General features: G+C 40.8%; 7 protein-coding genes, 2 long non-coding RNA genes and 3 pseudogenes across 12 annotated transcripts in view; 9 read left to right on the top strand and 3 right to left on the bottom strand.

The window, feature by feature from the left end:
* Nucleotides 1-4,308, top strand: part of LOC146978088 (major histocompatibility complex class I-related protein 1-like) — a gene marked incomplete at its 5' end in the record, with an annotated part of 6,064 nt that extends 1,756 nt beyond the window's left edge. The window contains 2 exons of the mRNA XM_085790476.1: nt 3,239-3,505; nt 4,016-4,308. Of these exons, the coding sequence (XP_085646602.1) occupies nt 3,239-3,505; nt 4,016-4,308 (560 nt within the window). The remainder of the gene's footprint in view (nt 1-3,238; nt 3,506-4,015) is intronic.
* The window catches only part of LOC146978087 (major histocompatibility complex class I-related protein 1-like), a 12,718-nt gene extending 7,865 nt beyond the window's left edge, over nt 1-4,853 (top strand). Inside the window, exon 3 of the mRNA XM_085790564.1 lies at nt 4,441-4,853. Within this exon, the coding sequence (XP_085646690.1) occupies nt 4,441-4,838 (398 nt within the window). The 3' untranslated portion in view covers nt 4,839-4,853. The remainder of the gene's footprint in view (nt 1-4,440) is intronic.
* A 368-nt stretch (nt 4,854-5,221) lies between these two features.
* On the top strand, nt 5,222-6,299 carry LOC146978086 (uncharacterized). Its single transcript, XR_015037035.1, has 3 exons — nt 5,222-5,547; nt 5,683-5,700; nt 5,794-6,299. It is a non-coding gene; the product is annotated as an uncharacterized LOC146978086 (long non-coding RNA).
* A 726-nt stretch (nt 6,300-7,025) lies between these two features.
* LOC146978085 (major histocompatibility complex class I-related protein 1-like) lies at nt 7,026-13,797 on the top strand. Its single transcript, XM_085790803.1, has 3 exons — nt 7,026-7,270; nt 7,580-7,858; nt 13,491-13,797. The coding sequence occupies exons 1-3, from the start codon at nt 7,147-7,149 to the stop codon at nt 13,718-13,720; spliced, it is 633 nt and encodes a 210-aa protein (XP_085646929.1). The 5' UTR covers nt 7,026-7,146; the 3' UTR covers nt 13,721-13,797.
* A 2,412-nt stretch (nt 13,798-16,209) lies between these two features.
* LOC146978084 (major histocompatibility complex class I-related protein 1-like) lies at nt 16,210-19,727 on the top strand (annotated as a pseudogene). The gene is made up of 6 exons (XR_015037013.1): nt 16,210-16,258; nt 16,738-17,004; nt 17,367-17,645; nt 18,751-19,048; nt 19,202-19,297; nt 19,654-19,727. The product of XR_015037013.1 is annotated as a major histocompatibility complex class I-related protein 1-like (transcript).
* A 2,951-nt stretch (nt 19,728-22,678) lies between these two features.
* Nucleotides 22,679-25,463, top strand: LOC146978083 (major histocompatibility complex class I-related protein 1-like). The gene is made up of 7 exons (XM_085790563.1): nt 22,679-22,687; nt 22,821-22,998; nt 23,419-23,694; nt 23,986-24,312; nt 24,699-24,772; nt 25,214-25,231; nt 25,326-25,463. Exons 1-7 carry the CDS (start codon nt 22,679-22,681, stop codon nt 25,461-25,463), a joined length of 1,020 nt encoding a protein of 339 aa, XP_085646689.1.
* Nucleotides 25,464-26,777: 1,314 nt separating this feature from the next.
* On the top strand, nt 26,778-34,955 carry LOC146978082 (uncharacterized; annotated as a pseudogene). Its single transcript, XR_015037012.1, has 8 exons — nt 26,778-26,826; nt 30,490-30,756; nt 31,124-31,405; nt 31,739-32,043; nt 32,454-32,577; nt 33,500-33,771; nt 34,249-34,527; nt 34,630-34,955. The product of XR_015037012.1 is annotated as an uncharacterized LOC146978082 (transcript).
* Nucleotides 34,956-36,140: 1,185 nt separating this feature from the next.
* LOC146978080 (major histocompatibility complex class I-related protein 1-like) lies at nt 36,141-45,838 on the top strand. The gene is made up of 7 exons (XM_085790561.1): nt 36,141-36,189; nt 36,404-36,670; nt 44,189-44,467; nt 44,787-45,091; nt 45,459-45,558; nt 45,647-45,664; nt 45,786-45,838. Exons 1-7 carry the CDS (start codon nt 36,141-36,143, stop codon nt 45,836-45,838), a joined length of 1,071 nt encoding a protein of 356 aa, XP_085646687.1.
* LOC146978081 (uncharacterized) lies at nt 40,134-40,881 on the top strand. The gene is made up of 3 exons (XR_015037038.1): nt 40,134-40,199; nt 40,335-40,358; nt 40,794-40,881. It is a non-coding gene; the product is annotated as an uncharacterized LOC146978081 (long non-coding RNA).
* A 2,118-nt stretch (nt 45,839-47,956) lies between the features above and the next one.
* LOC146978078 (major histocompatibility complex class I-related protein 1-like) lies at nt 47,957-55,947 on the bottom strand. Its single transcript, XM_085790560.1, has 6 exons — nt 55,890-55,947; nt 54,079-54,369; nt 53,672-53,974; nt 48,625-48,726; nt 48,449-48,466; nt 47,957-48,324 (listed from the first exon to the last, which is right to left on the bottom strand). The coding sequence occupies exons 1-6, from the start codon at nt 55,945-55,947 to the stop codon at nt 48,275-48,277; spliced, it is 822 nt and encodes a 273-aa protein (XP_085646686.1). The 3' UTR covers nt 47,957-48,274.
* On the bottom strand, nt 49,459-51,673 carry LOC146978079 (major histocompatibility complex class I-related protein 1-like; annotated as a pseudogene). Its single transcript, XR_015037034.1, has 4 exons — nt 51,625-51,673; nt 51,153-51,422; nt 49,858-50,159; nt 49,459-49,788 (listed from the first exon to the last, which is right to left on the bottom strand). The product of XR_015037034.1 is annotated as a major histocompatibility complex class I-related protein 1-like (transcript).
* A 4,444-nt stretch (nt 55,948-60,391) lies between the features above and the next one.
* LOC146978077 (major histocompatibility complex class I-related protein 1-like) lies at nt 60,392-67,211 on the bottom strand. Its single transcript, XM_085790559.1, has 4 exons — nt 67,156-67,211; nt 66,692-66,960; nt 63,606-63,861; nt 60,392-60,731 (listed from the first exon to the last, which is right to left on the bottom strand). The coding sequence occupies exons 1-4, from the start codon at nt 67,209-67,211 to the stop codon at nt 60,392-60,394; spliced, it is 921 nt and encodes a 306-aa protein (XP_085646685.1).
* Between the last annotated feature and the right edge of the window lie 2,830 nt (nt 67,212-70,041).

Below are 70,041 nucleotides of genomic sequence, written 5' to 3'. Positions count from 1 at the left end.
AGTCCATTGTCCAATTGAATGTTCACTTCATGTAGAATATTTTCAGCACTTCATCTTCAACCAGTGTGAATAAATATTCTGTTGTTTCAGTTGATCTTTCAGTTCTCTACATCGGTATCCTGAGAGCCGTTGGGATAGTTCTCCTGCTGGCCGGGTGTGTTACTGGAATAATCCTCTGTGCGAGAAAACGGAAGTGAGAATCTATACAACTCTTTTCAGTGACCCACAGATGTTGGCGTTTTGAAAATTTGATACACATAAGGACTAATTTCTGTATTACATTTTTTCATCTTGGACCATCGCCAGGTCCAAACTTTAATGAGAGAAACTTTAGTTCGTAAACAAACACAAAACAAATGCTGCAGCCACAATTGCTAATTATCATGCAACACATTGAATTAATATGGATAAATATGCTAATATTGCTAAATATAAATATTAGCATATGAGCACTGTACTTAGCCAGGAAAGAAAAACTTTCTAACTCCTCTTGTCCTGTACATAGTGTGTTTCTTTTTCTTGTCAATTGATGTAATTTGTGTGTTTAATAAAAACAAAAGGCATTTTACACCAATTAGATTTAAGGGTGTGCTTCAGTACATCACCACTAGATGGCAGCACCACTTTCTCACCATGTTTTGATCTTCAGCTGTAATTTATTCGGTGTGGCTGTGAAGACTTTTATAATAGAAAAAAAATTGTATTTTTTTGTGTGTTTTTTTAACAAGATGTTATCTGTTCTTAACTTTCCATTTTGTTGCATTAAATCTGTAGTTATGGAGGAAGAGAACCACAGACAGACAGACACAGAGTTGTGACTTGTGTTTTAATGAACTGAGTGAAGGAGTGAGTTGATAACGATCACAAAGAAGAAAAGTGAAATCAAACTTGAGCCTCATACTCAACATTGTTGACATTGACCCTGTTGATGTGGATTAAAAACAGAAGCAAGTCAGTCAGTTCTTTTTGAGGAAACAGTTACAGTTTGAACCCTCTGGCCTGTCCAGGACCCAGCAGTAATTAGAAGCAACACGACCTACAGGCCAATCTAGTCAAGTAGGCTACACAAAAACAAAATGTTTTGATTATTGAACGAGTTCATCTGCGCAACTGTAGCTACAGATATTATCATCACTAGTGTCAGGAAAACTATTCTACTGCTGCAAACTTCATTATCATCAGCATTTGATGAGTGCAAAGTTGATCATTTTTGAGGCGAGGACGGATCATATTCACCCAAACAAGCTGAGACAGACAGTGACTTGAACTTCAATCCTTGATCACCTGCAGTGAATCACTCACAGGTGAGCGTCTAAAATATACACTGACTTATTTATCAAAACCAGTAGCCTGTTGTTCGAAACCTATAGGATTAAGCCGGGATATGTTGGTTATCCTGGCTGAATTTAGTCGGTTGTTCGAAAACAAGTTAAATTTATCCTGGTCAAGTTACTATGGTGATTTATTCTCAGCAGCCAGGCTTAGTTGATTCTGTTGTCTTATTTGTGAAGTCAGCAGACACTCTGATCAGAAATAATTGTGTTTCATACAATTATTCCATGTTCTTATGTACATATTGGCCTGATTTTTAAACAAACTAAATACTGTACATTCACAATAATCAAAAAACACAAAACATTATTTTTTCATAATTAGGCCTATTCATGTGCTTCTTGATTTCCAGTTCCAGTTTTCTGAAGGGTTTTTTTTTTTTGTAATTCTCTATCAAGCTCCATATCCTGCAACTTTCTCTTCTCACACTGAATCTTTGCATCTGCCAGCGCTGCCTGCTTCTTCAGATTCAGGGCATACAGATGTCTGACGGTTTGTGAATTCTGTAAAACACATATTAGCACAGTATTGTGGACACTGCATATGTCAGGCAATCCTCACAATTAGCAGGCAGGCTGTCAGGGTGTTCAGCATCTGTGTCCATATGATATTTTCTATGACCACTGGCTTCTCATAAAAAGCAATAGAGCAAAAAGAGCTACAGATTTATTTTTATTCTTTTACAAAATATATAGGCCTCCGAAAATAAGAATAAAGTTAAATGTGTGAGCAGACACCTTCCAAATAATTTATACACCTCATTTGAACATTGTTATCAGCAATTTATTGAAGCACCAGACTGCTTAATGTTCTTATATTTAATTCATTTTCACCAGTTGCACTTTTGGCCGCTTGTATTTGTGCTGTATGAACTTTACTTTAGAAATGTGTGCAATGAATCAACTTCCACTGCTCATCATTAAGGGGAAAGTGCACAATTGTTTGTGAAAGGAGTTTAGTTATGACGGATTATAGTTTTGGATTACTTTCACATTCAATCAGTCAGCAGTTCTCTCTGCTCAGCGGAGGTGTTTCCTTTTTTTTTCTTCTTTTTTTTGTAAAAGAGGTGTGTCACTTTACGTCAGGATTAAGATCCGCTGTTCATTGGAGGAAAGTACGCCAGACCTTATCGGTGAATCTGTGGTCAATCTCTGTGGTCGACTGAAGAAAACTGTGGCTGCGCACTGACTGGAAGTGACAAAGCCGCTCCTCCTCAGCCTGTTTCGGAGTGCAAACAACCAATTAAACCAGGGTAGATATATGAGACTGTCTAACCTGGCCTTTCCTGGATTTCTTTATTCTACTTTCGAACAACAGTCCCCGGGAATCATCTGTGATATAAACAAGGAAAACCAACTGGTTCTTGTCGGTACTTAAGGCGAGCTCAGTCTGTCAGAGCAACATGGAGAAGCTCCTGATACTGCTGCTCTTCTGCCACGTAGCACCCGCAGGTAACATCATCATATACATAATGTATATTGTTTGTTGGTAAGGATGTAATAAGATCCATAATCTGTTATCTTTTTTAGACACAAGCTAGACGTTCACGTGTGCCAGCCCTCAGATGAACTGAATAAACATGCAAACTCCACCCAGAAAGGTTCCAGGCCAAGGAACCAAGGGGCTGACCACTGTCTCACTGTGCAGCCCAGTGTTACAGTAATTCATTTATTGGTTATTTAGCTCGTTAACAAACTAATCTGACCAGCCATATGGTGAACACAGGCCACACACCATCATATTATTCCTTAAAATAAACTCATTGTCCAAAAATAAATTATATAAATTATATGTAACCCCAGACCTTAACAACATTTAAACAGGTCAAGACAAAACAAAGTTTATTAATGTGCACACCAGTTCAGGGAATATTAAGGTGCAAATAAAAACCTTGTCTGTTCTACAGTGAAACACACCCTGACATTTTTCTGCACTGTTTCTTCTGGACTCACAAACTTTCCTGAGGCTGTGGCTGTCGCGTTGATTAATGACATTGAGTTTGGCCACTGTGACGACAACACCAACACAGTGGAACCAAAACAGGCCTGGGCAAAAAGAGCACTGGATGATCACCCTGAGCACCTGCAGCGCTACAACAGAGACTGTCTCGAGATTCTGCCTCATTTCAGATTCACGATTCACCAGGTCAAGCAACGTTTCAACAACAGTGGAGGTAGGTACAGTCTCTGTTTAACAGCAACAACATTTTCTGGAGTGATAGTCGAGGGCACCAATGTTACCCTTTGCACTCCTGAGTTACAGGGGCAGTCACTTTCTGGCAAAGCCTTGCCGAAAAGTGACTGCCCCTGTAATAATAATATTTGTTTTCAGCAGAAAAAAGTGGTTTAGAGGTTTAGTTACTACTCTTTAAGTCATCCACTCACCATCTACATTAATATGACCCAACTTTCTACTGTCATCACTGTGACTGTTCAATAATAATGACATTCATAAATTATCACAACATATCAAATTGTGGCAAATACAAATAACAATATATAGACCATAACCAACCAAAATATAAATCATTCATGGCTCCAACAGATACAGCTAGCCTATAAAAATGACTAATTATCTGCTTTTGAATCCTGAGCAGCAGAGGACTGTGAGAATGAGACAGGGTCTAAAACTGATCATCTGACAAGAGGTAACGTCATCTGTCCTTTAACTGTCTCTGTCTCAGGTGTCCACATCTTACAGAGGTTGAGTGGATGTGAATGGGACGATGAGACTGGAGAAGTTACTGGTTTTCATCAGTACGGTTATGATGGAGAAGACTTCATATCATTTGACATGAAGACACAGACGTGGGTCGCTGCCAAACCACAGGCTGTCGTCATCAAACTGAGATGGGATGCTGAGAAAGTAAGAATGAAACGCAACGAGTACTTCTACACTCAGGTTTGTCCTGAGTGGCTGAAGATGTACTTGAACTATGGGAAGAACTTTCTGCTGAGAACAGGTAGAGTCACATGACCTGATGTAGTTTGATGATCACAACAATATTGATATCGACCAATCAGACTGAATCACCACTGTATCATCACTCCTCAGTCTAACATCACCTTGTTTTAAGACCTGAGTTGGTCTGAGTCTCCCTCTCTCCAGTCCGTCCCTCAGTGTCTGTCCTCCAGAAGACTCCCTCCTCTCCAGTCAGCTGCCACGCTACAGGTTTCTACCCTCACAGAGCCCTGATGTTCTGGACCAAAGATGGAGAGGAGCTTCATGAGGACGTGGACCAAGGAGAGATCCTCCCCAACCATGATGGATCCTTCCAGATGAGTGTTGACCTGGACGTCTCATCAGTCAAAGCTGAAGACTGGAGGAGGTACGACTGTGTGTTTCAGCTCTCTGGAGTGAAGGACGACATCGTCACCAAACTGGACAAAGCTCACATCAGGACCAACATGGGTAAGAGAGACATCATCCGGTCTTCTTGTCTCCTGAGCCTCTTTTCCCCCAGGTTCCTTAGTTTCTTTAAGCCAAAGACAAGTATCTTTAGATAGCACTTAGGCAACAGGAAATGAGCAACAGAGAAACTGAAAACTGAAGCTGTCGTTGTGCACTTACTGGAACAAACGATTGCAACAGTTGCCAACGTCTCCTTCTTTTTTTGGACTGCTACAGTCGCCCTTGAACACATCTACCGGCTTGTTTGGTTTGTTATTTAAATTGGCAATAATTAAGGCCTTACTCATAGACTTTTTAGTTTTTGCTTGTGTGGGACATCTGTTTAATACGAGTTGGAGATTATGCCACCACCGCCGCGTCAGCCGGCTCCTCTTACTGGTGGAAAACATTGGCCTGCTAGTATGTTGATTTACATAGGCCTATGTTATGTTCTGCTATGAAGCCAAGACGGCGATCATTGAGGGTGGTGAGTGTCCATCTTTCCACACTCAACTTTTTGACCGTTATGAGTGCAGAATCCAGGTACTTACATCACACTGCATTTTGCCACACTAGTCAATGTGAACGCACTTACTTACTCCAAATAGTTAGTGTGAGTATGGAAGTATTCAAATTGAGACACAACAATGAACGCTTGGTTTTGTTAAGCTGCAACAATGTTGATATAAAGTGTAAATATTATTGTTCTGGCTCCAGTTCCTCCCTCAGAGTTTCCTGTCGGTCCTGTCAGTGGAGCTGTTGTTGTTGTTGTGTTGCTGCTGATTCTCTGCATCTGTGGACTGATGTGGAGGAAGAAGATACAAGGTCAGCAACAATGTTGTTATCCTCCAGTGATAAAGTCAGAATGAACCTGTGACAGTCCTGTCCTTCATATTATGGGCTGTTCTCTGTGAAAGTCACTTACTTTCTTTGACATCATATCTCTTATTTGTATTTCAGGGTTTCAGCTTGTTAACAGTAAGTACAGTATTCTACCTGCTGTCTTTTCTCTCAGCGTATATAATAAGTAAGGGTTTCATCTTCACCCTTTATTTCCTGTTTGTCTTGAAGGACGGTGAGGAGGAGAAGAGGATGCTGCACCAACATCATGTACCTGAAGCAGCTCCAGGATCAGCACTCTGGACAGTGATCAGGAGATTCTGCCATTTTGAAACTCCTCTGCTGTCTTTAAGAAGAAAGAACTGTGACACTATGTTATGAACATTATTAATGTAAAAGTTGTTGCACTGTGATTGGATGATGAAGGATGAAAGAGTCACAGTGTGTACAATTGTGATATTTTCAGCAATATTCAATATGTTTCATGACACTGAGAAAGGAGGAAAAAAACATACAGTATGTTGGTTGTAGTTTTTATGTTTGACCACTAGATGGGGCAGTAGGACAGGAAACGAGCTGCAGGTGCGAGATGGGAAGCAAACAGTTTCTGATGGTTTGGCAGCTTTTTGTTTTTACATACAGTAAAGACATTGAATGGAAACTTACCTGTAAGGAACTGTGTTTGGTGGCTTTAGCACCTTGTGAGACAATAAATCACAACAAAAAGATGTTACTATCTTCCCGCCTACACCACTGACTTCTTTATTTCTCACACTGTGGAGCTGAAACATATTTTAAAGACCCTGTGAGCTGCACAGGTGTGAATTTTGTGGGCACTGGTGTTGTTCCTTTCGTGCAGCCACATTTAGACCTCTCTCCTCCCCTCGGCTGTCACTGTTTCCTTTCTCTGTCGACATGTGAGCAGCTGTGTGAGTGTGAGGTTTGAACAAGTAGCTTCCATACAACATGATGGAAACAATATTTGTGTTGCTCCTCTGCTGTCACGCAGCATCTCCAGGTAAGATCACATTTTATTGTAACTTTTTTTGTTTTAACATCTCAGGAACTTTTACACTGAAGTCGATGCCTCTTTAGACCTTTTATCAAAACTACAACTCAAGGCTGTGCTGCTGAATCTGTGACATCCCTGATGTACAGACCAGAAAAGGTGCATGCTTCAAATAAAACCAGATTATTGATCTTATAGTAACCACTTCTACAAATGAACTTTTATCACATGCAGTTGCAGGTATCTGTTTAATCATGTGACTGCTTTAGAGCAACTTGTGCATTAATTTCTATAACAATGGGGTATCATTTATTTAATCTGAGGTAGGGTACACAAGAAAATGGATGAATGATAATAATTTGTTCAAAAATTCATCTTATTTTGTTATTTCTGTTTATGTATGTATTATTCATTTGTGAAAATGTGTTTCAGTGACTCACTCCCTGAAGTTTTTATTCACTGGAGTTTCTGGAATCCAAACCTGGCCGGAGTTTGTTGCTGTGACGACGGTTGATGATGTTGAGGTGATTTACTGTGACAGTAACAGCAGAGGAGCTGAACTCAAACAGGACTGGATGACAAAACTACTGGAAGAGGATCCAACACACATGGACACACTCACTGAGGAGTGTCGTGTTGGTCGAAGCTCCTTTAACTCCAACATGAGGGAGTGGATGCAGCTCTTCAACCACACTGAAGGTAAATTCATGTCTCACTGCTGAAATATTTTCTGTTCAAGTTTTTTATGCAAAAGAATATAGAGATCAAACATGGGAACATTAATGTGTTTTTCAATTTTTGTTTTGTCATTTCATTCTATTCGTTAAAATTCTGAGTCTGTTTCATGTTGTATAAAAGTGAATATTTCCAACCTCTTTGCTATAGAATTAGTGATTGAAATCATCAGTCATGTACTGTTAAACTTGAGTAGCCTAACAACATGTTATTTCACATTAAACAGTTTCAGTTTGTTGTTGACAGTAGTTTCTGTCTCTGTCTCTGTCTCAGGCGTCCACATTTACCAGAGGATGTTTGGATGTGAATGGGACGATTGGACTCAAGAGGTTTCTGTCAACAACCAGTATGGTTACGATGGAGAAGACTTCATAGTATTTGATTTGAAGACACAAACATGGATCGCACCAAAACCACAGGCCGTCGTCATTAAACGGGGATGGGACGAGGACAGAGTTTCATTATCTCAATTGCAGAACTTCCTCACCCAGCTGTGTCCTGAGAGACTGAAGAACTATGTGAACTATGGAAGGAGCTCTCTGATGAGAACAGGTAGAGTCACATGACCTGATGTAGATTTAAACAAGTCATTTAACATCACAGTGAATATGGAGTAAAACACATTTCTCCCTCTCCAGTCCGTCCCTCAGTGTCTCTCCTCCAGAAGACTCCCTCCTCTCCAGTCAGCTGCCACGCTACAGGTTTCTACCCAAACAAAGCTGTGATGTTCTGGAGGAAAAATGGAGAGGAGCTTCATGAGGACGTGGACCAAGGAGAGATCCTCCCCAACCATGATGGATCCTTCCAGATGAGTGTTGACCTGGACGTCTCATCAGTCAAAGCTGAAGACTGGAGGAGGTACGACTGTGTGTTTCAGTTCTCTGGAGTGAAGGACGACATCGTCCCAAACTGGACAAAGCTCACATCAGGACCAACTCAGGTAAAGCTGGAATCAGACACATTGGTTGTTTTATTGATTAATTTCATCAGATGTTCTGAACGTGAATCTTTGTTGTGCTGATTTGTGAGTGTTTAATATTTTTTACATTGTTCACTGCTACTGTGAGCATATATGATGATCTATAATGGGCTGTATCCTCTCAGTGAAGTGACATTTGAATGCTCTATAGTTTCCCTGATCAACCAACCAACATGACCCTCAGTGGTGTGTTTACTGCTGGTTTGATTTCCTGTGAACTGTGGTTAACACACTGGTTGTTTGATATGCGGGAACATCTGTTTGTCTGTACAGTGGGTAACAAATCGAGAACAGTTTCACCACTTACAGACAGAAAAACTCCAAAGCTTCAACAGTCTCTCTCACCTCTGCTAGTGTGGTTTAGTCTATGTGTGGTTGTGTGAGGTCGTCATGCAAACTCAGTAGATTTGGAATATAAATTAGCAAATAAACCTGTAATATAACTGAATCAATGTGTCAACCAGTTGTGATGAGCAGCAGGGAGCACTGGTGCAGAAAACAAAATGCATTTCTGACCCTTTTAAAAGACGCTAGTTGACACAGTCCATCAGCTGCTTGAATGTTCACTTCATGAAGAATATTTTCAGCACTTCATCTTCAATGAATACATATTCTGTTGTTTCAGTTGATCTTTCAGTTCTCTACATTGCTATCCTGAAAGTCGCTGGGATAGGTCTCCTGCTGGCAGGGTGCATTACTGGAATAATCTACCGCACGAGAAAATGGAAGTGAGAACCAACTCTTTTACTCTTTTCAGTGACCCACAGATGTTGCCGTTAACAGATGCTTGGGACTCATTTCTGTATTACATTTTTTCATCTTGCACTTTTATAATAAAAAAAAGTTGTATTTTTTGTGTGATTTTCACTTCATTATGAAAATGTTTGACCAATGAACTTCTTCTGTTTTCAGTTCATCTCCCTGCACCTCGTAAGTACAACTAGTTTTTCCTCTACTGCCTCTGAACACATGAACGTTACAGTGGGTTAAAGAGCTTTAACTAAACTGTCCAGACAGGAAGTTCAGTGTGTGATGATGAGTGGACTAACAACATTTGTGACTTTTACAGCTCCTGGTGACTCTGAACTCACTGAGAACCTGAATCCAACCTGAAGCTCTGGGATTATTTTCTGTAACCAGTCTGAGTGTGTTACGGCCTCCTCTCTCCTTCCTCTGCTCCTCTCTCCCCGCTCCGCTCCTGTGTTTCTCTCTCCCCGTTCCAGTGCTGCTGCGTGTCCAGGTGTTCGAGACCAGCAATCACCACACAGTGCTGGGGGCGGCGTCATGGCTTTAAGAGGGGACCGGTGCAAACTAGAGCACTGGAATAAGAGAGTAACAATACCACCATTGACTCTTGTGGTAAGGGTTTTGCGCCCCGAGTGGCAGGATGTGGGTATTGCAAAAGAGCCCAGAAAACCCATTCACTCCAATGTATGTGTGTTGCCGGCAGCGTGCTTGTAAATTGATGAAAACGGACGTGTTTTTGTTTTTAGGTGTCTTGGTCTTGGTCATATCAAATTACACTTATAATTTGTTTATTATAAAATGTAGATTGAAACATTCAGAAAACTGTTTGTTTGTTTTTTACTAGCCTATGTGTTAATTTTTATCTGTAAGGGGTTCTCAATGATGCTATCAACAGGTGAGCTAGAAATGTCCTTAAAGGGATAGTTCAACATTTTGGCAAATTGGCCCATTGCCATAATCCCTATAGTCATAGCAGTAGGTTTGTTACCTGGCTAAGGGAAGGGAGGGAGGGAAACCAAGAAATTCCCTTAGCCTCCGTAGCGTAGCTCTGAGCAGCCTGCTGCTCCGCCCCGCTGTTCTAAAAATAGCTTGCACCGACAATTAAAGGTAACGAACCTACTGCTATGACTATAGGGATTATGGCAATGGGCCAATTTGCCAAAATGTTGAACTATCCCTTTAAATTAGCACTTGCTCATTCACCAACAATGCAGAGTTGTCAGTTCTTGGGCACTTTTGCAATACCCATATTCCGCCATCAGGAGGCGCTTCCATTGGACCAATGCGTGTCGTTACTCTTCTTTGTAGTCAGTCTCTCTCGCTCTCTCTGGATGTAGTCCTGTGTCTGGCTGCGTGCTGCACTCGGTTGCGGTGGGCCAGGGTCAGGTTCAATATTGATACCGTTGGTGCACACATTTGAGGATTTACACATTGTATTAGTTCACTAAGTACAGTGGGAGGCTGTCATTCTGTATTTTGGTTTGGATAACTTAGCCTTGTCTGCAGAGCTCTCTTTCATTGTCTTCTGTTCTTTTATTGCCTTTGACCGTTTTGCTCAGAGAGGTTAGTTAGTTAACCCTTTTGGTTATATTCTTTTCTTTACGTTGACAGCTCCCTCCTGGTCCCCGCCTATAGTGCTACCCTTTGTTCATTCTTTTGTTGAAGAACTTGTTACAATAAACGTCAATTGACTAACACCAATTACATCTGGCTATTTTATGTACGTCCTTTTCCCACGCACGAGCTGGGACGTAACACTGTGTCATATGTATATTTAGGTCTGTACACAAATGTGAAATAAATATATCACACTTCTATAACCAATCCGTCTTTAGACTGAGGTAGAATCACCCACCTAATTAAACACACTGTCAATCAGCTTCACTGAGTTCATCACAGTTGTTTCTGTGTGAAGTTCAGTGTGAGCCTCTGTTTCCTGTTTCTATACCTGCATCAACTTAAACTCTGTCTCGGGAGCAGATTGTTGGGAGGGAAAATAAAGTGGTGTTTTAGAATTTTCATGTCTAAACGTAAATTCCTGTGTTTAGATGTAAGAAAAAAAACATCCTGTGCTGCATATTTATTTCCCTTTAGAAAGCATCAAGATTTTTAAAATCCCACGGATATGGATGGATGAATGACTTGCATTGAAACGTTATATGAATCAGTTTATAGATGTGAAAATGTGATGGATATCCTTCATTGTTTGGCAGGAAGTGACTGACACTGATTTTGCTCGCTGAGGACAGTAGGGTACATCGCTAGATGTGTTGTTAGTTGTTTTTGACAAAATCGCCGAGAGGATTTGGAAAGTCGACACCCGACTGATTTAGGGAGAAAGTCGCCAAGTTGGCAACACAAAGTGAAAACTGGCTGCAGGGCAGGAGGGTGGCACCATAGGCATGTCAGGACAACGATTCCACATTCCAGTTTTTTTTTTTTTTTCTTTCAACGAAGCAGCAGCAAAACAGACTTGATTAATTTAATCAACTGATCTCAGTCTACAGGCAGTTGATTGGTCAGACTGTGTTCTGCTGCTTGTTGGAACAAGAACCTGCAGTCACACGGCCCTTTGTGAAATAGTTTAGACATGCCTATAGTGTAACCATGTGCTGAGCTCAAACACTTCAACCTCCCTTCTGAGGACACAGTGATGTTAGAAAAACAAAATGGATACATTACTTTTGTTTCTTCTTCTCTGTCTCAGTTCATCAGCAGGTAGGATCACATTTAAATATTTATTCAGCTCTTCACTTTACTTTCTGCTTAGCTTTGGATTTTACTCACTGCTGCATGATTTGGTTTCACTTTTATCTCCACTGGATTTTCAACTGAATCTGACTGAATAAATCACATTCATGAGGAGTGAACACTGCAAAAACTCAAAATCTTTCCAATATTTGTCTTATTTCAAAAAAAGAAAGAAAAAAAAGAATTATACTCATATAATAAGACTCTTATAAATTAGCTTGTTTTCAAGACACTTTTTTACTTCTTTCAAGCATATTTTCATTTAAAATTAATAGAAAAATCTGATAGTAGAGCAAGTTTTTCTTTCTTAATACAAGCAGAAAGAAAAACTTGCTTTCACTGGCAGATTTTTCTACTTATTTCAAGTGAAAATTTGTTTGAAACAAGTGAAAATTATCTAAAAACAAGTTAATTTTTAGACGATGAGTCTTATTTTAAGTAGAAAGAGATTGTTCTGTAGAAATTTGACAAGAAATAACACAAATGATCTTGGAAAGATTTTGAGGTTTTGCAGTGAAGGTTTAAATTTATAATAAAAACACTTGTTTTTCTACAAACCTCCAAAACCTTGTCTGTTCTACAGGGAAACACAGCCTGAAGTTTTTCTCTACTATGTCTTCTGGAGTCACAAACCTCCCTGAGTTTGAGGCTCTTGGATTAATTGATGACGTTGAGGCCGGATACTGTGACACCAACACAAACACACTGGAACCAAAACAGACCTGGTCGAAAAGAATATTGGATGAGAACCCTGAACATCAGCAGTGGTACAACATGGAGTGTTTTGGGACTCTGCCTCGTTTAAGATCCAGGATTCAACAGCTCAAGCAGAGTTTTAACCACAGTGGAGGTAGGTACAGTCTGTATTATGTTATATTTAATGTTTTTTTGCTGCTGAACAATGTTAACCAACTGATTCAGTGTCAGTGACTCTTCAAAGTGAAACAAATGTGTTTCATCACTGATGTTGTTGAGACCTCAGGAAATAAACTGTTACTGAGAAACTGAGGTTGGGCCTAATAATATATAAACCATTACAAACTAAAATATAAACCACAAACCAAGTCCTCTGATTATTCATGGCTCCTCCAGATATATATATGTATACATACACACACACCGACTACAGTTGAAAATTTGCCTTTGGCTAACACTGGCACCTTTACAGTTATGTTTATTAATGTGCACTGTCCTCCCTAAATAAATAAATAAAATAAATAATCACTCATTATCTGTTTTTGAATACTGAGCAGCAGATGACTGTGAGAAAGGTCTAAAACTCATCATCTGACCAGAGGAGACATCATCTGTCTCTGTCTCTATCTCAGGTGTCCACATCTTACAGAGGTTGGGTGGATGCGAATGGGACGATGAGACTGGAAAAATTAATGGTTTTCTTCAGTTTGGTTATGATGGAGAAGACTTCATATCACTGGACATGAAGACACAGATGTGGACGGCTCTGAAACCAGAGGCTGACGTCATCAAACTGAGTTGGGATGCTGAGAAAGGGAGAATAAGACACAATGAGAACTTCTTAACTCAGATTTGTCCTGAGTGGCTGAAGACGTACTTGAACTATGGGAAGAACTTTCTGCTGAGAACAGGTAGAATCACATGATGTAGTTTGATGATCACAATATTATTGATATCGACCAATCAGACTGAATCACCACTGTATCATAACTCCTCGTCTCCTCTCTCCAGTCCGTCCCTCAGTGTGTCTCCTCCAGAAGACTCCCTCCTCTCCAGTCAGCTGCCACGCTACAGGTTTCTACCCTCACAGAGCCCTGATGTTCTGGACCAAAGATGGAGAGGAGCTTCATGAGGACGTGGACCAAGGAGAGATCCTCCCCAACCATGATGGATCCTTCCAGATGAGTGTTGACCTGGACGTCTCATCAGTCAAAGCTGAAGACTGGAGGAGGTACGACTGAGTGTTTCAGCTCTCTGGAGTGAAGGACGACATCGTCACCAAACTGGACAAAGCTCACATCAGGACCAACATGGGAAACATTGGAATCAGAGATAATCAAGGTGATAAACACATTTTACAAACACAAAAATCACATTACACAACAAAAAAGGAGACCTCAAAGAAATAATCTACAACATAAATCACATTACCTTAGGATACCTAAAAGAAAACGATGTGTTCAGCTCTTCAGTTTCATTATAGCCTAGAAAATCCTGCACATCTGTTGTGTCTCTTCCTGGTCTGCAGCGCCTCACTGTGGAGAAAAGCTCAAAGTGCAAAGAGTGAAAAGACTCACTGACAATCTGTAAAGCTTCTGTTATGTTTAATTCATGTTTCTGTCAGAAATCTGATGAGGTGATAAGTGGATGAATGTGACACATGATGAACACATGAGTCTCTGCTCTAACCTGCTTCACCTGCACATTGTGTGATGATGGTTTTGTTTCTTTGTGTTTTGTTGAACAGAGAAGTCCAGTGACTCGACCATCACCGTCGTTGTTGCAGTGCTTGCTGTTGCAGTGGTTGTTGTCATCGCCATTGTTTGTTATGCTTTTAAAAAAGAAAGGAAAAGAGGAACAGGAAAGAAGACAGGTGAGAGAGTCCAGCAGCTGAGTGGATGTTTGTGTCCAGGCTGCAACACTGAGTCAAAATGTGATAAAGCAACAAGTGACAAGACTCAGAGTCTGATTAAACTCTGCACTTCAATATGAAAATGTTTGACAAGTGAACCTCTTCTTCTGTTTTCATAGTACAACTTGTTTTTACTCTGCTGCCTCTGATGAAGCGTTTAGGTTTTTATCCAGATTGTAAAACTGAAACAAGCTTCAGTTTTCTGCTCAAAAAATGAGTTCACTAAGTCTGAGTGAGTAGAGGAGAGAATCATATTCAGTGGTGATGAGCTGATCAAACACATCCTGTCATTTACAACTGATTTGTCTTTTCTCTTGTTTTCAGCCAATAACCGTCCACCCTGCAAGTAAAACTGATTTGATCTTGTCTAAAATGCCGGTTAAATGGACTTCCCACAGTTTGACACTAACAGTGTGTTTCTGATCTTACAGCTTCTGAAGACATGGCTCTGAACCATCCAAACGCCGGAAACCAGAAACCTGACTGACAAACACTGGATCAGTGATCTCATATGGGATGGAAGTAGTCAATTCTTTGATATGTGTCATGTTACCCAGCAGCTAAAAATGTTTTTCCCATAATTCTAATTTTATCATTCATGTTGTGTTGATTGTACTTTCCTGTTTTACGATGACTCCATAAAATTACATGTAAACACTGAAAACACTGTTAACAAAATCTAATACATATAAATAAAGATACAATTTAAGTAGATAAGGCTGTAGTCTTGTAATTTATTTCAAGAAGCTCCTGATGAACAGACTGATCACAGAGCTGATAGATCTGTTAACATAAATGAAACAGCAGAAAAGACTCTGACCTTTGATTTGTCCAGTTATATGTCTGTTCATATAAAAAGGTTGTTGTTTTCTTATCACAGAATCTGTGAATCATTAGATCAGAAATGGCCGTTGTTCTGTTTGTCGCGCCGAGTTGTCACAAGCTGCAACACGAGTTTACCCGAGTAAGGAAAACGAATTTGATTGGTCGTTATCGAGCGGGCGGGATATTCAAAGCTTGGGGCGAGCCCGAGCTCCGTGTGTGTGTGTGTGTCTCAGACGTTTGAATGACGGATCCAATATCAGTGGCTGGTGAATCGTGAGCAGGCTGACGTATAATCCGTGCGCCTGCATTATCCAATGCGGAAAAAAAATACACACTTTCATCCCGGATTTACTCAAAAATAGAATTTTGCACAAAGTTTGGCCTACAACGTCTGAAAGATGACTTATCACATTAATTTTATGACCCAAAGTGGGCTCAAATTCAATTTTCTTTTCTGTACACCTTTAAAATCTTCTTTTTTTATTTGTTTGTTTTTTCCTGTGCAGACATCTTAACTTTCTATTTTTGTTGCATTAAAGAAAGCCAAAGACATTGTGACTTGTGTTTTAATGAACAACTGAGTGAATGAGTGAGTTTATAATGATCACAAAGAAGACAAGTGGAGTCGAGCTTGAGCTTCATACTCAACTGTTGTTGACCCTGATCATTTGAGTTAAAAACAGAAACAAGTCAAGCAGGTTTTTGTTCCTAAAGAAACAGTTAGACTGTGATCAGTGTGGACTTAGATCATGTTCAAGGTGTTAAAGTTTCTTTGTGGTAAATGTGATTTGGACTTAGGCAGCAGACAAGCTGTGACAGACAGTGACCTGAACTTTACACATGGATGTTGACTCCTTGATCAGCTGCAGGGAGCTACTCACAGATGAGCATGTCTGAAATATGCACTGACTTTATCACAACCAGGAAATAAATGTGAAATGAACCAACAGATTTTTGGCTGTACTTCAGTCCAGCTCCGTCTGTCAGAGCAACATGAAGAAGTTCCTGATACTGCTGCTCTTCTGCCACGTAGCTCCCACAGGTAACATCATTACATTTACTTATGTATATTCTAATATGATTTGTTGGTAAGACCATATAAGGATATCGTTTTTTAAACCCAAGATACCGTCTGTATTCACTGACTGCAGAGTTTCAGCTGTCAGAAGGTGAATCTATGTCACACTAGGTGTCCTGCTAATGTTACAACTGAGTTCAGTGCTGTGTTTGTTGTTTAGATAAGAAATGTATTAGGTAGCCTATTATAGTTAAAAGAGACATCATCAGCACAGGTATAGCCTCAGGTGTTTGGATGCAACCACTTAGCAAGATGTACAACAACAACAACAACAACTGCATTAATTTACAATCCAAATCAAAACTCATTATTCAGTTTGTTGACTTATGTGTATTCAGCACTTTACTCCTGGTGCAATAATAAAGTCTATAATGTCTTTTTTAACCAATTGTTATTTATCAAAAAACTGATTATATTCAAGTTGAATCCTCTTTGTCCAACAGTCCAACACTCACTGAGGTTTTACGCCATGATCTCCTCTGGACACCCAAACATCCCTGATTATGTGACTGCAACAAACATTGAGGAAGTTGAGTTGGCGTACTATGACAGTAGCATGAAAAGAGTCGAGCCCAGACAGGACTGGCTGAGAAATTTAATTGAGGATGATCAAGAAGACTGGGAAAAACTTACTGGGAACGGCATAAATTATGAGAAGCTGCTCAGAGTCGACACGGACGGTTTCAAGCAGCAGCCAAACCAAACTGACGGTATGTTTCTGATAAAATGTTCACTACCTCATTTATTGTTTTTTTTCTCTATTTCACTTTACATAATAGAACAGAATAAGTTGTATATGATAAATGTAACAGGGAAAGGAATAATATCATTTGTGGTCAGAACCTGGTTCTGTTGTCCATCCTATTTCACTGCTGTGTACTGTACTGTACTGTAAAGGCCTTTGATGAACATCTATGATTTGTGATATTAGACAACAACTTGACTTGAACACATCTTAACTTCTCTAGAATCTGTTGTTGTCTAAAAACAAATGTCTCCAGTTGTAGTGAAATGATTTATCAGTGTGATGAATGACAATCTGTCTCTTTATCTCACTCTGTCTCTGTCTCAGGTCTTCACATCATTCAGCAGATTTTGGGCTGTGAATGGGATGATGAGACTGAAAAGGTTGATGGTTTTTTACGATACGGTTATAATGGAGACGACTTCCTCACATTTGACCTGCAGACTCTGACGTGGATCGCTGCAAACCCCTGGGCTGAAACCATTAAACAGGAGTGGGATGGAGATACAGATAAAAGTCAAATGTGGAAGAACTTCATCAACAACATTTATCCTACCATGCTGAAGAAATATTTGAAATATGGGAGTGGTTTTCTGCAAAGAACAGGTAGAGAATTCACTTACAGAGAATTTATTCTTTATCTGGACTTTTTAAAAGTGTTAATTTTCGTTATTTTAGCCACAATTGGATATCAAACTACCAACCTTTATTTATAAAATAAATAATTTTTAAAGTATCATCAGTACCAACTGTGATTCCTCCTTGTCCTTCTATTCACAGTGAAACACAGCCTGAAGTTTTTCTCTACTCTGTCTTCTGGAGTCACAAACCTCCCTGAGTTTGTGTCTGTTGGATTAATTGATGACATTGAGGCCGGATACTGTGACAGCAACACAAACACACTGCAACCAAAACAGATCTGGTCGAAAACAGCATTGGATGATCACCCTAAACATGAGCAGTGGTACAACATAGAGTGTTTTGGGTTTCTGCCTCGTTTAAGATCCTGGATTCAACAGGTCAAGCAGCATTTTAATCAAAGTGAAGGTAGGTACAGTCTGAACTATGTTATATTTAATACTGAACAATGATAACCAACTGATTCAGTGTCAGTGACTCTTCAAAGTGAAACTACAGTACAAATGTGTTTTATCACTATATTGCTGAGGCCAGAGGAAATAAACTGACACTGAAAAACTGAGGTTGAGCCTAATAATACTGTATATAAACCATTACAAACTAAAATATAAACCACAAATCCAGTCCACGATTATTCATAGCTCCAACTGTCCTTTAACTGTCTCTGTCTCAGGTGTCCACATCTTACAGAGGATGAATGGATGTGAATGGGATGATGAGACTGGAAAAATTAATGGTTTTAGTCACTATGGTTATGATGGAGAAGACTTCCTGTCATTTGACCTGAAGGCTCTGACATGGATCGCTGCAAAACCACAGGCTGTCGTCATCAAACGGAGTTGGGATGCTGAGAAAGGGAGAATAAAATACAATGAGAACTTCTTAACTCAGATGTGTCCTGAGTGGCTGAAGATGTACTTGAACTATGGGAGGAACTTTCTGTTGAGAACAGGTAGAGTCACATGATGTAGTTTGATGATCACAATATTATTGATATAGACCAATCAGACTGAATCACCACTGTATCATCACTCCTCAGTCTGACATCACCTTAACCACCTTCTCTCTCCAGTCCGTCCCTCAGTGTCTCTCCTCCAGAAGACTCCCTCCTCTCCAGTCAGCTGCCACGCTACAGGTTTCTACCCTCACAGAGCCCTGATGTTCTGGACCAAAGATGGAGAGGAGCTTCATGAGGACGTGGACCAAGGAGAGATCCTCCCCAACCATGATGGATCCTTCCAGTGTTGACCTGGACGTCTCATCAGTCAAAGCTGAAGACTGGAGGAGGTACGACTGTGTGTTTCAGCTCTCTGGAGTGAAGGACGACATCGTCACCAAACTGGACAAAGCTCACATCAGGACCAACATGGGTAAGAGAGACATCAGGAGATGAGCTCCAGCACTATCACTCTAGAAGAGACTGTCTTTAGGGGAAAGTCACATGAGGATCCAATAAGATAATGAACAAATAGTTTCATTTATCTGTGCCATTAATGTCTCATTTATTTACTTTTGTTCACCAGAGAAGCTCAGTAACTTGTCCATCATCATCATCCCTGCAGTGGTTGCTCTCCTCACTCTGGTCTTCATCTTCTGTGGATTCATGATTTACAAGAAAGGTGAAAGAGATACTTGATCTAATGATTGTTACAGTTGATGCTTTTATCCAGATTGAAACACTGAAACAAGCATCAGTTCTCTGCTCTGCATCACTCATTCGGTCATATTCAACTGTAACTGAAATAATGTTTCCTCTGTTTTATAACTAAGCAGCGAACACCTGCAGCTCGTGAGTAAAACTTTTTTTTGCATCTCATTAACATAACATAGACTATGCACAGGGTATAATGTGGGAGATTCATTAGTGAGTTTGAGTTGTAGTTTATTATTTGAGCCAAACGCTCTCGGCTTCCTCAGTAAAACTTCCTGTGGTTGTGTTTGATCTGCTGTGATTAAAAGTGGAGGAGGGACTGAGAGTGTGTTCACTCTGCTCTTCCAGCTCCTGTCAACAGCTCTGAGCTCCATGAGAGACTGAGTCCAGAGAGCTGATGAAGACTGGGACACTTCATGTGGAACAAGTCAACCTGACATGGACTCTTCACACTTCCTGTTGGCAGTCGGACGCCCACCTGGCAGCACCATAGACTGTAAAAAGAATGGACGTAGCGTCCGTGACGTCACCCATTGGTTTTGGGGAGTCGTTTTTGTGACTCCAATATGGCGGCCTGAACAGCGCCATGTTGGATTGGCCGACCGAGAACCCGCCCACTGGCCTCGAAGCAGCTGTCCACGGAGCTGCTCGGACCTGTCACTCAACGTTTCCGCGCCCTAATTGGCCAGAGTTTTAACCTAATAACAGTAAAACGGTAGAGTTAAAAAAAAATTCACCCCCCTCAGAGTGTGTGCGGGGGTAGAAACTATCGATTGAGACCAAAAAACGTTCTGACACCAGGCTTTTAACATGTTTACTGAGGACGTAAAGTCGTCGATTTTAACATGGGGGTCTATGGGGAATGCTGCTTTCTGACACCAGCCCCCAGAGGAAGAAGAGGGGATTGCAGTTTTTTGAACGCGGAAGTGAGCTTCACTTCTCAGACTGACAACTGCCCCCTTGGTCAGCACATGATGTTTAACCTTTGGGTGTGTACTTGTACACTGACATTGCATACTTGGACACTGATAGTTTATACCTCAACACTGACAGTGTGTACTTGTACACCGACATTGAGTACTTGTTTACTGACATTGTGTAATTGTACACTGGCATTGAGTACTTGTACACTGACATTGGGTAATTAATTGTACATTGACACATGTGCATACTTGGACACTAACATTGCGTACTTGTACACTGAAAATGTGTAGTTGTGCACTGAAAGTGTATACTTATACACTGACAGTTCTTGTACACTGACAGTGCATACTAGTACACTAACATTGAGTACTTGTACACTTACATTGAGTACTTGGACGCTGACATTTTGTACTTGTACACTGAAAGTGCGTACTTGACAGTGCGTACTTGACAGTGTATACTTATACACTGACAGTGTGTACTTGGTTGGTGGTTCCTCAATGGTGGAACAACTGTTGGATATCATTATTTTGCATTTCACATTTTCTCCTCTTCCCATATTAAAATAAGCCGTTTTTAGTACTCTACTTTCTTACAACAAGAGAACTTACTTTAGTACTAAGAGAAGGATACAATTTGAGACACACTAAGAGACTTCTACCAAACTGAGGCCCCGTCCACACGAACCCGGGTATTTTTGAAACCGTGTGTTTCTCTACACGGTTTGGCCTTTCGTCCACACGTAACCGCAGTCGTCGGCTCCTGAAACCGGAGGTTTTTGTACCCGGAGTCCAGGGTGAACTTTTCCTAAAACTCCGGTTTCAGATTCATGTGTGGACAGGAAAACCGGACATTTTTCATAAATCCCCGCCCCCCTTAGTTACTGTTGCTAGCACGTCAAGTTCTCGACGCTGACCATGCACTGACCACATGTAAACATAATGTTGATATGGCGAAAACAGGCTTTTATCAAATTGTAAATTGCAGTCACTTCCCCACTGTTTTGCTTCCTCCCGTCCTTACATTTGTTTTCAATGAAGCCTTTCAGAATCAATCAGTGGATCGATGGATTATCATTATGTGTGTATTTGTGTATTTTCATATCTGTCATAAACAAGAGATTACGGGCAGGTTGTGTTAGTAGCGCGGACTCGTCTCGCGGTGCCGGTCAGTTTGAGCTGTTTGAGCCTCCACTCTGTAACAAGTTACAGCTGCTTTCCTGTTAGGAGCGATGTCGCCACCTACTGCTTTGGAATGCACATGACATTGTTTGAGACGGATTTGCGGTTTCATGTGGATGGAGTTATTTTTTATCACACCGGTGGTGTGGACGCAAATTTTTTTTTAACCGGGGTCCATAAAAGTTTGCTTTCAAAAATACCCGTGTTCGTGTGGACAAGGCCTTAAAAAACAAAAAAAACACACACAAAAAAAAAAAACAGAACACTTTTGTTCTTTACTTTTGGATTAATTTGTGTCTCAACAGAGTAAAACATCCTCACTTTAAATTTTGACAGTATCCTTCAAATATCAAGGGTGTTTTTTTTCTATTTTCTATAAAGTCTAATTTTTTCAAAGGTGTGTCACCAAATGTCTCCTGATTTGAATTCCATTTAATTTACATAAATACCAAATACCAACTGGAATTATGTTTTATTTCCATCTTATTTTAATCAGTGTCACTGAGTTCATGATTTATTCATCATTTTTCTGTGTAAAGTTCATTGTGATCCTCTGTTTCCTGTTTCTGCAGACATCTCTGTCTCAGCTTGTCTGCTGTTAAAGTCCAAAACACATGCGGTTTCAAACATTAAGATCTTTACATAATTATAATGATGAACTTTATTTATGAAGCATTTACCAAATCATTGAACACACTGTCTTTAAAGGCAGCAGTAGTTGTACTTGAAGCAGCAGCAGCAGTATTGTCTTTATAATCATTGAACTGGGGCCAGTTAACATCAGGTTCATCAGGAGCCACAAAGCTGCTGTTCACACAGTTGGTGACTGGAACTGAACTGACTGATCACAGAGCTGATTGATCTGTTAATATAAATGAAACAGCAGAGACGACTCAGACATTATTTGACCTTTTATCTCTTAAGGTGTGTTATAAGAGAGTCTGTAAATCATTACAGTATATAGTTTCTACCTGAGACAAGACTCCACACCCGAGCTCAAACACTTCAACCTCTACTCGTGAAGACACAACGATGTAAATGAAACAAAATGGAGAAGTTACTTTTATTTCTTCTTCTCTGTCACAGTTCATCAGCAGGTAGGATCACATTTAAATATTTATTCAACTCTTCTCTTTACTTTCTGCTCAGCTCTGGGTTTTACTCCTGTGTCACTGCTGCATGATTTAGTTTCACTTTTACCTCAACTGGATTTTCAACTGAATCTGACTGAATATATCACATGTATGAGGAGTGTAGGTTTATATTTATAATAACAACCTTTTCTGTCCCACAGTGAAACACACACTTAAGTTTTTCTCCACCGTATCTGAAGGACTCACAATCCTCCCAGAGGTTGTGACTGTTGCACTGCTTGACGACATTCAGGTGGGATACTGTGACAGCAACAAGGACACAATAGAATTTAAACACACCTTGGTTAAAACATATCTCAGTAGGAAACCTGAGCATCTGGAGTGGTACACTGGACAGTGTTCTCAGCGTATTCCCAACTTCTTCAAGGCCACAATTCACAGATTGAAACAGGCCTTCAACCAAAGTCAAGGTGAGTACAGTCTGTATTATCTTGAATTCACTTGTTATTGCTTTACTGCTCAGATATAAAGTTAAGTAGCCAAGTCTGAAGAGCCTCAACACAAAAATCTATTGGACATTAGACTGTATAATAGAAGTAGACTTGTTTTCCTCATCAAGTCACTGGCTATTGTTCTTTATTAAACTAAAATTTATGAATTAAAAATTAGAACAAACTATGACACAGTGAGCTTTGAGCTCTCAGGGTTTCTGATGTTCTTTTAGTTCGCACATTTAACCAGTTGGAAATGAATCAATACAGTGAAAGTGATGTGGCCTTTCTGATGCACTTATTTATCTTTATTAAGACCAGTTGGAAGACAAGTGAAAATTAATGGGAGGAAGATGCATCAATATCCAGTGTTAACTTCAGTCTCTGTCTCTGTCTCAGGTGTCCACATTTTACAGCGGGTGAGTGGATGTGAATGGGACGATGAGACTCAAGAAGTTGTTGGTTTTCTTCAGTTTGGTTATGATGGAGAAGACTTAATATCACTGGACATGAAGACACTGACGTGGATCGCTGCAAATACACAGGCTGAGTTCATGAAACAGAGCTGGGATGCTGACAGAGTGAGACTGAACCGAGCAGGTCACGGCTTAACTGTTTGTGGTGATTCAGTAAAGATGTACGTGAACTTTGTGAGGAAATCTCTGCTGAGAACAGGTAGAGTAAAGACATATCAACCTTCAGAGGAAACAAACCTTTTGCTATGATTTCTATGGATGATAAATTTGATAATGATCATCAATCAATCATCTATAGTTTGGTTCAGAGTGAAACATTTCAACAACAGTTACATTGACTGACATTAAGTTTTCCACAGTTACAGAGCAAACACAAATTAAATCTCCAGTTTCTTCTCTTTATTTTGTCGCCTCCATGTTTAATTTATTCGTCTTTTTTCCTTTTTCCCTGGTTTCTCGTCTTCTCATCGTCATCACCCTGTTGCCAAAGTCCGTCCCTCAGTGTCTGTCCTCCAGAAGACTCCCTCCTCTCCAGTCAGCTGCCACGCTACAGGTTTCTACCCTCACAGAGCCCTGATGTTCTGGACCAAAGATGGAGAGGAGCTTCATGAGGACGTGGACCAAGGAGAGATCCTCCCCAACCATGATGGATCCTTCCAGATGAGTGTTGACCTGAACGTCTCATCAGTCAAAGCTGAAGACAGGAGGAGGTACGGCTGTGTGTTTCAGCTCTCTGGAGTGAAGGACATCGTCACCAAACTGGACAAAGCTCACATCAGGACCAACATGGGAAAAATTAGATTCGTAAATTATCAAGGTGATAAACAATTAATTTTGCTTTTTTTTTCTCCCACATTCAATCACCTACCACAAAAATCACATGACACAACAAAAGACCTCAAAGAAAACGATGTGTTCAGCTCCTCAGTTTAATTATAGCCAAGAAAATCCTGCACATCTGTTGTGTCTCTTCCTGGTCTGCAGCGCCTCACTGTGGAGAAAAGCTCGAAGTGCAAAGAGTGAAAAGACTCACTGACAATCTGTAAAGCTTCATCTTTATGTTTAATTCATGTTTCTGTCAGTAAACTGAGGAGGTGATAAGTGGATGAATGTGACACATGATGAACTCATGTCTCTGCTCTAACCTGCTTCACCTGCACATTGTGTGATGATGGTTTTGTTTCTTTGTGTTTTGTTGAACAGAGAAGTCCAGTGACACGACCATCGCCGTCGTTGTTGCAGTGCTTGCTGTTGCAGTGGTTGTTGTCATCGCCATTGTTTGTTATGCTTTTAAAAAAGGAAGGAAAAGAGGAACAGGAAAGAAGACAGGTGAGAGAGTCCAGCAGCTGAGTGGATGTTTGTGTCCAGGCTGCAACACTGAGTCAAAATGTGATAAAGCAACAAGTGACAAGACTCAGAGTCTGATGAAACTCTACACTTCAATATGAAAATGTTTGACAAGTCAACTTCTTCTTCTTCTCTTCTGTTTTCAGCTGAACCTGCACCTCGTAAGTACAACTTGTTTTTACTCTGCTGCCTCTGATGAAGCGTTTAGGTTTTTATCCAGATTGTGAAACTGAAACGAGCTTCAGTTTTCTGTTAAAAAAATAACTTCACTAAGTCTGAGTGAGTAGAGGAGAGGATCATATTCAGTGGTGATGAGCTGCTCAAACACATCCTGTCATTTACAACTGATTTGTCTTTTCTCTTGGTTTCAGCCACAGACCAAACATCCCGTAAGTAGCCTAAAGCTGATTTGATCTTGTCTAAAATGCCGGTTAAATGGATTTTCCACAGTTTGACACTAACAGTGTGTTTCTGATCTTACAGCTTCTGAAGACAACGCTGAACCCCCTGAAACAGAGTCCTGCATCAGGTCAGATCCCCAAGGGGATTCGACGGGTACCCCGCAAAAACGGTGTTGTCTTGTGTAAATTCACGGGTCGGGCACGGGCGGAACTCAAATGAACGTGGGTGGGTACGCGGGTGTATGTGTGTAGGCCTACAGAGAAAAACTCACGCGCAGCTGCACGAACCAGCGTAGCAAATCTTTTTTTTTTTATCACTCACGGCCTCTATGCTCACGGTAACAACAGAGGAGCATCTTGATGTAAATAAACAATCTTTGGCCGCTCGTGTGACCGCTCACAGCTTTCCCGCTAGAGTTTAGCCTGTCATGGCTTGACTGCTCGACTTCTGGGTAAGCTACAAACACACCGATGGGATCAATGTGAAGGCTGAAGTTTCCTGCTTTCATTAAAAAAGAATTACGTCGCTATCATTCTCCGTTCCGGAAATAGCCGCGAAAGAGTACGGCTTTTTTTCCCCTCTCTCTCTCTTTTTTTTTCTTTTTTCTAAAGAGTACGGATACCCCCGTTAACGCCGGTGATGACGGCGATCTCACGGGCAGCGGCTCTTAATATTGACGGGCGGGTCGGATCCGGGTTGAAGTCAGAAATAAGCATGGGTGACGGGTCGGGACACGGGCTCAAAAACCTACGGGTGGGGCGGGCGCGGGTTTCCAAAATTGGACCCGTGCAGGACTCTGCTCTGAAACAACAAACCTGAAACCTGACTGACAAACACTCACCAGGGACCTCACATGGGATGGAAGAAGTCAATTCTTTGATATGTGTCACGTTGCCCAGCAGCTAATAATGTTTTCCCCATAATTCTAATTTTATCATTCATGTTGTGTTGATTGTAGCTACTTTCCTGTTTTACGATGACTCCATAAAATTACATGTAAACACTGAAAACATTGTTAAAATCTTCTTTTTTTATTTGTTTGTTTTTTCCTGTGCAGACATCTTAACTTTCTATTTTTGTTGCATTAAAGAAAGCCAAGACGTTGTGACTTGTGTTTTTAATGAACTGAGTGAGTTTATAATGATCACAAAGAAGACAAGTGGAGTCGAGCTTGAGCTTCATACTCAACTGTTGTTGACCCTGATCATTTGAGTTAAAAACAGAAACAAGTCAAGCAGGTTTTTGTTCCTAAAGAAACAGTTAGACTGTGATCAGTGTGGACTTAGATCATGTTCAAGGTGTTAAAGTTTCTTTGTGGTAAATGTGATTTGGACTTAAGCAGCAGACAAGCTGTGACAGACAGTGACCTGAACTTTACACATGGATGTTGACTCCTTGATCAGCTGCAGGGAGCTACTCACAGATGAGCATGTCTGAAATATGCACTGACTTTATCACAACCAGGAAATAAATGTGAAATGAACCAACAGATTTTTGGCTGTACTTCAGTCCAGCTCCGTCTGTCAGAGCAACATGAAGAAGTTCCTGATACTGCTGCTCTTCTGCCACGTAGCTCCCACAGGTAACATCATTACATTTACTTATGTATATTCTAATATGATTTGTTGGTAAGACCATATAACTTTTCTCAACCTATCCTCCCACCTGTCATTCCTGTCCTCATCTCCACAAGGCCTGCTTCCATCAACAATGCTGTTTCCAGTGCTAGACCCTCACTAGTGAAACGGAAGAGGCACAGGGGACCTGACCCCCGTTACCTGCGCTCCCTCCCACAGGTCTTGGCAGCTGACAGCAGTGGCCCCTCCCGCCCCCTCAAGATAGCCCTGTTAAACGCCCGTTCAATTAACAATAAAGCCTTTATCCTAAATGACTTATTTACCTCTAAAGGCCTGGATCTCCTCCTCTCGACAGAGACCTGGCAAAAAGGTGATGATTATGTCTCTCTAAATGAACTCTGCCCCCCTGACTGCTCTTTTATCTGTGCACCCCGGACCATAGGCAGGGGTGGGGGTCTTGCAATTGTGCATAAAGACTGCCTCAAAATTCGCAGAGTAAGCCTCAGCTCTCTTGCCTCCTTTGAAGTATTGCTGTGTAAAGTCGGTCGTTCGAATCCTTTTCATTGTGCCTTAGTCTATCGCTCCCCAGGAGTAAATAGTGTTTTTCTGTCTGATTTTAGTGATTTCTTAGTGTCTATTATCCACCATGAGAAGATCCTCTTAGCTGGGGATTTTAATATCCATGTAAATGACAGCAGTAATTGCCTTGCCTCCAACTTTCTAAATGTTACCGAAGCTTTTAACCTGATTCAACACATTTCTGGTCCAACCCATGCAAAGGGAAACACGTTAGACCTTGTTTTCACTCTGGCTTTAAATGTCGAGTCTGTCACCATTGAACAACCCTCTGTAACTGATCACTCGTGTGTCTTATTCAATCTCTCTTTTGAGGCTGACCCTGCTCCAGTGCAGCAGGTAAAAACCTCGCGAATTTTAAATAGTCTCTCAGCTGAAAATTTTACAGCCGCTTTTAACAGCAATGTATCCTCTCTGCAATCCCTGCAACCCCCCCACAAAAGTATTGACTGCATGGTCCATGCTTTCAACTCGCACTGCTCTGCTATTCTAGATGATATTGCCCCCCTTACAACGCGTAACCTCCCATCTGTAAAACCCATCCCCTGGCTAACGGATGAGATACGCTGCCTCAGACGCAAATGCCGCCAATCTGAGCGACGGTGGAAGTCCACGAAGCTGCAGGTGCACCGTTTGTTCCTACAGGAGCTATTAAGGGATCTCAACAATAGCGTAAAGAAGGCAAGGGCCGCCTACTTTGCAACCCTTATCAAATCTAGTAGGCGAAACCCAAGGGTCCTTTTCCAAACCATAAGTACAATTGTCAGCCCCCCTCTCCCTGTAGTCCCAATTGCATCCAACCAGGACTGCAATGATTTCCTCGCATTTTTTGTAAATAAAGTCTCTGATGTGAGGGCCAGTATCACCGCCTCTACAGTCCCCCGCCTCTCCTGTCCTGCTAGGCAGGTTTCTCTCAACAACTTTGCCTGCATTACTCTGCAAAACCTCATCAAGTTAGTCAGCTCAATGAAATCCTCCTCCAGCCCCCTAGACCCCATCCCCACCTCCCTGCTGAAGGAGGTCATCGGCTCTGTTGGCCCCAGCCTGGTCTCTATCATCAACACCTCACTGCAATCAGGTTGTGTTCCCTCCTCCTTCAAACAAGCTGTCGTCAACCCACTTCTCAAAAAACCCAACCTAGACCCATCACTGCCTAAAAACTACAGGCCCATCTCCAAATTGCCATTCATCTCCAAAATTCTTGAAAAAGCTGTTGCCAACCAACTCTCCTCCTTCCTGGCCAATCATGACATCCTAGATAAATTTCAATCCGGTTTCCGTCAGAAGCACTCCACTGAGACAGCCCTCCTCAGAGTCTCCAACGACATCATGATGGCATCCGATGCTGGGGAATGCTCCATTTTGGTATTGCTGGATCTGAGCTCAGCCTTTGACACCGTGGACCACCATATCATGTTAGACAGGCTTAAAGACTGGGTAGGTGTCTCCGGGAACGCCCTGAAATGGTTTGTCTCATACCTATCTGAGAGAAGCTTTACTGTTGCTGCCGGCCCTCACACATCTGTTCCCGCAGCATTACACTGTGGCCTGCCCCAAGGCTCTGTGTTGGCTCCAATCCTTTGGGCTCTCTACCTGCTCCCCTTAGGCCCTCTAATCAATAGTTTCAAATGTATTTCCTATCATTGCTACGCGGACGATATCCAGCTATACCTATCTTTTAAACCAGATAACTTAGAAAAAATAAATGTTCTCTTAGAATGCCTAGCTGCTATTAAGAACTGGATGGCAGGCAACTCCCTCCAGCTAAACCCAGATAAAACTGAGGTTCTCATTGTTGCTGCTGACCCCATCGTAGCCAAGGTGACGGCCCACATGGGGGCCTTAAGCTGCAACATCCGCTCCAGCCTGAGAAACCTCGGCGTTTTATTTGATCAAAACATGCTCCTTGACAAACACATCAAAACCCTATCCCGCACCTGCTTCTTCCACCTCAGAAATATTGCTAAACTCAGAACCATGGTATCACACTCAGAACTCGAACTGGCCGTCCACGCTTTCATCTCATCAAGACTAGATTACTGTAACTCACTGTTTACCTGCCTCAATAAATCATCTCTGGACCGTCTACAACTAATACAGAACACTGCCGCCAGGTTACTAACTCGCTCACAGAAGTCTTGCCATATCACACCTATCCTCCGCGCCCTACATTGGCTCCCCATAGCTTTCAGACTCCAATTTAAAATTCTGGTAACCACTTTCAATGCCCTGCATGGGTCTGCCCCGGCCTACATCTCCGACCTCCTCCAGCCCTACTCCACTAGTCGGCCCCTAAGGTCCGCCGACCAGGGGCTCCTCGCTCTTCCCCGGACCAACCTCAAAACAAAAGGGGGCCGAGCCTTTCGTTCGGTGGCCCCCAGACTTTGGAACGCTCTTCCCCCACACTTAAGAGCTTCTGCGTCGATTGAAGCCTTCAAGGCGCAGTTAAAAACGTACCTGTTTCGACAGGCTTTTGAACTGCATGGCACTTAATTACTGTTGTTGCTTTATTCTTTGTTGCTCTTCAGCTATGTATATACTGCATTGTCTTATTATGTTTCATGAAGGACTCTGCTGCTCTTGTTGTGTTGTTTTATTATGTTTTGTGAAGCACTTTGTGACTTTGTGCTGTGAAAAGTGCTATATATATAAAGAATTATTATTATTATTATTATTATTATTATATAAGGATATCCTTTTTAAACCCAAGATACCGTCTGTGTTCAATGACTGCAGAGTTTCAGCTGTCAGAAGGTGAATCTATGTCACACTAGGTGTCCTGCTAATGTTACAACTGAGTTCAGTGCTGTGTTTGTTGTTTAGATAAGAAATGTATTAGGTAGCCTATTATAGTTAAAAGAGACATCATCAGCAGCCTCAGGTGTTTGGATGCAACCGCTTAGCAAGATGTACAACAACAACAACTGCATTAATTTACAATCCAAATCAAAACTCATTATTCAGTTTGTTGACTTATGTGTATTCAGCAATTTACTCCTGGTGCAATAATAAAGTCTATAATGTCTTTTTTAACTAATTGTTATTTATCAAAAAACTGATTATATTCAAGTTGAATCCTCTTTGTCCAACAGTCCAACACTCACTGAGGTTTTACGCCATGATCTCCTCTGGACACCCAAACATCCCTGATTATGTGACTGTAACAAACATTGAGGAGGTTGAGTTGGCGTACTATGACAGTAGCATGAAAAGAGTCGAGCCCAGACAGGACTGGCTGAGAAATTTAATTGAGGATGATCGAGAAGAGTGGGAAAAACTTACTGGGGACGGCATAAATTATGAGAAGCTGCTCAGAGTCGACACGGACGGTTTCAAGAAGCAGCCAAACCAAACTGACGGTATGTTTCTGATAAAATGTTCACTACCTCATTTATTGGTTTCTTCCTGTATTTCACTTTACATAATAGAACAGAATAAGTTGTATATGATAAATGTAACAGGGAAAGGAATAATATCATTTGTGGTCAGAACCTGGTTCTGTTGTCCATCCTATTTCACTGCTGTGTACTGTACTGTACTGTAAAGGCCTTTGATGAACATCTATGATTTGTGATATTAGACAACAACTTGACTTGAACACATCTTAACTTCTCTAGAATCTGTTGTTGTCTAAAAACAAATGTCTCCAGATGAGTTGTAGTGAAATGACTTATCAGTGTGATGAATGACAATCTGTCTCTTCATCTCACTCTGTCTCTGTCTCAGGTCTTCACATCATTCAGCAGATGTTGGGCTGTGAATGGGACGATGAGACTGAAAAGGTTGATGGTTTTTTACGATACGGTTATAATGGAGACGACTTCCTGACATTTGACCTGCAGACTCTGACGTGGATCGCTGCAAACCCCTGGGCTGAAACCATTAAACAGGAGTGGGATGGAGATACAGATAAAAGTCAGATGTGGAAGAACTTCATCAACAACATTTATCCTACCATGCTGAAGAAATATTTGAAATATGGGAGTGGTTTTCTGCAAAGAACAGGTAGAGAATTAATTTACAGAGAATTTATTCTTTATGTGGACTTTTTAAAAGTGTTTTTTGTTATTTTAGCCACAATTGGATATCAAACTACCAACCTTTATTTATAAAATAAATAATTTTTAAAGTATCATCAGTACCAACTGTGATTCCTCCTTGGCCTTCTATTCAACTACATTTTACTTTACTACGTTTTATTTTTTTTAAATGATAGTGTGATACAGTAAACATTGAATAGAATAGAGTACAAAGCTGATAATTGAGTATTATTATCATCATGAAGGAGACACTTACACTCCCATTTTGATGATGATCTTGTCTTTAAAATCCTCCAGCCCCCCCCCTCAGTGTCTCTCCTCCAGAAGACTCCCTCCTCTCCAGTCAGCTGCCACGCTACAGGTTTCTACCCTCACAGAGCCCTGATGTTCTGGACCAAAGATGGAGAGGAGCTTCATGAGGACGTGGACCAAGGAGAGATCCTCCCCAACCATGATGGATCCTTCCAGATGAGTGTTGACCTGGACGTCTCATCAGTCAAAGCTGAAGACTGGAGGAGGTACGACTGTGTGTTTCATCTCTCTGGAGTGAAGGACGACATCGTCACCAAACTGGACAAAGCTCACATCAGGACCAACATGGGAAATGTTGGAGTCAGAAATGGTCAAGGTGATAAACAATTTAAACTTTTTTTTCCACATTCACAGAGAAATAATCTACAACATAAATCACATTACCTTAGGATACCTAAAAGAAAACAATGTGTTCAGCTCTTTGGTTTCATTATAGCCAAGAAAATCCTGCACATCTGTTGTGTCTCTTCCTGGTCTGCAGCGCCTCACTGTGGAGAAAAGCTCAAAGTGCAAAGAGTCAAAAGACTCACTGACAATCTGTAAAGCTTCATCTATATGTTTAATTCATGTTTCTGTCAGTAAACTGATGAGGTGATGAGTGGATGAATGTGACACATGATGAACACATGACTCTCTGCTCTAACCTGCTTCACCTGCACATTGTGTGATGATGGTTTTGTTTCTTTGTGTTTTGTTGAACAGAGACGTTCAGTAACACGACCATCACCGTCGTTGTTGCAGTGCTTGCTGTTGCAGTGGTTGTTGTCATCGCCATTGTTTGTTATGCTTTTGAAAAAGAAAGGAAAAGAGGAACAGGAAAGAAGACAGGTGAGAGAGTCCAGCAGCTGAGTGGATGTTTGTGTCCAGGCTGCAACACTGAGTCAAAATGTGATAAAGCAACAAGTGACAAGACTCAAGAGAGATCTTGTCTAAAATGCTGGTTAAATTGACTTCCCACAGTTTGACACTAACAGTGTGTTTCTGATCTTACAGCTTCTGAAAACAACCCTGAACAATGTGAGTCTCTGAATAAAGAAACCTGTTTGACAAACACTCATCAGTAACCTCACACCACTGACCTCAGTGATCTCACATGGGATGGAAGTAGTCAATTCTTTGATATGTGTCATGTTACCCAGCAGCTAATAATGTTTTTCCCATAATTCTAATTTTATCATTCATGTTGTGTTGATTGTACTTTCCTGTTTTACGATGACTCCATAAAATTACATGTAAACACTGAAAACATTGTTAACAAAATCTAATACATATAAATAAAGATACAATTTAAGTAGATAAGGCTGTAGTCTTTTAATTTATTTCAAGAAGCTCCTGATGAACAGACTGATCACAGAGCTGATAGATCTGTTAACATAAATGAAACAGCAGAAAAGACTCTGACCTTTGATTTGTCCAGTTATATGTCTGTTCATATAAAAAGGTTGTTGTTTTCTTATCACAGAATCTGTGAATCATTAGATCAGATTGTACAATAGGCTACCTGTCACAAGACTCCACACCTAAACACAAACACTTCAACCTCCCCTCGTGAAGACAAAGCGATTTTAACAAAACAAAATGGAGAAATTACTTACTACTTATTTCTCCTTCTCTGTCACAGTTCATCAGTATAGGATCACATTACTTTCTGCTCAGCTCTGGATGTTGCTCCTGTGTCACACTGCTGCACGATTTTCACTTTTAGGATTTTTAATAATAATAATTTAAAAAAAATGTGTCTGTCCCACAGTGAAACACACCATGAAGTTTCTCTTTACTCTGTCTTCTGAACCCACAAACCTCCCTGAGTTTGTGGCTGATGCTCTGGTTGATGACATTCATGTAGGTCACTGTGACACCAACACAAAGAAAATAGAACTAAAACAGGCCTGGGTGAGATTACAGTAGCACTACACGAGAACTCGGACCACATGCAGTGGTACAAGAGAGAATGTTTCCAGAGTCTGCCTGTCTTTAGAGGCACGATGGACCAGGTCAAGCTGCGTTTTAACCACAGTGGAGGTAAGTACAGTCTCTCTGTATTTTGTTATATTTAATGTTTTGCTGTCAAACAATTGTCAATCCACTGAGCATCAACATTAAATCGTCAGTAAACATTAAGGAGGGTGAAGTTCAGCTAAAGCTTCTCATAACCAACTGAATCAGTGTCAGTGACTCTTCGGAGTAAACCAGTCACTTTGTGTTCATCTTTGTTGATGCATGTTACAAACTAAACACATCAGAGTCCTGAAGTTCTGCATCTTCACACTCTGGAAACAGACTCTACACATGAGGAACTTCATAGACTCTGTCCTCTCCTACGTCCTTTTTCTGACACCAAACTGACACGAGGCCACTGCTCTTCTGTAACTAACACATTATAATGAATCTGTCTTTGACACTGAAGAGGTCGAGTTTCGTTTACTTGGTCTAGAAGGTCTAAAACTGATCATCTTCCCAGAGAAGACATCATCTGTACATTAACTGTCTCTGCCTCAGGTGCCCACATCTTACAGTGGATAAGTGGATGTGGATGGGACGATGAGACTGGACAAGTTACTGCATTCAATCAGTTTGTTTATGATGGAGAAGACTTCATATCAATGGACATGAAGACTCTGACATGGATCCCTCTGAAAGAAGAGGCTGTCGTCACCAAAAAGGAATGGGATGCTGACAAAGGGAGAATCAAACACGTTGAGAACCTCATAGTTAATATTTGTCCTGAGTGGCTGCAGAAGTATGTGAAGTATGCAAAATACTCTGTCATGAGAACAGGTATAGACTGACATGAATCAATTAGTTTGATGATCACAATATTGACATAGACCAAACAGACTGAATCACCACTGTATTACCCCACCCCGTCCCTCTCCCCAGCCCCCCCCTCAGTGTCTCTCCTCCAGAAGACTCCCTCCTCTCCAGTCAGCTGCCACGCTACAGGTTTCTACCCTCACAGAGCCCTGATGTTCTGGACCAAAGATGGAGAGGAGCTTCATGAGGACGTGGACCAAGGAGAGATCCTCCCCAGCCATGATGGATCCTTCCAGATGAGTGTTGACCTGGACGTCTCATCAGTCAAAGCTGAAGACTGGAGGAGGTACGACTGTGTGTTTCAGCTCTCTGGAGTGAAGGACGACATCGTCACCAAACTGGACAAAGCTCACATCAGGACCAACATGGGTAAGAGTGACATCAGCAGTTGAGCTCCAGCACCATCACTCTAGAAGAGACCGTCTTTAGGGGAAAGTCACATGAGAATTCAATAAGATAATGAACAAATAGTTTCATTTATGGAACAAGTCAACCTGCATGGACTCTTCACATGATGTTTAACCTTTGGGTGTGTACTTGTACACTGACAGTGTTCGTACTTCTTCACACCGTTAGTCCCATTCACATACATTCATACAGCTCTTGAACCTACATGCCAACAACTGTTGGATGGCATTATATTGTATTACACATTTTCTCCGTTTCCCACATTAAAATAAGCTGTTTTTCGTATGCAACTTTCTTACAACAAAAAAGAAAATAAATAATAAAAACTGCTTAATCTGAACCTGCCTCTAGTTTCAGAGACTTTTACCAGACCTTTCAGAAAAAACAAACAAAAAAACAGATTTTTGTTATTTACTATGTACTATGTATCAGTTTGTTTCTCAACAGAGAGATAAACAAATATCAAATGTAGCCTACTGTTTTTTCTATTTTCAATAAAGTCTCCAATTTTTTAAAGGTTTGTGTCGCCATATGTCGGTAAAATGCTTCTTAATTTGCGGGGTATTTAATTTGACATGGATACCAAATTACCACTGGAATTATATTTTATTTCCATCTTATTTCAGTCACTGTCACTGAGTTTATGATTCACGTTTCTGTGTAAAGTTCAGTGTGATCTTCTGTTTCCTGTTTCTGCAGACATCTCTGTCTCAGCTTGCTGTTGCTTAAGTCCAAAAACATATATAGTTTCTCACATGAAGATCTTTATATAATGATAATGATGAACTTAATTTACACTATGAAGCATTTGAACACACACTGTCTTTAAAAGCAACAGTGTCTGCAGCAGTAGTTGTACTTGAACCAGCAGCAGCAGTATCGTCTTTATAATCATTGAACTGGGGCCAGTTAACATCAGGTTCATCAGGAGCCACAAAGCTGCTGTTCACACAGTTGGTGACTGGAACTGAACTGACTGATCACAAAGATGATATCAATGAAACGGCAGAGAGGACTCTGACCTTGATTTGTCATCTTGGTTAATATAAGAAGGTGTGTTATCAGAGAGTCTGTAAATCATTACCGTTGAACCTGTCGCAAAACTCTATACCTGAGCGCGGACACTTCAACCTCCGCTTGTGGAGACACAACAATTTTAACTAAAGAAAATGGAGAAATTACTTTTGTTTCTTCTTCTCTGTCACAGTTCATCAGCAGGTAGGATCACATTTATATTGAAATTTGTTTAAATTTATTTCACTCTTCACTTTACTTTCTACTCAGCTCTGGATTTTGCTCCTATGTCACTGCTGCATGATTTAGTTTCACTTTTATCTCAACAGGATTTTCAACTGAATCTAACTGAATATATCACATTTATGAGGAGTGTAGTAGGTTTATATTTATAATAAAAACCTTGTCTTTTCTACAGTGAAACACAGCCTGAAGTTTTTCTCTACTCAGTCTTCTGGAGTCACAAACCTCCCTGAGTTTGTGGGTCTTGGATTAATTGATGACATTGAGATCGCATACTGTGACACCAACACAAACAGAGTGGAACTAAAACAGAACTGGATGAAAACAGCATTGGATGAGAACCTTGAACATCAGCAGTGGTTCAACACAAAGTGTTTTGGGGTTCTGCCTCTTTTAAGATCCAAGATTCAACAGGTCAAGCAGCGTTTTAACCACAGTGGAGGTAGGTACAGTCTGAACTATGTTATATTTAATGTTGTTTTGCTGCTAAACAATGATAACCAACTGATTCAGTGTCAGTGACTCCTCAAAGTAAAACTAGAAGTGTGTGTTTCATCACTTCATAAATAAACTTTGTCACTGAGAGGCTGAGGTCTGGCTCTTACAGATGGCCTATATGTAGATGAATCACTAATTAAATGTTTTTAAATCCTGAGCAGCAGAGGGCTGTGAGAAAGGTCTAAAACTGATCATCTGACCAGAGGATAAATCATCTGTCCTTCAACTGTCTCTGTCTCTGTCTCAGGTGTTCACATCTTACAGTGGTTGGGTGGATGTGAATGGGACAATGAGACTGGAAAAAATAATTGTTTTAGTCAGTGTGGTTATAATGGAGAAGACTTCCTGTCACTGGACCTGAAGACAATGACATGGACGACTCTGAAACCAGAGGCTGACGTCATCAAACTGAGTTGGGATGCTGAGAAAGTGAAAATAAAAGACTATGAGTACTTCTTAACTCAGATGTGTCCTAAGTGGCTGAAGACATATGTGAACTATGGAAAGGACTTTTTGCTGAGAACAGGTAGAGTCACATGACCTGATGTAGTTTGATGATCACAACAATATTGATATCGACCAATCAGACTGAATCACCACTGTATCATATCTCCTTGTCTCCTCTCTCCAGTCCGTCCCTCAGTGTCTCTCCTCCAGAAGACTCCCTCCTCTCCAGTCAGCTGCCACGCTACAGGTTTCTACCCTCACAGAGCCCTGATGTTCTGGACCAAAGATGGAGAGGAGCTTCATGAGGACGTGGACCAAGGAGAGATCCTCCCCAACCATGATGGATCCTTCCAGATGAGTGTTGACCTGGACGTCTCATCAGTCGAAGCTGAAGACTGGAGGAGGTACGACTGTGTGTTTCAGCTCTCTGGAGTGAAGGACGACATCGTCACCAAACTGGACAAAGCTCACATCAGGACCAACATGGGTAAGAGTGACATCAGCAGTTAAGCTCCAGCACCATCACTCTAGAAGAGGCCATCTTTAGGGGAAAGTCACATGAGGATCCAATAAGATAATGACACTAGTTTCATTTATCATTTATCATTAAAAACTGAGGTAATTGTTTTTGGCAATAGAGAGAAGAGTGTTGCTGTCAGTAAACACCTTGAGTCACTGTCTTTAGAAACTAAAGACAAAGTCCGAAACCTTGGCGTGCTGATAGACTCAGATCTGACCTTCACCAGCCATATCAAATCAGTCACCAAATCAGCCTTTTATCAACTTAAGAACATATCCAGAATTAAGGGTTTTATGTCCCAAACTGATCAGGAGAAGCTGATTCATGCTTTTATCTCCAGTAGACTAGACTACTGTAACGGTTTTCTGACTGCAGCTCATTCAGAACGCTGCAGCTCGAGTTTTAACCAGAACAAAGAGATCAGATCACATCACCCCGGTTCTTAAGACCTTACAGTGGTTCTGCTACTGGTTTACAAATCACTGAATGGTTTAGGTCCAGGATACATGAATGACATGTTAGTAGAGTCTAAACCCAGTAGAGCTCTGAGATCTACTGACTCAGGTCAAATAGTGGAGCTCAGAGTTCAGAGCAGACATGGTGAAGCAGCATTTAGCTGTTATGCTGCACACAACTGGAACAAAATACCAGCAGAACTGAAATCAGCCCCAACTGTAAGCACTTTTAAATCCAGGTTAAAAACATTTCTCTTTTCACATGCTTATAGCTGAGAACTTTTAAAGGAGCTTGAGGCAGGATCAAGGAATAAAACTCATTAGCGATACAACGGCCGTAGCGGCCGTCAGGGTTACTGCAGCCATATCAGCCAAGCTGGTGCGGGAGCGCGCATCAACTCTCCACAGCAGGGCAGCTGAGCTGATGCTGTGACAGTGACACTGTGGCTGAATTGGAAACGGCATAACGTTACTACATGTATACCAGTGTTTTCCATTAATCAGCCGCCACAGTTTCGTTTGGGTCCGCCGCAGCAGTCTCTCACAGAAAGAAAGAACAGCTTCACTGTCTCTCATCTCTGCCAGTCAGCACCTCTACCTGCTGTCTCTCTCACCACACACACACACACACACACACACACGTCGCGCTTGGCTGTTAATAAACAGTAAATGCGCCCTGCCGCGCTCATTGTAGCCTACAGTGCTCAGTTTACCGCGACACCGGGAGGTTGACCGCCCAGGCATCAGGTCAGCAGCGGCCGCCGCCGCCTCTGTGAGCCGCTGCTGCCGCTCGGCTGCTCTAGTGGCTCTGCATTCCTCCGAACACGTCGGAGAATTTCCTTACAGGCGTTGTTTGGATAAACTGACCACGGATGCATCAATCGGCTCATTGTAAAACTATTTATTTATTTATTGAAGTAGCCTAAATATGGTGATTTTTGTACGTACAGAGCCCCAAGGCTGCGCTGCTCACACACACCTGAAGCTTCACTTTTCATTCAAATGAACTAATGCGACTGCCACAATTGTTAGATTTCTTCAACGAGACCAGCATTTATCTCCTAAAAACAATTCAACCAGCCGGCAAAAAATCTCTAAAAACCTGTGGGGAAGTTACTCGGCTCGTTTTCTTCCCCGGGAGGAGGACAGAGGTTGACCGGCCGATGAGCTCAGCTCCCCGGCTGCAGTCTTTGTGACGAGCCGCTGCTGCCGCTCGTGTGTGGCTCTGCACTCCTCCAAAAAATGTCGAAGCAAATCTACTTATAGACGTTATTTGGATAAACTGACAATAGATTGGGAATCTAAACTGTCACTTTCTCGCATGAAAAAATATTAAAATTTAAGAAAGTGACGTTTCTCTACTCACGGCTCACATAACTGTTCAGGCTGCAAGACATCCGCCGACCGCCGCTGGTCGCAAGCGGTGGAAAGCCAATGCTGTCGAGGACACGCATGCAGCGTCATTTGACGTCACATCCGCGGACAGCGCGGGAAATTCGGACCCAGAATTGCAGCGCATTATGCAGCACACAGCCTGTTCAAGGCAACGGAGAGATACACGAGTAGGCTCATTCTTTTTGGTTTTGAACGCTTCATTGCCCATTAGCAGTAAAAAACTTAAAACGCATGTGCATTTCTTCACAAATCCTGCCTCATGAACCTTTAAGAACTTAAAACTATCTATTTTCTTTTATTTTACTTTTATTTGCTGTGTATGTTTTTATTCTGTTTTATGAAGAACTTTAAACTTTATCTATTTTCTTTTATTTTACTTTTATTTGCTCTTGCTTTTAACTCTGTTTTTAGTGTTTTGTTTGTTTTTATTCTGTCTTATGCTTCTTTTTTTAATGTTTTGTCTTTATGTAAAGCACATTGAGTTGCGCTATATAAATAAAGATGCCTTGCCTTGCCTTGCCTTATCTGTGCCAGTCTTAATATCTCATTTATTTATTTTTGTTCACCAGAGAACTTGTCCGTCATCATCATCTCTGCAGTGGCTGTTTTCCTCATTCTTGTCTTCATCTTCTGTGGATTCATGATTTACAGGAAAGGTGAAAGAGATGCTTGATCTAATGATTGTTACAGTTGATGCTTTTATCCAGATTGAAACACTGAAACAAGCATCAGTTCTCTGCTGCTCTATTCAACTGTAACTAAAAGAATGTTTCCTCTGTTTTATACAGTAGCCAAGCAGCGAACACCTCCAGCTCGTGAGTAAAACTTATTTCATTCCATTTTAAATGATCAAAGAATCTTAACTCCATGAATCACTGTAAAAAAAAAAAAAAAAAAACACTTATCTCTCATTTTTCATCTCCATGTTAACACAAGTTAAACTTTTAGCTCTGCCTCTGCTTTAGCTTCTGCTTAAAACAGGATGAGAACGTAAACTTACACCAACAGAACATTGTTATGATTATATTATGTTTGTCACATGTTTCCACTTGCCCAATGTGTAAATTAATAACAGATCTATATTATCTTAGTAGACCATGTGATCAGCTCTATGAACACAATCAGCCTCAGAACATGAAGAAGATTCATTAGTCAGTTTGAGCTGTAGTTTAAATTCCTGTGGTTGTGTTTGATCTGCTGTGATTAAAAGTGGAGGAGGGACTGAGAGTGTGTTCACTCTGCTCTTCCAGCTCCTGTCAACAGCTCTGAGCTCCATGAGAGACTGAGTCCAGAGAGCTGATGAAGACTGGGACACTTCATGTGGAACAAGTCAACCTGCATGGACTCTTCACACTTCCTGTTGGCAGTCGGACCCCCACCTGGCAGCACATGATGTTTAACCTTTGGGTGTGTACTTGTAGACTGACAGTGTTCGTACTTCTTTACACCGTTAGTCCCATTCACATACATTCATACAGGTCTTGAACCTACATGCCAACAACTGTTGGATGTCCATTATTTTGCATTTCACATTTTCTCCTTTTCCCACATTATAATAAGCCGTTTTTCGTACACAACTTTCTTACAACAAAAAAGAAAATGAATAATAAAAACAGCTTAATCTCAACCTGCCTCTAGTTTCAGAGACTTTTACCAGACCTTTCAGAAAAAAACAAACAAAAAAACAACACACAAAAACAGAATGTTTGTTATTTACTAATGTATCAGTGTGTTTCTCAACAGAGAAAAAAACATCCTCAGTTTAAATGTGTTTAGTTATCAGCAGTATTCTTCAAATATCAAATGTACTGTTTTTTATATTTTCAATAAAGTCTCCAATTTTTTAAAGGTTTGTGTCGCCATATGTTGGTAAATGCTTCTTAATTTGCTGTGTATTTGATTTTACATGGATACCAAATAACCACTAGAATTATATTTTATTTCCATCTTATTTCAGTCACTGTCACTGAGTTTATGATTCATGTTTCTGTGTAAAGTTCAGTTTGATCTGTTTCTGCAGACATCTCTGTCTCAGCTTGCTGCTGCTTAAGTCCAAAAACATATATAGTTTCTCACATGAAGATCTTTATATAATGATAATGATGAACTTAATTTACACTATGAAGCATTTGATCACACACTGTCTTTAAAGGCAACAGTGTCTGCAGCAGTAGTTGTACTTGAACCAGCAGCAGCAGTATTGTCTTTATAATCACTGAACTGGGGCCCGTTAACATCAGGTTCATCAGGAGCCACAAAGCTGCTGTTCACACAGTTGGTGACTGGAACTGAACTCATTGATCACAGAGCTGATTGATCTGTTAATATAAATAAAACAGCAGAGACGACTCTGACCTTAACTTATCCTGTTGATTAATATAAGAAGGTTTGTTATCAGAGATTCTGTAAATCATTACCGTTGCTTGGACCTGTGACAAGACCCAAGCACAAACACTTCAACATGCGCTTGTGGAGACACAATGATTTTAACTAAACAAAATGGAGAAATTACTTTTGTTTCTTCTTCTCTGTCACATTCATCAGCAGGTAAGATCACATTTATATTGAAATGTGTTTACATTTATTCCCACTCTTCACTTTACTTTCTACTCAGCTCTGGATTTTGCTCATATGTCACACTGCTGCATGATTTAGTTTCACATTGCAGAATTTTCAACAGAATCTAACTGAATGTATCACAATTATGAGGATTATAGTTTTATATCTATAGTTTTAAAAAATCCTTGTTTTTCCCAAACACTCCCTTAAGTTTGTCTCCACTGTATCTACTGGAGTCACAAACTTCCCTGAGGTTGTGGTTGTCAAGCTGGTTGATGACATTCAGGCTGGTCACTGTGACAGCAACACAAACAGAGTTGAACTAAAACAGACGTGGATGAAAACAGCTTTAGATGAGAATCCTCCCAGCCCATAATACGAGGCATCAAACATCTGTTAGCTTAGCCTGGTTTCTATTGAAAAGGGACGCAAACAACTCACCCACTCTGCTCCAGTTATACGCTATGCAGCAACTTTCTGCGTCCAGCTTAGAGTCCAGGCACTGACAACACACGTCCGAGTCCGACTGGTAGCACAAACATCTGGTTTCAGCAGCCACTGGCAGGCAGTGACCACACTGACCACTTGATTTCCCCAGGTCCAGCATTTAGCCTCCACCGGCAGCTGTCCCTCCTTCACTTTTTTCATCCATTTCCTTCAGCTTGTCTTCGGTAAACTCGGTCTCAAACTGATAGTGGCGCCCAACAAAATGAAACCAGTCGTCATTGTTCTCAAACTGCATAAACTCAGCCGTGTTGTCCCTTATGTCTGCTTCACTATGTTACAGACAGTCTCTTCTCGTAACAAACGCCGTCCTGATCTCGCGTGTGATGTTGCGTCTAATCTTGCGCTTGTTTACATGATTATCTACCGCAAATATCTAAAGTTAGAATGACCCGATTCCGTTCATTTCCATGTGAACACTTGATAATAACTTTTATAAACTGATAGGCAAGATACATAGGAACTTTGGCTGCATTGTATGGAATAATCACACATTTTCATCCTTGAGCTGCGGGACTCTATTTCACTCGGTAATGTAATCGCCACCACGCCAGCTGACTACCTGTAACCGGGCGCATGACGTCTGTCCGACTACCCATTTCTCCGACTCCGACCATACATTTCTTTATTTTTGCGTCATCAGTCCGACCTCCCACTTCTCCGACTTAAGTAGCCCTAACCCTTAACCTTACCCTAAACCTAACCTTAACACTGTAGAATGGGTAGTCGGAGAAATGAGCCGTTGGACTTGTGGGCAGTCGGACTGACGTATGCTCCCCCCTGTAACCATGGCTGTAACAAGCAAACCTCACAGAAGGGACAACACGGCTGAGTTTATGCAGTTTGAGAACAACAACGACTGGTCTCATTTCGATGGGCGCCACTATTAGTTTGAGATCTAGTTTACTGAAGACGAGCTGAAGGAAATGGGGGAGAAAAGTGAAAGAGGGAGAGAGCCGGTGGAGTCTATGTGCTGGACCTGGGGGAATCAAGTGGTCAGTGTGGTGGTCAATGCCTGTCGGTGGCCGCTGAAACCAGATGTTTGTGCTGCCAGTCGGACTCGGATGTGTGTTGTCAGTGCCTGGACTCTATGCTGGACGAGGAAAGTTGCTGCATACCGTATAACTGGAAGAGAGTGGGTGAGTTGTTTTGGTCTCTTTTCAATAGAAACCAGGCTAAGCTAACAGATGTTTGATGCCTCGTATTATGTGCTGGGACCCTGTTTGTACTGTTGATGACGTTTGGTGCTGTTCTGAGCATTATTTGTGGCTATTAGTGGCTTTTTGATCACGGTTTGCGCGTGGATATATAGACTGCGCTGTTTGTTATGGTGCGGTCATTGCTAAAGTTGCTACAACTAGAGAAGCTAGCGGTTAGCAGACTTCATCTCTCAAGGGGGGGTCGAACTCTGTGTCACAGTGCATTGGACCATGGGTTAAATTTACACCGGAATATCCCTTTAAAGTGATGTGGCCTTTTTAATGCACTGTCTTTATTAAATCCAGTTAGGAGTGAAAATTAAAGGGAGGAAGATGCACCATCTGAACCCAGAGTCCAGTGTTAACTTCAGTCTCTGTCTCAGGTGTCCACATCTTACAGAGGATGCATGGATGTGAATGGGACGATAATAATGGAGACGTTACTGGTTTTAATCAGTATGGTTATGATGGAAAAGACTTCATATCTCTGGACCTAAAGACACAGGCATGGGTCGCTGCCAAACCACAGGCTGTCACCACCAAACTGAGTTGGGATGCTGATACAAAAAGAATAAAAGTCAATGAGTACTTCTTAACTGGGCTTTGTCTTGACTGGCTGCAGAAGTACGTGAACTATAGGAAGAACTATCTGCTGAGAACAGGTAGAGTCACATGACCTGATAGTTTGATGATCACAACCATATTGATATCGACCAATCAGACTGAATCACCACTGTATCATTCATATCTGACCAATCAGGAGAGACTGACCTGTTTGGTGCTCTGACATCATCTCAGTCGACTGGTGATAGTCAGTGAACAGTTAGTGTGAGTGAAGTCACTTTCACTTCTTCACCGTTAGAAGAGAGAGATGCTGTTGTTGTTATGTGGAGCTGTCAGAAGATGAATGTGTGAGTCTGAACATGTAGTTGAGACCAACGACCACCAGTCTAACTTACCTGTTGTCTCTCCTCTCTCCAGTCCCCCCCTCAGTGTCTCTCCTCCAGAAGACTCCCTCCTCTCCAGTCAGCTGCCACGCTACAGGTTTCTACCCTCACAGAGCCCTGATGTTCTGGACCAAAGATGGAGAGGAGCTTCATGAGGACGTGGACCAAGGAGAGATCCTCCCCAACCATGATGGATCCTTCCAGATGAGTGTTGACCTGGACGTCTCATCAGTCAAAGCTGAAGACTGGAGGAGGTACGACTGTGTGTTTCAGTTCTCTGGAGTGAAGGACGACATCGTCACCAAACTGGACAAAGCTCACATCAGGACCAACATAAGAGTGACATCAGCAGCTCCTGAATGTCACAGACTGTAACAAATTTATCTTCATTAAAACTCATAATAATAAACCAGTTACATCATTAGAATAAACAACAACACTTAACCAGTCAGTCATAGCTGAAAGCTAAAAAAACATTGAGAGAATTCCTTTGGATATGGTAAATTTTGTGCTCAAAGGTAGAGGTCACTGTGATGTCACAGAACATGTTTTTGCCCATAACTTATGAATTTATTTGCTAACTATGATGTGACTTAACACCAATTTTACATGTTTCATATCAAAATGGTCAGTTTTTCACCTTGGCTGGTTGGTGCAGACGTTCAACTACATGGTAATAATATATTATTGTTTATATTCACCAGAGAAGCCCAGTAACACGACCATCACCATCATCTCTGCACTGGTTCCTCTAGCTCTCGTCCTCATCGCTGTCACTGGATTCATGGTTTATAAACAGAAGAAAGGTGAGAGAGAAAAACAGAAAGATTATCTGATTATTTACAATACTTTTTGTGCTTCACTGAAATCTTCTGTCTTTTCTTCTTATTTCAGCCAAACCGCCTCCACTCTGTAAGTAAAACATATTTCTATTTCTTGTACATGATTTGCACTTCCTCATCCCTTTCAAAAGATGTTTTTCCACATGTACTGTTGACAGAGTTTCACATAAACTGTGTTTCTGATCTTTCAGCTCCTGACAGCAGCTCTGAACTCTCTGAGAGTTTGAATCCCAAACCTGACTGACATAAATGGATCATTGTTCCACAGATGGGATGGAGTTAAAATGAATGGATTCATTTTTGGGATTAATTTAAAAATTGGCAAAAGGAGTGTTGTTTACGTTGAATGCAGATTAACTACAGTATGCTGTTCTGATTCTGATGAATGATAAAGTCCTAGGTGACTTCATCCACTCCTCAATGACTTTAAACTATAAATTAATGCTGGATGTTGTTTGTGTGCAAAATGATTTGAAGTAGTAGTTTTGATATTAATGACTGTGTGAACATATAGGCACATAAAGTAGCAGTAGCAGTGTGCAGCTATGGATCACGGCGTTAAGGGGAAACACTGTATAAGTTGTAGTATCCTTTATTCAGGCTGCAGTGCATCACTACACTTGATTGCATTATTCATTCAAATCAATTTTCTTATTTCTTCTTGGTCTTTTACGTATTTGCACAGACACTGGAACATGAAGCACATTTTTTAAAAATTAATATAATTTGTTTGATGCTTATCATAAAATATCACCATGCTGATCACTTTAATGGCCTCGGTTTTGAGATTCAACTAGCCAGATGGATCACCCATGTGGTTTAGGTCTAGGCAGACTCTACTCCCACTGCAGGGTCTGATGACTGGTCATTTACTGGAGCCAAAATGTCAAATGGGGTTTTCTGTCTTTGTTGTTGTTGTTTCACATTTCAATAAAGTCAACACTTTTCAAAACTTTATTCTTCTCTGTTAATCTGTGCCTCCAGTTACAGTGATATTTTTCTTGCAATTACCCGTCCATTCAATGCTGTGTATAAAATACATGGCTGTATTATATTATAATAAAACAGTCTCATCAGCTTCATACTTCACCTGACCAGGAGCAGGTCTGGTAGAAATGGCTGTTTTAAAACATATGAAACAGTGACACCTTCTGGCCAAACCACGGTATTGCAGGAGTTTAACACTTAATACCGTGTCTGTCTGTCTGCCTGTCTGTCTGTTTTATCCCTTAGATTATGTTTCCCTGTTCCCTGTTAAACGTTCCGTGCTGTTTGGTCCTGATCACTGATTAACTGTAACATAATAGCCTACTCTAAAATTAACTTGAGACTATTTAACCCCCAAAGTGTATCACATTATTAAAACTGCAAAATGCAGAAAGAAGATAAGATTTTATTTAAAAACAAAGCAACATTACAAGCAATAAAACATGTGTGGTTCTGTTGCTTGCTAGCTTGTTCAGGTAATTGTTAAAGTTTTAAGGTTTGTCATTCAGAAAGGTTTGAAATATATGTTGATTCATTGCTGAGTGTTTGTTGATAATAAATGTGAAGTTGTTGTGTTGTTTACATAAAACAGAACAGGAGAGGCATTGGCAAACCTTTTCTATACTCACAGTGTTAACTTTGTTAAAGTAATAAGACACAGAAGCAGGAAAATATCTTACCCAATATTATCTGAATCTATATAATAATAATAACATACAGTATGCAGGTTTGTCGGGAGGGAAAGGCTACTTGTGTTACTGGTCATCAGGCATCAATGTTAACCCAATTAATCCAAGAAAAAAGTGAGTTTTTATTTAGTTAATAATACAACCAATTTGTCCTAATTTTATGTGGGATGCAATGTATGATTGAAAAGGTAAGTGCAGTAAAAGTTCCTGTCATATGAGCTAGATCATCAAGAAGAAAATGTCCTGGAAAATAATCTCTAGAAAAGAGTGTGAACCCTGAATTATTCATCTTTGTGTTTCTTAATGAATAGTATTAGCTGTAGGTCTAGGTATTATTCTAAATATTGATAACTGAAGATGAAGAAGGGTTTTATAAACAGCACTGCTGCCATACGTTTGGCTGAATGGACGGGTAATTGCAAGAAAAATATCACTGTAGTCACAGATGAACAGAGAAGAATAAAGTTTTGAAAAGTGAAGACTTTATTGAAATGTGAAACAACAACAACAAAGACAGAAAACCCCATTTGACACTTGATGGCTGTAGATGACCAGTCATTAGACCATGCAGTAGTCTGTGTCGTCACAGATAGTATGTAACTTCTGCCTAAACCACGTGGGTGATCCATCTTCTTACAAGTTAATATCTTCATACAGTATAAACACAAACACTCACTTCACTTGACCTGTCTTACCAAAGAAAACATGTTAACAGACACATATAATTCTTTAACGTATTTCAAAAACCTCAAAATATCAGATACTCGTTTACCACACATTGTAATCATACAGTTGTCTTTTACTTTTAAAGTAAAAGTAAAAGATATATATTATATATATACAGTATACACACAATATACAGTACATAGACACAGTATATACACACAGCATAGCTCACTCGTTAACTCAGCTATAGCACACAACCTTGATTAAGATGTTAAATGTTTCAAATTAATGACAAAATGAATGCATTTATTTCCCTCCCATCTGTGATTGTTTGTCTGTCAGGTTTTTGGATTCAAACTCTCAGAGAGTTCAGAGCTGCTGTCAGGAGCTGTAAGATCAGAAATATGGTTTTAAGTGACACTTTTGTTCAGCATTACATGTTGAAAACAATCTGAAAAGGTTGAAATTATGACCAACATCATTTTAAGTAGAGTAAGATACGTTTCACTTACAGGGTGGAGGCTGTTTGGCTAAAAGGAGAAGAAGAGACAAAATGTCAGTCACAAGTTAAGGATGAAACAGGACTGGTCTGTTTCCTTATTCTTTTTTTGTAAATCTGTGAACATGGTCTTTATGTATTGTAAAAGGCTTTATTAAATCAGTTAATCTTTCTGTCTTTTTCTCTCACCTTTCCTCCGTTTATAAACCATGAATCCAGTGACAGCCATGAGGACGAGAGTGAGAACAACCAGTGCAGAGATGATGGGGACAGTCGTGTCACTGGGCTTTTCTGGTGAATATAAACAATAACACATCACTACCTTGTAGTTGGACGTCTGCACCAACCAGCCAAGGTGAAAATATAGTTACAATCTGTCAGTTTATGATTGTAGGAGCCATTTCCACCTACTGGCTCCTTCATTACCCATTGTACCACACTGTGACATCATTGTAGCGGCTAAGCCTAAACTTAAAGTCACTGATGGGCTGCTTAGACAAGATGAACCAATCCACGTGCTTGCTACTGCAGTTGACCTTTGACCATTTGGATACAAAATGTGTAAAATAATCATTATATCATAGTTAGCAAACAAATCTGACATGTTTTGTGACATCATAGTGAGTGACCTCTATACTCAGCATTTTGGCAACTTTGTTTTTCTTTTAAATGTGCCTTATGAATGAAGTTTGACTTGACTTGACTTGACATATGAGCACAAAATTTAACAATGCAAAAGACTCTTCTCTCAACTTCTCTCAAGGTGTTACAGTGATTTGTAGCTTTCATCTCTGACTGTCCAGTGAAGCATGGAGCAGCAAGTGACCACAATTAGTCTTCTAATGTTGAGAAGCATATAGGACATGATGGTGAATATCCTGTATACTTAAAAGGCCTTCTGCACAGGATTAACCCCAGGTTACCCCGGCCAGTAGGAAGCATGATGTATTGTTTATGATGAGTTTTAATGAAGATGGATTAGTTACTAAACTAGAAAAAAGCTAAAATACCCAACAAACCACAGACATGACGTCACATTCAGGAGCTGCTGATGTCTCTCTTACCCATGTTGGACCTGATGTGAGCTTTGTCCAGTTTGGTGACGATGTCGTCCTTCACTCCAGAGAGCTGAAACACACAGTCGTACCTCCTCCAGTCTTCAGCTTTGACTGATGAGACGTCCAGGTCAACACTCATCTGGAAGGATCCATCATGGTTGGGGAGGATCTCTCCTTGGTCCACGTCCTCATGAAGCTCCTCTCCATCTTTGGTCCAGAACATCAGGGCTCTGTGAGGGTAGAAACCTGTAGCGTGGCAGCTGACTGGAGAGGAGGAGAGACACTGAGGGACGGACTGGAGAGAGATGATACAGTGGTGATTCAGTCTGATTGGTCGATATCAATATTGTTGTGATCATCAAACTACATCAGGTCATGTGACTCTACCTGTTCTCAGCAGAAAGTCCTTCCCATAGTTCAAGTACATCTTCAACCACTCAGGACAAGTCTGAGTGACGAGATACTCAATAACTTTTATTCTCACTTTCTCAGCATCCCATCTCTGCTTGGTGACGACAGCCTGTGGTTTTGGAGCGATCCATGTCTGTGTCTTCATGTCCAGTGATATGAAGTCTTCTCCATCATAACCATACTGAACAAAACCAGTAACTTCTCCAGTTGCATCGTCCCATTCACATCCACTCATCCTCTGTAAAATGTGGACACCTGAGACAGAGACAGAGTTAACAGCGATGTACAGAATAGATGATGTCTCCACTGGACTCTGAGTTCAGATGGAGACATTGATGCATCTTCCTCCCTTTAATTATCCCTTGTCTCCTAACTGGTCTTAATAGAGACAGTGCATTGAAACGGCCACATCACTTTTACTGCATTGATTCATTAACTGGTTAAATGTGAGAAGTTACAGAACAACAGGGACGGGACACTGAGAGCTCAAGGTTCACTGTGACGTCTAGTTTGTTCTAATTTAAAGCAGTACTAAAGAACTTTCAGTTTTGGTTGAGTTTGGCGGCGCCAGTGGCCCAAAGCGGTAGTGTTTTGCCTGAAGGAAGACTCCACTTCCCATGAGCACTAGCGCATAGCCCCATAAACATCCTGATCTCCCGGTGCATGGAAATTAACAGAAGACGTCCAAACTGAGTTTCTGTTACCAGCGGATAATTTCTCAGTAAACACACATACACAATCCGACGGAAAGGTGCCGCATTGCCTGCTCCCTCCTCGTCGTGACTCGCAAAAGTGAAAGTGAAACTTAAGTGAGAGCCGGGTTCCTGCCATGCTCCTCAAAGTTGCTTAGTGCCAGTGAAGGAGATACAGACCCCCTCAGGCCATAACAAAGGTGTCATTCAACCTGTTGTAAGTCGATGTACCATCACAAAAGTTATGAAAATATTATATGAAGGTTGAAAAGTTCCTTAGTGTTGGTTTAACTGAGGATGTGGGATGTTTAGAGAAAAAAAAGGAAAAATAAATCAACCACTGACCTGATGAGGAGATAACATTTTATATAACATAATTATTTTTTAAAAAAGGTTTTGTTTTTTCATCCAAATGATTTTAATAAGCCCATCTGAACTTTACCCTGCTCTACTGTATTCCAAAGATGACTGACTGATCATTGTGTTGATGCTCTAAAGAGTCACTGAGCTTTACATTAAAGCAGTAAAGCAATAAGACAATGCAGACTCTACTCACCTCCACTTTGGTTGAAGCGTTGTTTCAAACTGTGAATATTTGCTTTGAAGAAATTGGGCGTATAGTCAAAACACTCTCCATTGTACCACCGTAGATGTTCAGGATTCTCATCTGAAGCTGTTTTCATCCACGTCTGTTTTAGTTCAACTCTGTTTGTGTTGCTGTCACAGTGACCAGCCTGAATGTCGTCAACGAGTCCGACAGCCACGACCTCAGGGAAGTTTGTGACTCCAGTAGATACAGTGGAGACAAACTTAAGGGAGTGTTTCACTGTGGGAAAAACACACATTATAGATATAAAACTATAATCCTCATAATTGTGATACATTCAGTTAGATTCAGTTGAAAATCCTGCAATGTGAAACTAAATCATGCAGCAGTGTGACATATGAGCAAAATCCAGAGCTGAGTAGAAAGTAAAGTGAAGAGTGGGAATAAATGTAAACACATTTCAATATAAATGTGATCTTACCTGCTGATGAACTGTGACAGAGAAGAAAAAACAAAAGTATTTTCTTTATTTTGTTTAGTTAAAATCATTGTGTCTTCACCAGCGCAGGTGTTTGTGCTTGGTCTTGTCACAGGCACAAGCAACGGTAATGATTTACAGACTCTCTGATAACAAACCTTCTTATATTAATGAACAGGACAAGTTAAGGTCAGAGTCCTCCCTGCCGTTTCATTTATATTAACAGATGAATCAGCTCTGTGATCAAAGAGTTCAGTTCCAGTCACCAACTGTGTGAACAGCAGCTTTGTGGCTCCTGATGAACCTGATGTTAACTGGCCCCAGTTCAATGGTTATAAAGACAATACTGCTGCTGCTGCTTCAAGTACAACTACTGCTGCAGACACTGTTGCCTTTAAAGACAGTGTGTGATCAAATGCTTCATAGTGTAAATTAAGTTCATCATTATCATTATATAAAGATCTTCATGTGAGAAATTATATATGTTTTTGGACTTTAGCAGCAGACAAGCTGAGACAGAGAGCTACAGAAACAGATCACACTGAACTTTACACAGAAACATGAATCATAAACTCTGTGACAGTGACTGAAATAAGATGGAAATAAAATATAATTCCAGTGGTTATTTGGTATCCATGTCAAATTAAATACACAGCAAATTAAGAAGCATTTACCAACATATGGTGACCTAAACCTTTAAAAAATTAGAGACTTTATTGAAAATAGAAAAAAACAGTACATTTGATATTTGTTTTTCTCTCTGTTGAGAAACAAACTGATACATAGTACATAGTATATAACAAAAATCTGTTTTTTTGTTTGTTTTTTCTGAAAGGTCTGGTAAAAGTCTCTGAAACTAGAGGCAGGTTAGATTAAGCTGTTTTTATTATTCATTTTCTTTTTTGTTGTAAGAAAGTTGCGTACGAAAAACGGCTTATTATAATGTGGGAAACGGAGAAAATGTGTAATACAATATAATGCCATCCAACAGTTGTTGGCATGTAGGTTCAAGAGCTGTATGAATGTATGTGAATGGGACTAACGGTGTAAAGAAGTATGAACACTGTCAGTCTACAAGTACACTCCCAAAGGTTAAACATTCACGTGAAGAGTCCATGCAGGTTGACTTGTTCCACATGAAGTGTCCCAGTCTTCATCAGCTCTCTGGACTCAGTCTCTCATGGAGCTCAGAGCTGTTGACAGGAGCTGGAAGAGCAGAGTGAACACACTCTCAGTCCCTCCTCCACTTTTAATCACAGCAGATCAAACACAACCACAGGAAGTTTTACTAAGGAAGCCGAGAGCGTTTCTAATGAATCTTCTTCAGCTTCCTGTTCTCAGGCTGATGGTGTTCATAGAGCTGATCACATGGTCTATTAAGATGATATAGACGTGTTATTAATATACACATTGGGCAAGTGGACACATGTGACAGACATGATGTAATCATAAAAATGTTCTGTTGGTATAAGTTTACGTTCTCATCCTGTTCTAAGCAGAAAGTTGAAAACTGAATGAAACTTCTGCTGCAGCAAAGAGATAAAAGTTGAACTTTTGTTAACATGGAGATGAAAAATGAGAGAAAAGTGTTCACAGTGATTCATGGAGTTAAGATTCTTTAATCATTTAAAATTAAATAAGTTTTACTCACGAGCTGGAGGTTTTCGCTGCTTGGCTAAAAACAGAGGAAACATTTCAGTTACAGTTGAATATGACTGAAGGAGCGATGCAGAGCAGAGAACTGATGCAACTAATAGATAAAAGCATCAACTGTAACAATCATTAGATCAAGTATCTCTTTCACCTTTTTTGTAAATCATGAATCCACAGAAGATGAAGACAAGAGTGAGGAGAACAACCACTGCAGAGATGATGATGACGGACAAGTTACTGGGCTTCTCTGGTGAACAAAAATAAATGAATTAGATACTGGCACCGATAAAGGAAACTATTTGTTCACTATCTTATTGGATCCTCATGTGACTTTCCCCTAAAGACGGCCTCTTCTAGAGTGATAGTGCTGGAGCTCAACTGATGATGTCTCTCTTACCCATGTTGGTCCTGATGTGAGCTTTGTCCAGTTTGGTGACGATGTCGTCCTTCACTCCAGAGAGCTGAAACACACAGTCGTACCTCCTCCAGTCTTCAGCTTTGACTGATGAGACGTCCAGGTCAACACTCATCTGGAAGGATCCATCATGGTTGGGGAGGATCTCTCCTTGGTCCACGTCCTCATGAAGCTCCTCTTCATCTTTGGTCCAGAACATCAGGGCTCTGTGAGGGTAGAAACCTGTAGCGTGGCAGCTGACTGGAGAGGAGGGAGTCTTCTGGAGGAGAGACACTGAGGGACGGACTGGAGAGAGGAGACGAGGAGTTATGATACAGTGGTGATTCAGTCTGATGGTCGATATCAATATTGTTGTGATCATCAAACTACATCAGGTCATGTGACTCTACCTGTTCTCAGCAGAGAGTCCTTCCCGTAGTTCAAGTACATCTTCAACCACTCAGGACACATCTGAGTGTAGAAGTTCTCATTGAATTTTGTTCTCCCTCTGTCAGCATCCCAACTCAGTTTGGTGGCGTCAGCCTGTGGTTTTGCAGCGATCCATGACAGTGTCTTGAGGTCCAGTGATATGAAGTCTTCTCCATCATAACCATACTGATAAAAACCATCAACTTCTCCAGTCTCATTGTCCCATTCACATCCATCCATCTTCTGTAAGATGTGGACACCTGAGACAGAGACTGAGACAGAGACAGTTAAAGGACAGATGATGTCTCCTCTGGTCAGATTATCAGTTTCAGACCCTTTTCACAGTCCTCTGCTGCTCAGGATTCAAAAACAGATAATAAGTGATCATTATTTAATATCTGTAGGAGCCACAAACAATCGGAGGACTGCATTTTGTGGTTTATACATTATTAGGCTCGACCTCAGTTTCTCAGTGACACAGTTTATTTCCTGAGGTCTCAACAATATCAGTGATGAAACACATTTGTAGTTTTACTTTGAAGAGTCACTGACACTGAATTAGTTGGTTAAACATTGTTTAGCAGCAAAACAACATTAAATATAGTTCAGACTGTACCTACCTCCACTGTGGTTAAAACTCTGCTTGACATGTTGAATCCAGGATCTTAAACGAGGCAGAGTCCCAAAACACTCTATGTTGTACAACTGCACATGTTCAGGGTTCTCGTCCAATGCTTTTTTCATCCAGGTCTGTTTTGGTTCCACTCTGTTTGTGTTGCTGTCACAGGATCCGGCCTCAATGTCATCAATGAATCCAACAGCCACAAGCTCAGGGAGGTTTGAGACTCCAGAAGACAGAGTGGTGACAAACTTCAGGCTATGTTTCACTGCAGAACAGACAACGTTTTTTTTAATGATAAATATAAACCTTCACTCCTCATTAAAGCAGAAGTAAGTGATATATTTGTGTTAATATAAGTCTTAAATAGTTATATCTTCCGACAGCAATCACTTACATAGAGTGTTTGGTCTGAAACACGGGTCTGTCAGTCACTCTGCTCTGCTCTGAGCCGAGGAGAAAACTTTTCTCGTATCCTACAGTTTTTATCCAATGAGGAGAGAGAACGGCATGCAGGGCTGTGTGTGCAGCCAAGAGACGCGCGTGAATCAATCAATCAATCAATTTGTTTATTTCGGGCATGTCAATTAAAATCATCATCATCACACTTCATCTTAGTTCAAATAATACAATACACATGGCCGAAAGGGAAAGCGGGAGAAGCAAAAGCTTATCTAGTCCCGCCCCCATTACCCACAGAATAAAATCTTTTCATAATCAGGTCATATCATAATCTTTTTCTTGTGTTTTTTGCTTTTTTACATTTTGATATAACATTATTTTACTTATGACATTTGACATAACATGTTCCAGCAGTTGGTAGTACACAGAGCTGCAGTCTAGCTCTAGACAGTACATAGAGATTACGTGTGTGTTTGCACATGTGTCCATATTTGTCCATCATGAGTGAACAACAGTCTCATCTTGTAGCCTGACATGTCACAAAGTCACAGAATGGTCCTATCGACAGAGAGCAAAGTCCAGTGTACTTATTATTTGTTGGAATGGTGTGAGAGCCCTTTTATGCCATTTTCTTCTATTCATCCATCTCCTCTGCAGCCCTCGCCGCGTTTAACTTGGCCATATCCTCCCGAGTTTTGGCCACGTCAGCTCGCATTATTGACACGAATTCATGGATTGCTGAGATGTCAGAGCGCATCCCGACCACAGCACTTCGGGTGGTGGCGTTGTCCGCCCTCGCATTGCTCTGCTCAGTGGCGATCTTCCTCATTTTCCGATATTGCATGAAAATTCCACATCCCAGAACATTCCAATTGTCATGAACGTGAATATGTAGACGTCCTCGACATCCTCCACATCCAGTGCGGCAAGGCAGAGGACTCTCCACTTTTCCCATCCATCCAGGATGTAGCCGGAGATGAAGGTCCCATCCGGGCATTTGGGTTCACCAGAACCTGCACGCCTTGTTGAGAACACTCTGTCGATGGCATTCAGTGACCAGCTCAGCAAATCCATCGTGGACCAGTTGGTTGATCTTAGCGTGTCGATTTACAGGTCGATTTTGAATTCTTCAGTACTCTGATCTCTCACAGTAATGTCACAGCATGCATTAGTACCCTAATTTATCTCCACCTTGTTGATAAACTTTAAAACAACATCCTGCTATACACAGCCTGCCTTAGACCTTTGACATACAAGTTTATGTGGTTGAACGTATTGTTTGGGTACAGTGTGCCATTCAGAATGTTATGCTATGTTATGGTCCGATGCCGTCTCAGCACAGTGTCTGCTGCTTCGTGTCTCTGACCTTCATCAGCCCTCATGTGTTATTCTGTACCACATGTTCTGTAGTTGAATTTACATACTTTCTCTTGAAGACACTCAGTGTTTCAGATTTTTTGACTTCATCTTCTAATGCATTCCATTGTTTGACACCTGTGATCGATAAGGAAAAGGATTTTAATGTAGTTCGAACCTTTCTTTGCCTGAAAGTCTTGCTCCCTCTAAGATTGTATCTCTCCTCTCTGTCTTGAAAAAGTATTTGCAGATTGCTTGGGAGGCTTTTACTCGCGGCCTTGTATGTCATTTGCACTGTGCGGTAGTTTATTAGGTCATATAGTTTGAGTATTCTTGATTGGACAAATAACTGATTTGTGTGTGCCCTATAGTTGGCATAATGCAAGATTCTCAGAGCTCTTTTCTGGAGTAACAAGGGAGTAACAAGGGATGTGTGGAGCCTTTATATGTGTGACCCCACACCTCTGCACAGTATTGCAGGTGTGGAGAGACTAGTGCGCAATACAGCAGATGAAGTGCTTTTTGATTTATTATTTTTTGTGCTTTCCAGAGTATGGACACACACCTGGCCAATTTGCTTTTTAAGTGCCTTATGTGTAACATGTCATCGATAATCACTCCCAGTACTTTATTCTCACTGACCCTTTCAATATTCACTCTGTTTACTTGAATATTAATACTCTTATTACAACCTTTTTTCCCGTATAGCATGTATTTAGTTTTCCCTAGATTTAGTGATAATTTGTTTATATTAAACCACACATGAAGCTTGGCCATTTCCTGATTTACTGTTTCCACGAGTTGGCTCAAGTCACCACCAGAACAGTTTATATTTGTATCATCCGCGAATAATACTAATTTCAGAATATTATCATTTATATAGTTGTGGTGACATAGGGACGAGGACTGTTATGGTGCGTTCAAGGCAGCCCGTAACTCGTGTTTTTCTGACCTGTGAAGTCGTACCAGTTCGGTCTGGTACGAGTTCACGGGTCAGAAGTTATGAGTGGCCGTTATAGTGACTTTCACAGGTAAAACAGGTCGGAAAAACACGAGTGGGTTGCCTGGAACGCTACAAAGTCGTAAGTTGTGACTTGAAGCTGTAATTTACGATTTCAAAAGCCTGCCTGGAACGCAGCATTAGCCAAAACGACCGGATCGCTTACTTCTGCTTTAATGTGATACATTCAGTCAGATTCAGTTGAAATTCTAGTTGAGATAGGCTAAAGGTGAAACCAAATCATGCAGCAGTGACACAGGAGTAAAACCCACATTAAGTAAAGTGAAGAGTTGAATAAATATTAAATGTGATCCTACCTGTTGATGAACTGTGACAGAGAAGAAGAAACAAAAGTAATGTCTTCATTTTGTTTTGTTTTTTCTAACATCGCTATGTCCTTAGGTTGAAGTGTTTGAGCTTTTGTACGGTTACATTAGGACAACCTGGCGACTTTCTCCCTAAATTTGTCGACTTTCCAAATCCTCTTGGCAACTTATTTTAACAAAAGCCACTGGCGACAAATCAGCGTCTTGCCCCAGCCGCTCCGCCTAAAGTAGCCTACTGACGGACAGAGAGGAGATCCCGACAGTGAGTGAATCGCGCGTGCGCAAAGAGCACGTGCACTTTATGTTGAAGGAAATTTGACTTTCTGTCTGTCTCCACAAGGAACTGTCTGTACTCTACGTCGTTTAATCTAGTGGAGCCTCAGTTTGCATCTCCTGATTCTCAGTACATCTCTCCCATGTCAACAGCAGCAGGAGGAGTTGTCCTGAAGGATCCACAGCAGATTAGTTGGACATAGGCTAATCTGATTCCCACCCAACAGACTGTAAATCTGAAATGGACCTGATCATAGCACCATGAATCAGAATCAGAGTCAGTCACTTCCTTTCAAACAAGGAAGGATAGCTATCACATCTTTACATTTATAAACTGATTTCAATGTGAGCCTTACATCCATCCATATGTTAAGGAATTTTAAATTCTTGATTCTTTATACATATAGATAGATAGATAGATAGATAGATAGATAGATAGATAGATAGATAGATAGATAGATAGATAGATAGATAGATAGATAGATAGATAGATAGATAGATAGATAGATAGATAGAAAAATATAGATTTTTTTCTTTTCTTTTAATGCCTTTAATTGATAGCACAGTGGGGCTGCCCGATGCGGAATTTGAACCGGGGCCGCCTGCAGTGAGGACTACAGCCTTAACATGGGGCAGCAGCTCTACCATGTAAGCTAAACGCCGCCCCGAAAATCTTGAAGTTTTCTAAAGGGAAATAAATATGCAACACAGGAATTTTCCTCTTACATCCAGATATCATTAATTTACATTTAGACATGGAAATTCTGAAACACCACTTTATTTTCCCACTGAACAATCAGATCCCAAGTCTGAGACAGAGTTTTAGTTGATGCAGGTATAGAAACATCACACTGAACTTTACACAGAAACAACTGTGATGAACTCAGTGAAGCTGATTGACAGTGTGTTTAATTAGGTGGGTGATTCTACCTCAGTCTAAAGACAGATTGGTTATAGATGTGTGATAGATTTATTTCACATTTATGTACAGATCTAAATATACAGATGACACTCTCAGAGCTTCAGAGTAGAAAAGCAGCTGTCACTCAGACTCTGTTTACAGAAAATAATCCCAGAGCTTCAGGTTGGATTCAGGTTCTCAGTGAGTTCAGAGTCACCAGGAGCTGTAAAAGTCACAAACATGTTGTTAGTCCACTCATCATCACACACTGAACTTCCTGTCTGGACAGTTTAGTTAAAGCTCTTTAACCCACTGTAACGTTCATGTGTTCAGAGGCAGTAGAGGAAAAACAAGTTGTACTTACGAGGTGCAGGGAGTTCAGCTGAAAACAGAAGAAGAAGTTGACTTGTCAAACATTTTCATATTGAAGTGTAGAGTTTCATCAGACTCTGAGTCTTGTCACTTGTTGCTTTATCACATTTTGACTCAGTGTTGCAGCCTGGACACAAACATCCACTCAGCTGCTGGACTCTCTCACCTGTCTTCTTTTTGTAGACCAGAAATCCAACGACAGAACAAATGAGGACGACGACAAGAACAACCACTGCAACAACGACAGTGATGGTCGTGTCACTGGACTTCTCTGTTCAACAAAACACAAAGAAACAAAACCATCATCACACAATGTGCAGGTCATGTGTCACTTACAGCTGTAAGGCGACATTTATTACAAAGATACCAGAGTGAAGTGATTTCTCTCCTTACTGTTCTCAGAACAGTTCCCAACACATTTACAGATCATAAAAGCTCTTTAGGTGCAACAGTAGTGTCTCGTAAACAGTTCATCGATTAACTCTGACAAATGATATCTTTCTCATATAGAACAATACATTAAACTACACTTTTCTTTCTAATAATTTATGTACAGTATATATTTATCTTTTATATACACTACAGTCAAACATTTGGACAGACCTTCTCATTCAATGGTCTTTCTTTTTCTTAAAAAAAGAAAATCACTTTCTACATTGTATTGTACAAACTATGAAGGAACACATATGGAGTTATATAGCAAACAGTGGGTACGTTTACATGGACAGTTTCAATCGGTTTCAGAAAGGTTTGGGAGACCAAACATTTAGAAAGATACATGAAGTGATATGTCTCCATACTGGTAATTTACTGCCCCCTTGTGGAGGCAGCAGGTTATTGTCTCTGGAAACTTGTCAACCATCTCTAGTTTGTGCACAGTGCTGCCCTGCTGCACTTAGTTGATGAGGTTTATTAACCAAGAGATGAGCTGCTCAGATTTTAAACTACTGTATCTATGTTCACAACTGTTGTTGGAGATGAATTCACAGCTCAACTGTAGAACAAAGACTAAAATACCCAACAAACCACAGACATGACGTCACATTCAGGAGCTGCTGATGTCACTCTTACCCATGTTGGTCCTGATGTGAGCTTTGTCCAGTTTGGTGACGATGTCGTCCTTCACTCCAGAGAGCTGAAACACACAGTCGTACCTCCTCCAGTCTTCAGCTTTGACTGATGAGACGTCCAGGTCAACACTCATCTGGAAGGATCCATCATGGTTGGGGAGGATCTCTCCTTGGTCCACGTCCTCATGAAGCTCCTCTCCATCTTTGGTCCAGAACATCAGGGCTCTGTGAGGGTAGAAACCTGTAGCGTGGCAGCTGACTGGAGAGGAGGGAGTCTTCTGGAGGAGAGACACTGAGGGGGGGACTGGAGAGAGAGAGAGACAACAGGTAAGTTAGACTGGTGGTCGTTGGTCTCCACTACATGTTCAGACTCACACATTCACCTTCTGACAGCTCCACATAACAACAACAGCATCTCTCTCTTCTAACGGTGAAGAAGTGAAAGTGACTTCACTCACACTAACTGTTCACTGACTATCACCAGTCGACTGAGATGATGTCAGAGCACCAAACAGGTCATTCTCTCCTGATTGGTCAGGACCAACTCAGATCTTAAAAACAAGGTGATGTCAGACTGAGGAGTTATGATACAGTGGTGATTCAGTCTGATTGGTCGATATCAATATTGTTATGATCATCAAACTACATCAGGTCATGTGACTCTACCTGTTCTCATCAGAGAGTTCTTCCCATATAGTGGGGCGGATTAGCTAAACAATCGTTCACTTTGTGATAAAAGCATGAAATTTGGTGGATGTGTTGGTGAATATGTTTCAAACAAATCTGGATATTGGGCCACCTCAAAAGCGCCCCCTAGTGGCCGTGGCAGCCATTTGTTATGCGAATAAATGAATGATTAATATAAACTGCCCTTTTAATAATACCAACTGGTGATGTATTGTATATTGTTGGAAAGCCTGATTAGTCACCTTTACAACGAGGTACAGCTTGTAAGGATCGTGCATTCATGGAATGAGCAACGGGGCTAAACGTGTGGGTAGCGCACCCCAAAAATGTGCATCCCCTGTGGGGCAGATTAGCTCAATAAATCACAAGAATTGTTTATTTTGTGGTAGAAGCACAACATTTGGTGGATGTGTTTGTGGATATGTTTCAAACATTTTTGGTTTTTAAGGACCCTTAAGATGTCTACTTAAGATTTTTGCTTGTTTCCTGGGTCAACTAATGTTCCATGGGGGTTTTTTGCCGGTCATTTTGAATTTATGTCCGCACGAATGGCGAAAACGCCAATTTTCATAACTCCTAAACCAGACATCATACAAAGACAAATGAACACACTTTTTCATATAATTATGACACCAGGAATCAAATGGAAAGGTCACTGAGATGGTAAAACCACTCTTTATCAGAGAAAAATGAACTCTCGTGTAGTATTTTAGTATAAATTACTCAAAAAAAAGTTTGGAAATGTTTTTTCAGTCCATAATTTCTCCCTTTTAATAATTCCGGTTGGTGCTGTCTTTTGGACCGATGGAAAGCCTGATTACTCACCTTTCCAACGAGGTACAACTTGTAAGGGTTGTGCATTCATGGAATGAGCAACACAACTATATGGGTCATTCCATGAAATTTTTGGTAATAATTTATATTAATTATTATAAATATTTACCAATTTATCGGTGTCCCCTGATTTTATGTCAACCCTGTTACCCTAACCAAAAAACCCTTGAAAAACAATGGTACATCCCAGATTTGACATGATTGACAGGAGTTTGCATCATCTCTTACCCAGGATGCTAACAGCTCAGTAATAAGTAGCTTTCTCTCATCTCTTATGTGCTATTTTTGATGTTTTTTCAAGGTTGGACCGGGGGGGACAAGCATATAACGTCAACCCTGTTACCACTTTTTAACATATAAGTCTAAACAATTTTCTATTTCTCATAATATAATCGATATCTACAGGTAATTACCTTTCAAAGTACACAGTTTGCCCTTTAGCTAGCATTTATTTCAGCTAGCAATGGGCAAATTAGCTTGAAATAGTCAACCCTGTTACTGTCAACCCTGTTACCTTTGCAGTGACAATAGAATGTGTGTCCTGTCATCTATTACTCTTGTCAACCCTGTTACCATAACTTCAACCCTGTTGTTGTCATTAATTTGATAAAAATGGTTTTAAAAAATTGAATTTCAACTGTTACCATTATAGACTATATAGACTATATATAGAAAATATTCTCAATAATCTCTAATTAGAAATACTGTATATTGTAAAGTTTATGTCGGTAACAGGGTTGACAAGATTAGGAAAACATTAAAACTATAATAAAATATTAAATTCCACAGCCTGAGATGACACTACATAATTTCTTGTAATTTTAAACTTTCTTTGATTCCTGGCTACTTAAAACATAGCAATTAAATATAGTTTAAATTTTAACTTTTCAAAGTTGCAAAGTTACCAATTTCATGGAATGACCCATATGTGTTGGAGCGACCAATTTATTTATACTAAAATACTACACGAGAGTTCATTTTTCTCTGATAAAGAGTGGTTTTACCATCTCAGTGACCTTTCCATTTGATTCCTGGTGTCATAATTATATGAAAAAGTGTGTTCATTTGTCTTTGTATGATGTCTGGTTTAGGAGTTATGAAAATTGGCGTTTTCGCCATTCGTGCGGACATAAATTCAAAATGACCGGCAAAAAACCCCCATGAAACATTAGTTGACCCGGGCAACAAGCAAAAATCTTAAGTAGACATCTTAAGGGTCCTTAAAAACCAAAAATGTTTGAAACATATCCACAAACACATCCACCAAATGTTGTGCTTCTACCACAAAATAAACAATTCTTGTGATTTATTGAGCTAATCTGCCCCACAGGGGATGCACATTTTTGGGGTGCGCTACCCACACGTTTAGCCCCGTTGCTCATTCCATGAATGCACGATCCTTACAAGCTGCACCTCGTTGTAAAGGTGACTAATCAGGCTTTCCAACAATATACAATACATCACCAGTTGGTATTATTAAAAGGGCAGTTTATATTAATCATTCATTTATTCGCATAACAAACGGCTGCCACGGCCACTAGGGGGCGCTTTTGAGGTGGCCCAATATCCAGATTTGTTTGAAACATATTCACCAACACATCCACCAAATTTCATGCTTTTATCACAAAGTGAACGATTGGTGTAAAATATTGAGCTAATCCGCCCCACTAATAGTTCAAGTACATCTTCAGCCACTCAGGACACGAACGAGTTAAGACGTTCTCATTGCGTTTTATTCTCAATTTGTCAGCATCCCATCTCTGCTTGGTGACGACAGCCTGTGGTTTTGGAGCGATCCATGTCAGTGTCTTCAGGTCCATTGATATGAAGTCTTCTCCATCATAACCATACTGAAGAAAACCACTAACTTGTCCAGTCTCATCGTCCCATTCACATCCACTCAGCAGCTGTAAGATGTGGACACCTGAGACTGAGACAGTTAAAGGACAGATGATGTCTCCTCTGGTCAGATGATCAGTTTTACCTTCTTACAGTCCTGGGGCCTCATTTATCATTGTGGATACACGCTTTTTTACACGCTCTTTCCCCCATTTTGTGCGTACGCACTTTTCTCCGCCTAATTTGGGATCTATCAAACCAAAACTTGTCGGGAGTAAGTGCAAAAATTTACGACCAGGCCGACCATGGCGTACCGGCATTTACACGCTTTTTGAAGAACAAGAGGAATTGGCGACGCCGCTGCAGAGTCAGAGAACTGCAGTATGCGAGGGAGAGAGGAGCGCGGACACTGTTTGAAGTAGCAAGTGGTGGTGATGATGACCCCCCCCACCACCACCACCACCACCGCACACGTGTTGACGTCGGCACTTTACATGAAAAGCACAGCGACTCAGATTTTTCCCCTGTGCATTTACACTAGTTTGCTCCTAAATCCTGGCTTTATAAAACAAATTTCGTTTTCTTTTGATATCATATTGATATTTTTCCCCTGCATGTAGGCTACACCTCTTCCACAACCCGTCTGTCCAGTCTGGAAAATAATTACTGCGACGTGCGTGTGTTACGTAGCCAGACTGGACACACACAAGCAAGCAGCAAGTCCAATAATGTCGGCGCAAATCAAAGCAAATGAGAAAACATGATCGATATTTTTTGTGTGAATAATATTTATTGTATTTAACAAAAATGGGTGCTGCCCAACATCATTTTAGGAAAAGTCACAGACTGGTGGACTTCAATGTTTTTTTTTTTGTTTTGTTTTTTTAATATATAGCTATGCACAAATGAAAATCAAATCTTCCAGTGAACGGAAGTTGGGGGTTAGTGGAAAGGGGTGCAAAGTAACTGGCAGTGGAAACCCTGCTTTAAATTATTATGACATAATCTAAAATAAGGGGCAGAATAAATATGATTCTTCTTCTTTCTGTTCTGTTTCATTTAGATTTGGGAGTTTTTTTTGTTTTTATTGTAGCCTTTCAATGCAAGATGATGTTTCTGACTGATATTGCCGTGTTACCGTGTATCTTTCTTTCAGAGAAATTCTGCTTCTTCCTCCGCTCTCCGTCCGTCTGTTGTCTTCACCGTCTTCCACTGACGTCATTCCACACGTTTCCAGAGTGCACATGGCTACTTAATATGCACGTAACTGATTTGCATTGACCACATATGGTTGTATGGGGCCGTTTAGGGGGCTGGGTATGAGGCGTGTTCTCATCCACGCTTTTCTCAGGTCCGGTGTGATCTATCAAGGGAAATACCGTGCAGCCGTGTGTACGCGGAGTTTGATAGATCTGAAAAGAGTGTATATTTTTTGGTCGTAAGCACATTTTGCCTTTCCGTCGTACTGAAAATTTAAGAGGACTTTTACACGCTCTTTGATAAATGAGGCCCCTGAATTGCTCAGGATTCAAAAACAAATAAGTGATCACTTTTGTGTGTGTGTGTGTGTGTGTGTGTGTGTGTGTGTGTGTGTGTGTGTGTGTGTGTGTGTGTGTGTGTGTGTGTGTGTGTGTGTGTGTGTGTGTGTGTGTGTGTGTGTGTGTGTATATATATACACTATATTACCAAAAGTATTCGCTCACCCATTCAAATGATCAGAATCAGGTGTCCTAATCACTTGGCCGACTGTGAAATTTGGTGGAGGAGGAATTATGGTATGGGGTTGTTTTTCAGGAGCTGGGCTTGGCCCCTTAGTTCCAGTGAAAGGAACTTTGAATGCTTCAGGATACCAAAACATTTTGGACAATTCCATGCTCCCAACCTTGTGGGAACAGTTTGGAGCGGGCCCCTTCCTCTTCCAACATGACTGTGCACCAGTGCACAAAGCAAGGTCCATAAAGACGTGGATGACAGAGTCTGGTGTGGATGAACTTGACTGGCCTGCACAGAGTCCTGACCTGAACCCGATAGAACACCTTTGGGATGAATTAGAGCGGAGACTGAGAGCCAGGCCTTCTCGACCAACATCAGTGTGTGACCTCACCAATGCGCTTTTGGAAGAATGGTCAAAAATTCCTATAAACACTCTCCTCAACCTTGTGGACAGTCTTCCCAGAAGAGTTGAAGCTGTAATAGCTGCAAAAGGTGGACCGACATCATATTGAATTCTATGAGTTAGGAATGGGATGGCACTTCAGTTCATAGAATGAGTAAAGGCAGGTGAGCGAATACTTTTGGTAATATAGTGTATATATACACACATATATATCTGTATGAGCCATGAATAATCAGAGGACAATCATCCTTATATACTCATACAGATACAGATATATATAGTTTCATTCAATATATTCAGAGTTTCACTCAATATATTCAGAGTTTCATTCCATATATTCAGAGAGTTTCATTCAATATATTCAAATATTAATTTCCTGAACGGCATGCCATTCAGGAAATTAATATATATTATAATATATATATATGGCATGCCGTATATATTTCATTTCATTTCATTTCATTTTGATTTATTTCATTCATGGTTCTCACATAGTTGCACATATACATAGTGTACACATTTTCATCATGAATGAAAAGGAGCAGGATGAAGAAAAAACTTATAATACCTGCCCCTCATATATATCTGTATGAGCCATGAATAATCAGAGGACTGGATTTGTGGTTTGTAATGGTTTATATATTGCGTCAGCTTCTCAGTGACACAGTTTATTTCCTGAGGCCTCAACAATATCAGTGATTAAACACATTTGTACTTTCACTTTGAAGATTCATTGATACTGATTCAGTTAGTTATCATTGTTCAGTATTAAATATAACATAGTTCAGACTGTACCTACCTCCACTGTGGTTAAAATGCTGCTTGACCTGTTGAATCCTGGATCTTAAATGAGGCAGAAACCCAAAACACTCTATGTTGTACCACTGCTCATGTTCAGGGTGATCATCCAATGCTGTTTTCCACCAGTTCTGTTTTGGTTCCAGTGTGTTTTTGTTGCTGTCACAGTGACCAGCCTCAAGGTCATCAGTCAATACTTGAGCTACAAACTCAGGGAGGTTTGTTGGTCCAGAAGACAGAGTGGATAAACATTTCAGGCTGTGTTTCACTGTAGAACAGACAAGGTTTTTATGATAAATATAAACCTTCACTCCTCATAAATGTGATATATTCAGTCAGATTCAGTTGAAAATCCAGTTGAGATGAAAGTGAAAACAAATCATGCAGCAGTGTAACACAGGAGTAAAAATCCAGAGCTGAGCAGAAAGTAGGCTAAAGTGAAGAGTTGAATAAATATTAAATGTGATCCTACCTGCTGATGAACTGTGGCAGAGAAGAAGAAACAAAAGTAACGTCTTCATTCTGTTTTTCTAACATCGTTGTGTCCTCAGGTTGAAGTGTTTGAGCTCAGTAGTAGGTAGCCTACATGGTTACATTAGGACAACCTGGCGACTTTCTTCCTAAATCTGTCGACTTTCCAAATCCTCTTCTTGGCGACTTATTTTGACAAAAGCCACTAGCAACAAATGTAGCGACTTTCTGGTGTTTCTGAGACTGTGACGTGAGAGCACGTAGCCTAACCTACTGTCCTCAACGAGCACCGGGAGCTGCTGTGAGTCGCTCCAAAGCTACTGACAGACGGACAGAGAGGAGACCCACTTCACTCTGTGTCCCCACTGCAGGAGGTTCTGCAGGTTTGTGCTTCGTTGACCATATGAAGATGTTCCGATGGCGCCGAATAATAATACTTGATTGATTGGATATCTATCGGGTGACGCGTGTGTGGCAGGTGGCACCGAGTAGGGAAGGGGAGGTGCAGGAAGTTAAGCCGCGGTATAGAAATAAGCCTACCTGTAGAGGGAGCGAGAGTCTTTTGTTGGTTCCGGCCGGAGGAGTGAGGCAGGTGCACACCTCACTCCATGCGGGCATGCAGGGAAACCCAGGGAGAACTGGTAGGCTGAGGCCCTGTTTTGAGGGTTTATATCATTATGTTATTGTTTGATATGAACTGTTTTTTTTTATATTTTTCAGACTTGTTGCCCTGCTGGGGTTGTGAGTAGCTGGTAGCCGGTGAATGGGCAAAGTTCGGCAGACCAGGTATTTTAAAGTTGTGATATATGCCGTAAACAGTGTTGGGAACGTTACTTTCAAAAAGTAATTAGTTATAGTTACTAATTACTTCTCCTAAAAAGTAACTGAGTTAGTAACTCCACTACTTCACTATAATAGCAACTAGTTACCAGGGATTGCGTTACTTTTTCTTTCCAAGGGCATTTTTAAATTGTATTTTATTGTTTTCATATATTTCACTGATCGCAATTATGGAATGCGAGTGTGTGTTTTATTGAAAGCGAGGCTGGTGTGCCTATGAAAATAGGTTACAGTGGGTTTTTTAAGTGCTGTGGCTACAAGCAAATCTCATATTGTCTCTGTACAAAGACAACAAAGACCTTTTTAAATGTGAAAACAGTGGAGACCTATTCAAGATTTGCGTTTGGGCAACAATAACAGGAAACATCGAAATTAATTTATTCATGGCCACATTAAGTGAAATTATTAACTTTACCAATTATCCATCTGATTATCTGTCCTGCTGCGAGCACACAACTTCTCAGGGTATCCGCGGATCCTTAAAAAGTCTTAAATTCATGTATCTAAAATTAAGGCCTTAAAAAGTATTACATTTATTAGAAAATTCAAAGATCTTCTTAAATATATAATATATAATACACAGCGGGGTCTTAAAAAGTCTAAGATTTGAAAATCTAAATTTTAGGTCTTTTGTTGAATTTGTTGAATTATTGTGTTCAAGTCTTAAATAATTTTAGTCTCGCATTTGCCCCTAAAAAGAAAATACATGTGTGAACCGGGAAAATCACAAAAAAGAAAGATCACAACCTGCGATTGGTCAAAAACTACAAATCCCACAATTCTCTGGCCTCAACAGTAGTTACGTAGTTAGTGTAAGTAAGGGAGAGTGGAGCTGTCGGTGAAAAGAGGAAACAACGCCACGTCTGGTCCTGTTCTATGTTGTTCGTTCACACCGTCACCGTTTATTCGTTACGTCCGCGGTGTAAAAGGCCGTAACGCAAAGACGCGATTAGGCGCGAGACGCGGTAGACGCGACTTTTTTTTTGCGACGCAATACAACCGAGTTTTTTTGTGCGACGGGACCATCGCGTCTTCGTCTATTTCACGAGGAACGCTTTTTTTTCGCTCGAGTTGTGACGCGCGACCAAACGCGAGATACGCGATTTCTCGCTCGTTTTGACTTTGTGTAAATTCGCGTCTTCACGAGCCCGCCCATTTTCACTACAACAACAACATTTCTGCTCTCATCAACCATGGTTGAGGTCACAACGCTGCGCTGCAGCTGCTCTGGAAGAGTTCCGGGCTGATGAGCTACAGAGACTTTAGAGTCTAAAGGAGCAGTGCGTCGCTGTGTCGGACTGTTTGGATTTAATGAAGAAGCTGCACAGAGTCAGGTGAGCAGAAGCTCAGGACAAACACTTCGCTCCGGGACATAATGTAGCTACACCTCACATGTTCTTGTCTTTTACCTCAAGGAGATTAAAGTAGTGTCTGTACTTTCCCTCCGATCTCGGCAGCTTCCCTCTGCTAGTTTGTGTGTGTGAGGCTAAACTGCGTGCGCGTGTGGTTTGTGTACAAACTGAACACTGCCTCTGATTGGCTTAGCATAAAACCTTACTCTGCCTCAACCAATCATCATCACTTATAAATGCGGTTGTCTCGTCCCTCCTCCCCCCTCCCCTCACCAAAGGAGAGGAGGAAAAAGAAAAACAGTTTAGCAGCTTCTGTGGCTGAGATGAGCCAAGTCGGAGGACAACGGCTTCACTGAGTAGTTTGTAACGCGCCTCATTTAATTGTCGGTAACGGTAACGGCGTGGTAACGGTGGAAATAGTAATTAGTTAGATTACTCGTTACTGAAAAAAATAACGCCGTTAGTAACGCCGTTAATTTTAACGCCGTTATTCCCATCACTGGCCGTAAACTCTTAAATATTTTTATGGATGTAATAAAGTATTGAAGTTTTGTATTTGTGTCTCTGCAGAGAATCGGCAGCCTATTAGCTGTTTCTTGCCGTTGTTTTGTTTATTAGTTTGGGTTTATTATTTTGTCTAGTCCGCCTGGCAAGTGAGCCGGTAACGGGCAAAAAGAGCTGGGTATTG

Source organism: Trachurus japonicus, chromosome 11, assembly GCF_045865225.1.
Source record: "Trachurus japonicus isolate A0001 chromosome 11, Traja_1.0".
In the NCBI taxonomy this organism is placed as follows: Eukaryota; Metazoa; Chordata; class Actinopteri; order Carangiformes; family Carangidae; genus Trachurus; species Trachurus japonicus.
Note: the sequence above shows the minus strand (reverse complement) of the source record. Positions and strands in the feature narration are given on the sequence as shown.

Bases quoted from the DNA above. Each gene is read 5' to 3' on its own strand.
- LOC146978083 (XM_085790563.1), top strand. The intron at 22,999-23,418 runs GTGAGTACAGTC...TCTCTGTCTCAG, and splicing joins GGCCTTCAACCAAAGTCAAG to GTGTCCACATTTTACAGCGG. The intron at 24,313-24,698 runs GTGATAAACAAT...TTTGTTGAACAG, and splicing joins TAGATTCGTAAATTATCAAG to AGAAGTCCAGTGACACGACC.
- LOC146978078 (XM_085790560.1), bottom strand. From the start codon at position 55,947: ATGAGGAAGATCGCCACTGAGCAGAGCAATGCGAGGGCGGACAACGCC. The intron at 54,370-55,889 runs GTGCTGTGGTCG...TCTCTGTCTCAG, and splicing joins GGACAACGCCACCACCCGAA to TCTCTGTCTCAGGTGTCCAC. The intron at 48,727-53,671 runs GTAAGAGAGACA...TATATTCACCAG, and splicing joins TCACATCAGGACCAACATGG to AAAAGCCCAGTGACACGACT.
- LOC146978080 (XM_085790561.1), top strand. From the start codon at position 36,141: ATGGAGAAATTACTTTTGTTTCTTCTTCTCTGTCACAGTTCATCAGCA. The intron at 36,190-36,403 runs GTAGGATCACAT...TCTTTTCTACAG, and splicing joins CTGTCACAGTTCATCAGCAG to TGAAACACAGCCTGAAGTTT. The intron at 45,092-45,458 runs GTGACATCAGCA...TATTCACCAGAG, and splicing joins ACATCAGGACCAACATAAGA to AAGCCCAGTAACACGACCAT.
- LOC146978077 (XM_085790559.1), bottom strand. From the start codon at position 67,211: ATGAAGACGTTACTTTTGTTTCTTCTTCTCTGCCACAGTTCATCAGCA. The intron at 66,961-67,155 runs CACATTTAATAT...TGTCTGTTCTAC, and splicing joins AGTTCATCAGCAGGTAGGAT to AGTGAAACACAGCCTGAAAT. The intron at 60,732-63,605 runs GTGGGGCGGATT...CTGTTGTCTCTC, and splicing joins AAGATGTACTTGAACTATTA to TCTCTCTCCAGTCCCCCCCT.
- LOC146978085 (XM_085790803.1), top strand. From the start codon at position 7,147: ATGACAAAACTACTGGAAGAGGATCCAACACACATGGACACACTCACT. The intron at 7,271-7,579 runs GTAAATTCATGT...TCTCTGTCTCAG, and splicing joins GCTCTTCAACCACACTGAAG to GCGTCCACATTTACCAGAGG. The intron at 7,859-13,490 runs GTAGAGTCACAT...TCCTCTCTCCAG, and splicing joins GAGCTCTCTGATGAGAACAG to TCCGTCCCTCAGTGTGTCTC.